Here is a 72,089-nt window from a genome sequence, read left to right as displayed (position 1 = left end):
TGCAGCTCGAGAGAAATTGATAGACGCAACTTGCACGGACAAGAACAGAGAAACTTGATTTGAGAGAAGCAAGTGAGCAGTGGAGCGGAACAGCTCGGCGTAACCTTTTAAAGGCAGGCGACATGAAGGCGCGACAGCGACGCGTCGTAAGGTTAGCGGCTAACTAGCTTGCTTAAAGGTAATAAAACGTTGCTGCGAACGACGGGATGCTTTGGATGAACAGTGTTTCCACGCTGCTACAGCTACCGTGTTTTTACTAGGCTTATTACAGCAGATGGTGACTGCCTGACAGTAGTCGTCGTCGGATAGTGAGAGAAGCTAGCTAAGCTGAACAACTAACTGCTTGCATCGATAGTCCCCAGCTCCCACACCACTTGCTTATGTGTGTGGCGTGCTGCTCATGCATCACATTCTTTTCCTAATAACACGTCATAGACTTGACCTTGGGGACAGCTAATTAATCCATGGGAGACTTTGGTGCTTGAGCTAGTATACTATAGCAGGAAGACATGACTTAGTTTGCAGGTGTATACTAAAGATAGTCAAGAGCTGCCAGAGGTCATGGTTCTCTGCAGGAAGCAGTGTTTTTCTTCGTGCTACAGTTTTTTCCTGTGCCCTACAGTGATTTCCACCGATCTACAGTGATTTTCACGACGCTACAGTGTTTCCTGCGGTGCTGCTATGCCCGACCCGCAAGGCGTGCCAGCTACAGTGAAGCATGTTTGATTTCAGGCGAGTATGGTGCACGCCGAAAAAATAAATGAAGCTGTTGCGCTCTCTTTCTCGTCAGTTCGTGCTTAACAAAATAAACCCGTGAGTTTATATATATGTATCGTTCTATTTATTAATGGATTTTATTTTATTTATAAAAGTTGATTTTCATGCTTAATCTAACCGAACAAAACGTTCTCTAGAATCGTCGTCGGACATTCTTGAATATTTCTACGCACTGCGTAATTTATCTTGAGCGTTGATTTGAGTCCACGAAACTAAGTCACACGGGATTCACTTGTCGCAGCAAGTACGTTTTAAATTAAAAACCCGAAAAACTCGTTTCAGAAATTTTTCTTAGGCCTAAATCGCGGTGCTAAATAAACTCGTAACACCAGGGGTGTTACACAGAGTACCCCAACAAGGCGGCGCGGGTGAAGGCAGAGTTTTGGATAAGTCTCCCTCGCACAACATTGCTCAATACGTCGCATTCATTGGGCTTTTCTTGAAATAATGAATGGATACATCGCTTTTGTATGCAGACTTATTACAGATGCGAGGAGGGATTTGAGGCCAGGACGGAGCAGGTGACTACCAAAGCCTGTAAAAAATTCGTCACCAACATGCATCACGAGGTGCGCATCTAGGCCATCGTAACCTACTACGGGTCGAAGCTTGGAGAGAGGAAAACCAAGAAAGACGCAAGAGAGATGCAGCTGACCCGGGAGCAGTACATTGAGGTAAATGAAGAACATCAATATTGATTCGTTTTGATATTAAGTTGGTTTAATTTGATCTTCTTATATGTCCAATACTTGATGACGTGTAGATGATTCCCTAGTGGTGCCAAGCGTATCTCGAGTGCTGGACGATGATAGTGGAGAGGTGGTTCACGGAGGAGTACCTCAAGATGCACAGGGATGCCTGAGACCGTTGTTTGTAGATTCAAGGTCCAGCACACCATCAAGACAGCCACAGCCTCACTGGATACAAATAAGCATGGGTACGCAAATTCATTTATCTATTGTGACGCTCAGTTCTGCCTGATTTCTAATCATCGTGCTGTCTTTCTCGCAGTTGGCGTCACATAGTGGCCAGGCTTGCTCGGACTTCCAGGCATGGTGTATGGCCCATAAGGGCAAGACGACGTCCGACGTCTCCTTCAACCTGGAGGACCCGCCCGAGGCATACACGAACCCGAGTGTCCACTCCCGCATCAGTGAGTACACTGAGGTGGCGAGGTCGCTCCATGGGTCAGACCACGATCCGAACATCCAGGACTTTGATGGAGAGGCCATCATGAGGACGGGGCAAGGCAAGAAGCATGGGCGGTTCTGGCTTGGCGACGGCGTCATCGACACGGCCTCTACTCCCTCTCTCTCCCAGATCCGAGCACAGAGCACGAGCGAGAGCCCGGCCATTCACACACGGCCGACCGCTGCACAGCATCAGGTCGACGCACTCGAGGTTATTCCTATTTTACTTGTCATACATTGATCTTTACACACCTTAATTAGCTTTGCATTACTGAAACATTGGAGTAAAATATTGTAGGTTCGGCTGGAACAAGAAATGAGGCAACGTCAGGAGCTGGAGGCCGGGCACCAGAGGATGGTGGCCCAGCTGGAGGTCGAGCGGGCCGAGCGGCAGGCCCAGACGCAGAGGCTGACGGACATTACGGAGTTCCTATAAGGGCTTGGGCAACATGTGGGCTTCTCTCTGTCAGCTGGGCTATTGGTTCCACCTCCGCCTCTGCGTCCTACAGCTCCAGCTACTCCTGTGAGTATGAAAGTTTTTTACTTTCGCTTGTGTTTTGCTTGTATGACCTGTACCTTCCTAGAGTAGCTATCCAAATAATCTTATCTTACATGCAATCTTTTCTCCTTTGTGCAGTCTTTATCTGACGGTGGTTCGAATAATCCACCTCATGCACTTCCGAATGATGGACCTTCATCACAGTCGCAGTGCCCGAGATGAGTGCACGTTGTATTTTTTTTATTTGTTGTTCACTTGGTGATGCACTTGTGATATACTTGTGATGCACTTGTGGACTTTGATGGACTTGTGGATTTATTTAGATGGACTTGAACACTTATTATTATATATGTGATATATATTATGATGGATGTGATATGTGCGGATGGATGAGATATATATGTGATGGATGAGATATATATGTGATGAATGAGATATATATGTGATATATGTTTGTATGAATTTATTTGTCATGATGGAATGTAAAAAAAATTAAAAATTACCGTTTTGGGTCACTTTGCCGAGTGTTGCACTCGGCAAAGGACCCCGTTGTCGAGTGCCATGGTCACAGCACTCGGCAAAGCTGGAAAAATAGGCGCCCAGAAAACCATTTTTTCAGCTTTGACGAGTGCCATGACCATGGCACTCGGCAAATATTTTTTTTAAAAAAAAATCAAACTTTGCCGAGTGCCGGCCAGAGAGCACTCGGCAAAGAATTTTTTTAAAAAAAAATTCAAACTTTGCCGAGTGCCGGCCAGAGGGCACTCGGCAAAGATTTTTTTTAAAAAAAATCAAACTTTGCCGAGTGCCGGCCAGAGGGCACTCGGCAAAGAATTTTTTTTAAAAAAATCAAACTTTGCCGAGTGCCGGCAAGAGGGCACTTGGCAAAGATTTTTTTAAAAAAATTAAAACTTTACCGAGCGCCGGCCAGGGGCACTCGACAAAGAAATTTTTTTATAAAAAATAAAAAAATCAAAGAAATTTAAAAAAAAAATAAAAAAATCTTTGCCGAGTGCCTGCAGGGTTGGCACTCGGCAAAGCCACCGTGAACGGGGCCGACGCCGTGACGGTCGTTTTTCTTTGCCGAGTGCCCCCGGGGCTCTCGGCAAAGTCTTTGCCGAGTGCCCGATAAAAGACACTCGGCAAAGAGGTCTTTGCCGATCAATTTTTTGCCGTGTGTTCTTTGTCGAGTGCAATTGGCATTTGCCGAGTGCCTCAGGCACTCGGCAAAGAACCTGAATCTAGTTGTGTATACTTATTTGATATCATAAATATTATTATTTTATTATATAAATTTGGTCAAACTTGAGATGTTTTGACTCTCAAAAAAATTAGAATGACTTATAATTTGGGACAGAGAAGTAACTCCTTAGTCATGATGCTCATTTCAACCATATTGGCATTAGGAATATTTCTGAAATTCACAGAGGAGATTCTACACCATGCTACTCTAAGCTGAAACAGGGGAACGGATTGCTTGTACCATACGGTCAGGGAACTTGACTGTTACAGAGAGAGATCCACAGGAGTATTTACCGTGTCAAGATCCTCCCTTCTGTAGTAACCACAGAGTCAGTGGGGAAAAGCTTATCAGCAAGTAACCACAGCTAATCACCAGGTTAGATTTCGTCGAAGTACCTGATTATTGATCATGTATGAGATGGGATATACATCTTCATCTTTGGAAGAGGGCTAGCGTTGCGTGCAATCCATCAACTTCATTCTTTTTATGTTGACAAGTACTAACAGCACCTAATGTGCTCCATTTTTTCTTCCTGTTTGACTTTCCTTGCAACAGGATAAACTTAGGACACTCATGGTATGCCACATCACCGTGCATGTGATTTCATAATTATTCCATCCTCCATCTCACTTTATAGTCTGAATTCGCAGCACTACGTACAATCATATATACATGAGATATCTACTGAGATCGCCATGGAAGGCAGAGGTCAAGCCTTAATAGTGACTCCTGCGTCGGCTTGTGCCGGAATAATAATACATGAGCGATTCAGTACCTCTCCGTTTCAACTGATGACCTATCCACTTATCTATGCCCTTGTTTAGTTCCAGAAATTTGGATTTTGGGGTTATTGTAGCACGTTTGTTTTTATTTGATAAATAGTGTTTAAACATGGACTAATTAGGCTCAAAACGTTCGTCTCGCAATTTCCCACCAAACTGTGTAATTAGTTTTTCTTTTCGTCTACATTTAATGTTCCATGCACGGGCCGCAAACATTCGATGTGACAGGTACTGTAGCAACTTTTTAGAAGTTGGGGTGAAACTAAACGAGGGCTATATCTTCTATAAAAGACTATAAATTTGAGGGGTGTCGCATCGCGAATCACTGTTCATCCAGTGCACACAGACCCTTTTTTTTAGCGTTCAATGTTGCCTGCGCGGAGCGCGGGGTTACCTGCCAGTAAAAACTTTAAATTTGTCTGTTTTTACTGTTTATCCGGCGCTCCCCAAGACTCAGATAACTGTAGATGATGCCGGTGACTAACAAGGAGAATGCAACTACATAACCAATCTACTGCTCTGATAGCTGTCTAGCTCGTCAAATATCTACTTCATAATATAAAATGATCACGTTTTTTTTTGAGGAAATCACGTATTTTGTTTCTACGACAATCCGGAGGGAAGATTGCTGGTATATGCCTGGAGCCCCTTTCTGCGCGTGTTTAGTTTCAGGAAGTTGGAATTTGGGGCTACTGTATCACTTTCGTTTTTATTTGATAATTAGTGTTCAATCATGGACCAATTAGGCTCAAAACGTTCGTCTCGCAATTTTCCACCAAACTGTGCAATTAGTTTTTTTTTCATCTACATTTAATGCTCCATGCACGGACCGCAAACATTTGATGTGATAGGGTACTGTAGCACTTTTTAGGAATTTGGGGTGGAACTAAACAAGGTGTCTATGTAAAAGAAGCGTAATTACTAGATCTAGGGACATTTTTATAAACCTCCAAGAGTGTATTTGTAAAGTCTTTACTCTCGATAATCTTCTCTTCTCTCCTTATTGGGCAAATCCCAATAGTTGCGCCCTCCATGCTCAGTAGTTAGCACAAAACAGATTTTCGGAGAGATAGAAGGATGATACTGAAGACTAGCTATCCAAAAGCAGTAATGCTCCACCACGGGCGTCCGTCCCGCATCCGTCCATCCGGACGTTCCTAGCTGGGCCTGTGGACCGGCCCAAACGCCTGCTCTCCTAACCACGGTATACATGGTTTATAAAAAAAAGAGCGATATTTACCAAATCCGCATCGGCCGCATCCGCCCTGGCGTTTCCCACCACCGCACCACGGTCCACGTCTCCCCCCAGCTCCGGCTCCTGCTTCACCGTGCTGCCCTGCCACTCCTAACACTACTCCTGCTCTACGCGCTCGCCCTGCTGCTCCTGCCGCTCCTCCTGCTCCTATTCCGCGTGCCCGCCCCGTTGTTCCTGCCCCGGCCGACGACGCCGACAGGTGCCGCCAGCGCAAGGAGAAGCGTGGAGCCCTGACGCGAAAGCCCTCCGGCCTCACCTACTGCTACGGCTGCGGTGCGCTGATGCCCCGATGCAGATGGCAGCGGAGGCCGCACCGGGATACGATGCATGTTGCAAGTGTACAATTTAAATGTTTAAGATGTTTTAGAGGTATATTGCAAGTATTTCATAAGGATGTTGCAAAAGTAGATCGGGATGTTACATATGTTGCAATGGCTATACACATATGTTTTTGACCGAATCAGCAGGGGAGTCCCCTACCTATTTTTTTTGTTTTTTAATTAAATAAAAGAATGAGCAGTACAGATACAATAAAATTACAAGGCATCAAGGCCCAAAAGGGAAAAGAATAGAAACAAGTACATTATGTAAAGCTGTCTCTCCACAAATTGAGTAAAGTTTGTATCGCTGGTTTGGCTTTTGTGCATACAAAGCCAAGTTCTTCTATGAACCTCCTCTCCCATGTATTGAGATTAGCTTGCTCATTGTCAAAAATCACACCATTTTTGACCAACCAAGTTGCCCAACAAGTGGTGATGATGATTTCCCTGAAGATGATGCTTCCAAATGCTTCCCTAGCTTCTATAACCATGTCCAGTGGCTGCAGGTTCATGTTCCAGCTGATGGGAATAGTGTTCCATCAAGATATACTGAAGGGGCATTCAAAGAATAGGTGAAAGAGTGTTTCTTCATGCCCTATGCTACATAGCACACGACTATAATGTCGGGTTCATAAACCCGGGGTCCCCAATAGATCCACTTCCCTGCAATACTTGGCCCAGCAGACGGCGCAGCGACAGCGCGCGTCTGAGTTAGCCCAAATACACAATGACAGGCCGAGACCACGATCCGATCCCCGACCGACACCTCCAGTCGGGAGACCTGGTCGGAGCCCCGACCGGAAGGCCTGGCAGAGGTAGGACCGCAGTCCGACTCCAACCCTGTTCCTCCGATCGAGGATATGCCAGACCTTTGCTCGTCTCTCTTTCTCGACCGACACGATCGGAGCCGACTGAGAACGACCGACCAGGATGCCTGCTCGGTGTGGGCCCGGGGAGTAGGCAGAACAGATAAGGTAAGACGCTCAAGTCAATCGTAATACCGAGGACCGTACCCTGCCAAGCCCTACGCACCTGCAGGACAGTGTCGTCCGGCCATGTCATACAGACACTATACAGCCTACCAGACGCGGCAGAGCACAAACAATATTGTGGACGCCGTCGTTTGCCATCCCAAGCGAACACTGTGCAGCCTGCCAGGTCATAAACAGTAAGGTGGGCGAACGCTGTGCAGCCTGTCAGGTCATGAACAGTAAGGTGGACGATGACGTGTCGTACCCGACGGCGTAGGCAACAAGACTATGTAGCACCCGTACACACTCTCTCCCTTTTCGTCTTTGACTTGTAAGGCCATCCGCTTCATCTATAAAAGGAGATGCGCTCTCTCCTAACAGCGAGAGAGCTCAACAGCTACACAATTTACACGCTCTCAACAGCTGATAAGCTCGGACACACAAAGCATACGCTCCAATACTTAGCGTATATTTGAGCATCCGTCACTCTCTTCTACTCGGTTCAGAGTTCGACTGGGTCTCTAACACCCCCTTCTCATTACTTACTCGTTTGTAATTCCACAGCAAACTTCGAGCACCTAGGCCCAGGAATAAAGTCACCGACCGACTAAAACTGGATATAGGGCATGTTGCATATGTTGCACACATATGTTGCAAGTGTTTTATCTGGATGTTATGTATATTCGCAATGGATTTGCAGGTGTGTGTTTTTTCAAGCGCTTCAGACGCATGTTTCAAGTGTTTCATCTGCCATCTTTTGTATGTTGCAAGTGTTGCATCCGGATGTTTCAAAAGTAGATCGGGATGTTGGATATATTGCAATGGTGTTTCAAGTGTATGCCCCAAATATTTTATCTATTTTAGACTTATGTTCCGCAAATATTTTTATCTAGATGTTGTAAAAGTAGATCTGGTATTGCACATGTTGTAGTGGGATCCATCTACCGCAGCCAACTGCTTGCAACTGTTGGGCCCGTGCATGCGTGTGGGAGTGGAGTGGGCGCGTGCGACAAGCACGGAAAATGAAGCATGCACAGATTGAGACGTGGCCCTGTAGGCGCACGTATGCACGGAAAATAGAGCGGCGTGGGCCTCCACGTGAAGCAGGTGCAGACATGCGGACAGACGCAGCAGCATAGACATGTGGGGACGCAGCAGGCGCGAGCTTCCGGACGCTCCCGGATCGGAACGTCCGAATGCACATACGGGCGCTGGCAACTCTGATCCAAAAGCCCATACTGTAGTAGTAGTCGAGGAGCCAACTGGTGGACTCAATTCAATAAATAATTAACAAAAGCCCAGATTGTAGTAGTAGTCGAGGAGCCAACTGGTGGACTCAATTCAATAAATAATTAACAAAAAAAATAATCAAGTTGATCTTTTCACCCAAGTGAACCTTCGGATAATCTCGTTACCCAATCCGCCTTCGGATAAGTATTCTTCGCAAGCCAAAGGTTGGTCCTCGGGCTCTCTATTTCCAGGCATGCGGGATTTGCATCGCCAACCAGCGTCGAGCTCAAAGCCTCAAACCAGTAAAACGATGACTATTGGACTTCCGGTTTTTGCTCTACGCCAATCCAATAAACAACTCTGTAGTTGCGACACCAAACAAACGGCTAAGCTTTAATACAGTTATCTTATCTGCTATCAAAAAAAGTTATCTTATCTGAATTTGTTCATTATCCACAAACGTGGTGAGATGTTTCTTGTGATTCTGTTCATGCATTGCGCAATTTTCTCATGGCGAGCGGTCCCCAAGAAGCGATGGCCTGCTTTGATCAGCGATGGTTTTCATCACGAGCGGAATTTCAATCCGTGCTAAAACAGCAGGTTTACATCCAGACATAACCTTGGGTTTTATAATAATCCCCAAAGGCTTCGAGAATTCGATGTTGCACCGGCCTGCCAACAAAAGGACCAGCTAGTAAAACTTTGGGCCCGTGTGTTCAAGGTCTGGCCCAACTAAAGGTCCTGGCCGGAAGACGACAGCCCATGCCTCCTCACCAAGCTTTTCTCTCTCTGCAGTATATGAACAAAGACAATCACAAATTTGGCCCATCTTTCGAATCTCTACATTCTAGTCCAATCTTTCGAAGATAAAACCCTCAGAAGGTATAAACTTTACCCAAATTCCAAAAAGCTTGACCAAATATTTCATCGAGCAGAAACCCTAGATCAAATATTTGAATTGTTTTGGTTCAATTCTCCAAAAAGTCTAAAACTATAATTAGTGCTAGACTGACCCTCTCTCTTTGTCTTCTTTCTTTTCCTCTTGAACTCTGAGTTCAATCTTTCCCTAATATTAAAATAGAAGTAGTTTCTTTGCCATGGTCTTTTGTTCGATTTTTTTTTTGTTGCGTCCATTTTTTTTTGCCCATCAACCATTAGGCACCTTTAGTTTTTTTTTCTCCGTTCCATGCTTGGTTCATTTTTTTTCTGATTCGGCTCCCTCATTTGGTACTGTGTCCCACTTCGTTGATTGTATGGTTTTTTCAGCCACCTCGTTACCATCTGGCTCCCTAATTTCTATTTTTCCCGATTACCTCTTATATGATATATTTTTCTGTTTTTTCATTAACATAAAAAATAAATAATAAAATGCAACATTATGGATCTTTGAACCTTAACCCTTCCCTAATAAATAAACCAAAATTGTTGATGTAATTTTGATTACGAAAAAAACTTATTTTTATTAGTACCAGAATGAGCTGACGATCAAGTAATCAAATCGAAAATCTTGAGCAGTTTGTTATCTTCCAATCCGGTCTAAATAAATGCCTCTAAGTTGTACGTATGTACCAGTGCAATTCTCGATGTAAAATCGAGAGAGGTCTCTCGTTGTAATCATCAGCGAACAAACGAGTCCTTAACAAGTTAGTAACTAACTATTTGTTGACTTACAGATTTTTATAGGTTCTTAAAGAAAGTCATGAAACTCAATGTTTAATTGTACCAATACATTAATAGTATGAAAAATAACTTATGATATATTTATGAGCAAAGATTTCTCTATTTTTAACGGAAGAAAAAATCTATCAACATTATATTTTAAATTCGATACAGGACTAATACCATTAGTCGTAGTTTGCCAACATTAACTTATATTATCGATGTCATGGCCATCATAGAATAAATCATACATTTTAAATTTTATAAAAAGGGTAAAATATAAATAGATATGTACCATTGGTATCCTCATATACTATAAATGTTTAATAGTTTTTTTCCTCGTGTTGTAACACACAGACAAGTTTGCTAGTACAATGTAAAAGGAGCTTTACTCCATCCTAGTCTGCCTCTAGCCTAGGGCCCACATGGATTTTTTTTATATCTATAACATCTAGGGCCCACATGTAAATGCAGCGGTGGGGGCGCCGGGCGCGGATCTGGCGGTATGGTGGACGCGGGCACGTGGCACGCCTGGGTGGGGCTGCCGTTGTCGATTTGGGATTGGCGGGTGACGACCCCGCGCCTGATTTGTGGCCGGTGGATGGTGGGGCTAGTCTCGGCTGTGGGAGCGAGCGTTGAGCCCCGTGCGGTGACATGGTCGCGAGCAGCCATCTGTTTTCGCGGGCTTTTACGACCGGCGCGCGACGAGTTCACGCGCTTTTGCAAGCCAGCTGCTCTACCCTCCGCCGTCGTCGAGGTTGGCCGAGCAGACCTTGTGAGTCCCGCCATGGTCTCTAGAGCGCGGCGGCGGCGGATCCGGCTCCAGGTATGCCTCTCCTCCTCTTCTACGATCTGTGATTTGTCTTTCCATATAAAAAAATGTTTCTCATGATCTGTGATCTGTGGATCTGTGATCTTGTGATTTGTGATTGTCTGAAGGTAGAAAAAGGCCGAAGGCTGGAGGTAGAAGAAGGGTGGAAGCTGTTGGATCTTAATCCTATGGTGCAAAAAAATTCATGTATTGAAACTACATAAAACACATGATTGTGTAGTAGACAGACTATTTCCATAATTTTATTAGAAAAGAAAAAATAGAGAATTTGGTCTAGTTTTAAAGGAAAACTGTGCAAAAAAAACTTACAACTATAAGACGAAAACTACTCAACGAACAATTAAAAATAACCTAGCAAACTTGCCGCACTAAAGACAGCTAAACACACTATGCCAATCAACTAGACAACTCACTTAAGAGTTAAGATATCACAATCTAAACAAGACTAGTCAAGCACAACTACTGCAGCTAGAGGATTTGACTGACAAACAACGAGGAAAACACACAACTATAAAAACCACTAGAGCGAACTGAGCCTAGCTCGATCAGTTGGTTAAGTTTATTGTGGTAGAACCTGTCTACCTAAGTTTCAGTCCTCGACTTGGACACACGTGCTCGTATTTTCTAGGATTTATTTCAGGATTTAGCGACGTGTCCATCAACAGCAAAGTGTTTGTGGTGACTTTGTCAATCTCGAGATTTCCCGGACTAACTTAGTTCTTCGGGGGTGTTCATAGGTGTAGAATATGCATGCATATGTTTGTAAGGGTGAGTGTAGGCTGGTGTACACGAGCGTATGCATTTATACTAAGATTCGCAAAAAAAAAGTAAAGACGGCTAGCAATTACCATGAAAAGACATCAATAAAACCTTGATGAAACACTAACACCACCGGCAAAACGTATGTCAAGCAAACAACATAAATGACAGCTACAAGGAACTACTCCCTCTGTCCCAAAAGACTGCAGTTCTACGGTTTGAAATTTGTCCAACAAAAAATGCTCATGTAGCTAACAGGGTAAAGGTAGCAGGGGTACCGAACCCGACACGTATCCACATCTCACGTAAAAGAAAGACACCATGGCCATAAAAAATCCAAAAGACATACTGGCAGACACGTGGACACTCACCCTTCCATACGTTTTAACCCTAGCTATGAATACGTACCTGCTAAACAGAGCTGCAAAGGGAGGCCGTCGGCCTTTCCCAGGAGCATTTTCGTCATTTGCCAACTACATTGGTTCCCGAGCCTAGTTCTAAAATTGCAATATTTTTGGAAGGGAGGGACTAAGAAAAATACTACCGCCTCTGACAAAAAGCGGCACTAGAAAAACTGAAGGCAGAACTAAAAAGAAGGCTGATAGCTGACATGCCATCAGAAGATTATTAACAGGTCAAAAGGCAAGATGGACAAGGGTTGCCTCAGGTCAAAGCGGCCATGATCTCAAGCTTCTCTCTCCGCGTTCTCTCTCTCTTCTGTGGCTTCTCTCACCTGACAAAAAAATAATCTATCCAAAAATAGGAAAAACACCATCGCTACTAGCTCCTATATACGACATCCAAGCCTGTTTCTGGAACTCATCAGCATCCACCGTTTGGGTTCCAGGTTTGGCAGGAGTGGCTTGGTCCTCTTAGCCGCTGCCGGAGAAACCTGCTGACAACGGACTCGCCGGCGGTGGCTTCAGCGGACGGTTCATCTCCCGCCAAAGGCCGCGCTGCGCTGACGGTTGCCGCCGCCACCGCCGAAAACACCAAGAACACCATGATCACCGGCACGACGAACCTCCTCACCGCGGCCATGATCTCAAGCTTCTCTCTCTCTTCTGTGGCTTCTCTCACCTCGGCTCGGAGCTAGAGCTAGCTTTACAATGCGCAAGCTGTGTGCTTTGACACGCTAATCGCTGGTCCAACAAACACATTATATATAGGGATCAGTAGCGCCGTGGATACAATTAGTCACAGCATTGTACGCGGCAGTTGCTTGCGCGTTACGTGATCGACGAGACTTGCATTGGCGCGTATATTTGAATTCCGTTCGACAAATAAAAAGAACGCCAAGTTCTTCGAACTTTACACCGAAATACAGCACATAAGCCTGCGACTTCACAATACAAAATTTTGGTTTTTGTGAGAAGCGAGAAATACTATACGTAGCTTTCGACAGTGAACTAGCCCTGGCCGAAGCAATCTGTGTACCAACCGCCGGCATTTGAAAACAAACTTACACATATTTCAACTGCACAAAGTTTGTAGTGTGTAGGAATTGAAGTGTTGTTGCGTTGCTGTCATGAAGGCCACCTTAATTATGTAGACTTCGAATTACGATCCATGGGACGTACGTTGCTGGTCAACGATAATGATGTGCAACATGTCGTTTATTCAACACAACTCGTTTTCATGGTCAAAACCTTGGATTTCTTATGGAATACGACACTGTGCCCTTCCACTGCTGTTGCTTGGTCAAAGTTTTGTGTTTTCTGTCCAAGTAAGAGTCCCATGTATAAATTTCCAAGAAAATACGTTAAGTTGTACTTGCCATAATATCAAAGCTAAGAATTTTATCTTATAATATTACTATAATTGGAGACTTCTTTTGGAGACTACGGCAATAGAGATTTTCGCCAAAAATGGATGGTTGTCTTTTCATAGGCTTAGGACTAAATTTCAGTCACCTTTTAATCACCCCGTTTGGCATTTTAGGGACTAAAAGTGACTAATATTTTTTTTAAATAAAAGTGACTAAAGTTTAGTCACCCCAAACCAAACAGGCCCTTAGTGATTAGTTGGCTCTTTTAGAGAATCTCTAAGAGTCTTTCCAAAATTTACTCTCTAAATTATCATCTAGAAAATTATTTGAGTAATTTGTTTTAAAAAAATTATTTGAGTAAAATCGTTTTCTATATCTTTGTATCCTCCAACAACTTTTTTTATATCCTATATATGCGCACTCTAAAGAGCCATCCTCACTCTCTATCTTTGGCTAGCGAGAAATACGAAACATAGGTTGTCTATATATTTTGAGATCCAGTTAAAGAGGCCGTTAGAGCGTATTTTTTCACTAAAATCTCTATTTCTAAAAAATAGAAAGAATATAAAGAGTCTCTTGGAACTGCTCTTAGATACTTTATTTGCTTCTGCTGCTTTTTGAGAGCTTTTTTCCGCTAGAGCTTTGAACTTTGTAATAATGAATGAATGATTGTGTGCAAAACTGTTGATGAGGCCAAAATAAAATTTATTTTTCTAAAAAAAATCAACACAGTGCTTAAAAGATGAGAGGGAGATCATTTTATTTTAACTAAACACATTAATTGAATCGGGATGAAAAAGTATATAATAGAGTAATTTAATTTGTAGCCGAAGTATATTGCAACCAGATAAGGATAGGAATACCTGCCTAAATATTGTTTTAGAAAATAAGAAAGAGCAAAAATAGAAATTTTGGCTACTTGTGCACCCCCAAATTACTACCATTACTAGCCCGTGCAACAATAATTGATGAACTAGCTAGTAAAGCTGAACAATCATCATTTCATACTCCTACCTTCATATGTCAAGTAGTGTCTAGTATTCCACATTCCTCTGGTAGTATACCAAAGTTCCAAAAATTCAAGTGACATAAAAGGATCATCACTTTCTTCAGATAAAAGCTGTAAAAAAGTCTAAGAAGTGCCAGGGCAGGACATTTCGCAAGTTAATTATGTCTACCTTCTTTCTACACAGAAATAGTTCTTCAATTCCATAGCACATGCAGTATGAGTAATCCTCTCGTTCTCTGGTTCCCTGTCCATAATTACACGGTCATGATGTCTGTTTCTAACGTCAATTTGGGTTACAATTTCTGAAATTTCAGAGCATGAGATTTGACCTATAGGAACGCAGCTCCAAGCTGCAGAAGTGAGCACAAGTGACTGATATTTCCATGACAGGTCGACGTCAAGACTCAAGAGCCAAATACATTTCTGTATTGCAAGTACCACACGGTAAGGGAATCGAACTTGACTGGGAGACTCGGTGACTTGGTGACAGGTTTAGGTGTTCACTGAGTCAAGATCCTACCCTTTTGTAAGCAATAAAGGGAGCTCAGTTGGAAAAACAATTATAATTGACGTGTACCGGATTGTTAATTAGTCATCGCCAAGTCCTACTTTCACCGATGCACAGTATATGCATGTATGAGAAAGAAGTTATTTAATGATAGATGCAATTAAGGATGCTAAGGTTAACACTAAAAAAATAATTCAAAGTTGTCTACAAATTGTAGAACAACGAGTATTTCAAAGATTATAAAAAAGGTTAAACACAAGAGGTATTTTGTGTTCAATGGAGTATATTATTTCAAATTCCTCGGATGATTTGCTCATGGCAACAAAAATTCTGGTGAAAAAAAAGTAAGATTGAAAGAGTACAGTTGGTTCTCCAAACACACTGCAAGTTTGGCCACAGTACGTTGAATTCAGTTGCTGGTAACGATAATTATTAATCTAATGCATGGACGACGCCCATTGGCAAAGACCAACTAGGCAACTAGTGCGCACAGCTCCGGGAGACTATTGAGCTATATTTTGTTGAGATTATTGATAAAGTCATCCAGACCTAGTTAAACCTTAGTGTCGAGATCAAATATGATATTAAGCAATATCTCATTATTTTAAACATATAGATAATGTCCAACATGATATCCAATGATGTCAATACAAAAAGAACTAAGTATTGTATTATTGATTAGTATTAGAATATAGAGGATGTTTGAAGCTCAAAATTGTTTTTTTATCAGTACTGTATACTTGACATAATGATTGAATGGCAAGTCATTCCGGTAATTTTCTATCAAGCGTCCTGTCGGTAATTTTCTGTCTGGTTCACCATTCATCGTCAGAAAAATATTTTTTTGTAGATACAGTAATTTTCCTGTCGGTTTTTGCGCCGACAGAGGAATTCACGATTCCAGTAGTGCATGGCTAATTCATAATGCTCTCACAGGTCACAGTATTAGTAAAGCTGGAGTTTGGCATATATATAGTCACATTTGTCAAGCATTGAGCCATAATAGCTCAAGCACAAGTTGTCTCGTCAAGGAAACAAGGCAATGCTTGGGGCCGAACCGAACCGAGTCAAAATTATGCTCCAGCCGAGACAGCTGACGAGCCTTCTTGACCTTTTGTGCTCGTCCTACTACATGGTGCACTTGTGCTGGTGCTGCAAGCTGCCACCTACTCTACAGTACATTTCTGATGAATCTAGACATGAGAAAAAACAAGTAAAATTATCTCCGTATATGCTCATATAGAATATAATCATGGTTCCACAAGTGTCATGGATGAACCTAAAATTCTGTACGAGGGAGTTATTTTAACATGGGAAGTATATATAGCCCCTGACCTCCAAAAACAAACAAATAAAAGAACACCCTACATAAGTACGTACATTAACAAGTTACTAGTACAAATTGATGTACTGATGGCTGGGTTGCGTGCCATGCGTCAGCTTCTGCAAGACTGCAACTCATGGTGGTGGTGGGCATCCGTTGTTTGGGCTCCAAGTTGTACACGAGGGACCTGGCCCGTTGAGCCGCTGCCAATATAGCTGCCGGATGAACCTGACGATGGAGTCGCCGACGGCGGCCTCTCCGGGCAGTTCTTCTTCTGGCAGAGGCCGCGCCGCGGCCGAGCCGAGCGCCATCGAGAACACCATGGCCAGCATGATCACCGCCGGCAGCACGAGGTTCTTGTTCTTCAGCACGGCCATGGTCGATGATCTCAAGATTGTATCTCTGCACGATTGAGGTTCTTTGCAATGTGCAAGATGTAGGATTTGATACGCTAAGCTGTTGCTGAAGGAACTATTATATAGAGAGAAGGAAGGCGTTGTCCGCGGAAGTTGCCTGCTCGTTACGTGGGACGACTTGGCGCGGGCATTTGAATTCAAATCGACGAGTAGAACGCCAAGTCGCCGATAGTGGGAGCTTTACAACGAAATGCTACAAAGCTAGCTAAGCCTGAGAATTGTCGGCGTAACCATCTTTAGTAGTTCTTGTGTGATGTCAGTAAGCACGTTGCTTTCAACGGTAGGCTGGCTGGCCGTGGCCTAAGCAATGTGAAATGCGTATTCGTGCCGGGGAATTGAGGAAAACCTTGTCAGCCGTTGATCAGTCACGAAAACCGTCTGATTGGACGCAACTTGCAGTCCTACTACCACTACCAAATTGTCCTGTATGGTTGCGCTGCTGTAAGCATAGAAGACCTTGTTGTGTCTTTGTTTGACTTCGAATTCCATCTCCATGAGACGTGCCTTGCTGGTCTATTGTAATTTATATGAGGACTCGTTTTGTGTATAGTCAAATTATGGATTCCTTAGGGAATACGACAGCGTGCTCTCCCACTATTGTTCATTCGTTGGTCAGAGTTTCAGGTATTTTCTTTGCGAAACTCGTAATTCTTTTATTCAAGTCAAAGTCCCTGCAAATCTCCATGAAAAAAAACAGGAGATATTTTCCTCTGAGCTCTGAGCAAAGAATAATCAACCTTTCATTTTCCTAGCTCTGAATGACTAATACACATATGAAAGTCCATTTCTTTCCTACGATATTGAAGGCTCACCAGTGATCACTTTGTCGTATACAACTATAGTAGATTATTTCGATTCTACATACACTATGAGATTAGAGTTGCCTTATACTCCCTTCGTTCCAAATTACAAGTCATTCCAACTTTTTTAAGAGTCAAAGCATCTCAAGTTTGACCAAAATTATAGAGAAATTTATAAAGATTCATCACATCAAATAGACATATTATGAAAATATAATTAATTAAGAATCTAATGATATACTTATTTGGTATCATAAATATTATGAAAAATATAATTAATTAAGAATCTAATGATATACTTATTTGGTATCATAAATGTTATTATTTTATTATATAAATTTGATCAAACTTGAGATGTTTTGCCTCTCAAAAAAAATAGAATGGCTTATAATTTGGACGGAGAAGTAGCTCCTTAGTCATGATGCTCATTTCAACCATATTGGCATTAGGAATATTTCTGAAATTCACAGAGGAGATTCTACACCATGCTACTCTAAACTGAAGCAGGGGAACGGATTGCTTGTACCATACGGTCAGGGAACTTGACTCTGTTACAGAGAGAGATCCACAGGAGTATGTACCGTGTCAAGATCCTCTCTTCTGTAGTAACCACAGAGTCAGTGGGGAAAAGCTTATCAGCAAGTAACCACAGCTAATCACCAGGTTAGATTTGGTCGAAGTACCTGATTTTTTTTTTAAACGAACCGGCAGGAGAGCTGCCCGCTATATTAAAAAGAAGGAACGTCCAGACGGACACTGTACAAACTCAGTCAACTTGACTCTGTACACAACTAGAAAATCAAAAAACACAATAAACACAATTTGAAAACTAGGAGAGAAGTTGAAGGAAAGTAGAAAGGTGCTTTGCTCCCGCCAAGATCCACAGTCTCGCCTCGTCTTTGATTCTCTGAAGAACCATAAAATTGGTGGACTCTGTGTGCTCAAAAACTCTCGAATTCCTCTCCTTCCAAACTTCCCAGCAAACTAGTATAATGAGCGAACGTAGGCCTTTCCTCCTCGTACTCGGCGCATTTGACATCGCCGTCCACCAGTTCTCAAGTGTCTCGCTATGTGGCCATGCACTCGGGTGTAGGTTGGAGTTTTGTGCCCAGGTGGCAATTTCCTTCCAGAGGCGCTTCGTGAATCTGCAGTCCCTGAAAAGATGCAGGCCTGTCTCCGCATGAAGCCAGCATAGTGTGCAGGTTCCTTGGTTTGGCCACCTCCGAGCTTCCAATCTATCAGTGGTCCAAACTCGGTTTTGAATCACAAGCCAACTGAAGAATTTGCATTTAGGCGGTGCCCAAGGTTTCCAAATGAGTGCCTCAAAGTTATTTTTGGTTGCACCAATAAACTGGGCATGGTAAGCAGAGGATGTTGTGTATTCACCATTTTCCTCAAATTTCTAGGAAAGGTTATCTGGCGTGCCCGTTCTTAGAATTATGCGCCTAGTTGCTTGCCATATATGTGTGTATTCAGCTAAGTGCTGGGCAGAGAAATTATGATGCTGAAGGTTGATGTCGTGAATCCAATTATTATCAAGGAGTGCCTGTTGCAGAGTTCTATTTTTCCTTCTGGAGATGGCAAAGAGGTGCGGCGCTACGTCGCATGGCCGCTGACCATCTAGCCATGCACTCGACCAGAACAATGCTCTTTTTCCGTCTCCTATTGTTAAAGTTGTGGATGCCACAAAAAGGAGCTGATCGGTCGTGTTACATGGGGTTTCATCCCCAAGACTACCATCAGAACTTGCTGACCATTGTCGCCATAGCCATCTCAACCTTAATGCCCTTGCAAACTTCCCTAGATGGAGGATGCTCAAGCCTCCAGAATATTTGGGTCTAGCTGACCTCGGCCAATTGACCTTCCATTTTCCTCCTGTTAGCGTCTCGGCGCCTGCCCACAGGAACCTCTTCCTCTGCCGATCGATGTCCTTGATTGTCTCTTTTGGTGCACGGAGGGATGTGAGGAAGTAGACTGCTTGCGAAGTAAGGACCGCTTTAACCAGAGTCGAGCGACCTGCTGGGTTAATTTGGCGCCCATTCCAAGCAGTGAGCTTGCTGACCGTTTTGTCTACCAGAGGCTGGAAGTCCACATGCCTTAGGCGCTGATGTGTTAACGGTAGGCCTAGGTATTTGGTTGGGAAGCATGAAATTTCCGTTGGAGAGCCAGCAAGGATTTCATTTAGATTTAACCCTTCACACCGTATAGGGATGATTGTGGATTTCTGAAAGTTGGTTTTCAGTCCTGAAGCCTCGCCAAACAAGGTTAGGAGCTCGGCCATAGCTAAGATGTCTTCCCTTGTTGGCTTGACAAAAATGGCGGTGTCGTCAGCATACATTGAAGCTCTAATTTGAGTTGTTCTTCCCCTCAGCCTGGACAAATGTCCTTTTTCGGTTGCTAGATCAAGCAATTTTTGCAGTGGATCCATTGCTATGACAAACAATAGAGGTGACAGCGGATCGCCTTGACGAAGCCCTCTACCATGTTTGATAGGCGCGTTTGGGATGCCATTCAATAGAAACCTCGTCGAAGAGGTGAAGAGAAGTGCAGCGATCCAGTCTTGCCATCGACTAGGAAATCCAAGCTTATTCAACAGAGTGAGGAGATATTCCCATCTAACTGAATCAAATGCTTTGGCGATGTCGAGCTTGAGGAATATTGTTGGCAGCTTAGAATTGTGGTAGCGTCTTATTGCATTGCGGACGACCATGTAGTTGTCATGGATGCTTCGTCTTTTGATGAAAGCACTTTGCGTTGGGGAGACAATGGAACTCATATGGGGCGCTAGCCGTAATGCAAGTACCTTGGCGATTATTTTGGCAAAGGAATGAATCAGGCTGATAGGTCGAAAGTCTGTAATAGCTTCAGCACCATCCTTTTTGGGAATCAAAACCACGTTGGCTGAGTTGAGGAGTGCAAGACTGTTTGTCCGTAGTGAATGGAAGGCATTCGCCGCATTGACGATATCAACCTTGACGATGTCCCAGCATGATCTGAAGAAGGCGCCAGTGTATCCATCTGGCCCCGGTGCTTTGTCAAACGGCATTTGGTGGATAGCATGTTTTATCTCCTCTTCAGTAAATGTTGCGTCCAGTCCACTAAGATCATGGGATGGCAGGTTCAGCTCATCCCAGTTGATGTCATGCTGCCGTGCTGGAGGGTGTCCCATGAATTTTGAGTAATGGTCCTGTATTACAGAAGCTTTGTCATCATGGTTTATTGCCCAGCCATGGCCGTGTCGCAATCTTTGGATGTGGTTTTTCCTTCTCCTCGCATTTACTTTACGGTAAAAATATTTTGTGTTAGCATCGCCCAGCTTGATGGACGACAGTCTCGATGCTTGTTTACATCTAGCTCTTTCGATCACTGCTAGCCCCAAAATTCTTTTCTTGAGCTTAGCCCGTAGAAGCAGCTCAGCAGCCGTGAGACTTCTATTTTCTTGGGCGATATCGAGCCTTAGGATGATCTCTTGCGCCATGAAGAAAAGTTTTTTGGCGTCAGAGTTGATTTCCTTGCTCCATGCTTTCAGTTTTTGCGAAGTAGAATGCAGTTTGTGGCACAGGACATGAAACGGCTCATGGTGGTCCGTTGGAGTATCCCATGCAGTCCTGACTACATCTTTGAATCCTGGGAGTTTGACCCAATAATTTTCAAACTTGAATGAACTTGGTCTTCTAGGTCCCGATTGGTTGGATAGCAGCAGAGGGCAATGGTCAGAGAGTGATGTTGACAACACATTTAGGATGTGGTTGCTGAAGGTAGCGTCCCATTCTGGTTACAGAAAAAGCGGTCGAGTCTTGACATTGTGGGTCGTTGCCTCTCATTGCTCCAAGTGAATTTCCTGTTCTGAAGGCTAATTTCAGACAGATCACACTCATCTAGCATCTCACGGAAGTGGCGCATTAGGCGTGGGCTTAGGTTCCTGTTGTTTTTGTCTGCAGCTCTATAGATGAGGTTGAAATCGCCCGTGATGAGCCACTGCATGCTTGGCGCTGGCTTTAGCGCTTTTAATTCATCAAGAAAGCGTAGCTTGTCTGCACTACGACGCGATGGTCCGTACACTACTGTAAGCAGGAAGCTGGCGTCCGAGTTTTTTAGCTGAACGTTCGCCAAGACGTGGAATTCTCCGATGGTGATGTCAGTGCAGCTTACACGACATTCGTTCCATAGTATGATGATGCCCCCACGCGTTTGAGAAGACCCTGATGCCGGCTTGTAAGCAAACTGACTCAGGCGATGGCCACCAAGGTACGAAGCATCATATTGACAGATTTGGGATAGCTTGGTTTCTTGAGATGAGATATACATCTTCATCTTTGGAAGGGGGCTAGCGTTGCGTGCAATCCATCAACTTCATTCTTTTTATGTTGAGAAGTACTAACAGCACCTAATGTGCTCCATTTTTTCTTCCTGTTTGACTTTCCTTGCAACAGGATAAACTTAGGACACTTATGGTATGCCACACCACCGTGCATGTGATTTCATAATTATTCCATCCTCCATCTCACTTTATAGTCTGAATTCGCAGCACTACGTACAATCATATATACATGAGATATCTGCTGAGATCGCCATGGAAGGCAGAGGTCAAGCCTTAATAGTGACTCCTGCGTCGGCTTGTGCCGGAATAATAATACATGAGCGATTCAGTACCTCTCCGCTTCAACTGATGACCTATCCACTCATTTATTTTATAGCGCTGTTCCTCCCAAATGTCATAAAGGACTACTAATTGCTGAGGAGATCACACATGAAAGGAGCTTAGTTGACTACGTATGCAGCAGATTGCAATGATGCCGGTGACTATCAAGGAGAATGCAACTACATAACCAATCTACTGCTCTAATAGCTGTCTAGCTCGTCAAATATCTACTTCATAATATAAAATGATCACGCTTTTTTTTTTTGAGGAAATCACGTATTTTGTTTCTACGACAATCCGGAGGGAAGATTGCTGGTATATGCCTGGAGCCCCTTTCTATGTAAAAGAAGCGTAATTACTAGATCTAGTGACATTTTTATAAACCTCCAAGAGTGTATTTGTAAAGTCTTCACTCTCGATAATCTTCTCTTCTCTCCTTATTGGCCAAATCCCAATAGTTGCGCCCTCCATGCTCAGCAGTTAGCACAAAACAGATTTTCGGAGAGATACAAGGATGATACTGAAGACTAGCTATCCAAAAGCAGTAAGGCTCCACCACGGGCGTCCGTCCCACATCCGTCCGTCCGGACGTTCCTAGCTGGGCCTGTGGACCGGCCCACACGTCTGCTCCCCTAACCACGGCATACATGGTTTATAAAAAAAAAAGAGCGATATTTACCAAATCCGCATCGGCCGCATCCGCCCCGGTGTTTCCCACCACCGCACCACGGTCCACATTCTCCCCCAACTCCAGCTCCTGCTTCGCCGCGCTGCCCTACCACTCCTGACGCTACTCTGGCTCTATGCGCTCGCCCTGCTGCTCCTGCCGCTCCTCCTGCTCCTATTCCGCGTGCCTGCCCCGCTGCTCCTGCCCCGGCCGACGACGCCGACAGGCGCCGCCAGCGCAAGGAGAAGCGTCGAGCCCTGACGCGGAAGCCCTCCGGCTTCACCTACTGCTACGGCTGCGGCGCGTTGGCGCCCCGATGTAGACGGCGGCGGAGGCCGCACCGGGATATGATGCATGTTGCAAGTGTATAATTTAAATGTTTAAGATGTTTTAGAGGTATGTTGCAAGTGTTTCATAAGGATGTTACAAAAGTAGATCGGGATGTTACATATGTTGCAATGGCTGTACACATATGTTTTTAACCGAATCAGCAAGGGAGTCCCCTACCTATTTTCTTGTTTTTCAATTAAATAAAAGAATGAGCAGTACAGATACAATAAAATTACAAGGCATCAAAGCCCAAAAGGGAAAAGAATAGAGACAAGTACATTATGTAAAGCTGTCTCTCCACAAATTGAGTAAAGTTTGTCTGGCTGGTTTGGCTTTTGTGCATACAAAGCCAAGTTCTTCTATGACCATTGTCAAAAATCACACCATTTTTTACCAACCAGATTGCCCAACAAGTGGTGATGATGATTTCCCTGAAGATGATGCTTCCAAATGCTTCCCTAGCTTCTATAACCATGTCGAGTGGCTGCAGGTTCATGTTCCAGCTGATGGGAATAGTGTTCCAACAAGATATACTGAAGGGGCATTCAAACAACAGGTGAAAGAGTGTTTCTTCATGCCCTGTGCTACATAGAACACAACTATAATATCGGGTTCATAAATCCGGGGTCCCCAATGGATCCGTTTCCCTACAATACTTGGCCCAGCAGACGGCGCAGCGACAACGCGTGTCTATGTCGGCCTAGATACACAATGACAAGCCGAGACCACGATTTGGTCCCTGACCGGCACCTCCTGCAAGGAGACCTGGTCGGAGCCCCGATCGGAAGGCCTGGCCGAGGTGGGACCGCGGTCCGACTCTGACCTCATTCCTCCGACCGAGGATATACTGGACCTTTGCTCGCCTCTCTTTCCCGACCGACACGATCGAAGCTGACTGGGAACGACCGACCAGGATGCCTGCTCGGTGTGGGCCCGGGGAGCAGGCGGAGCAGATAAGGTAAGACGCTCAAGTCAACCGCAATACCGAGAACCGTATCCTGCCATGTCCTACGCACTTGCAGGACGGTGCCGTCAGGCCATGTCATACGGACACTATACAGCCTGCCAGACACGGCAGAGCACAAACAGTATTGTGGGCGCCGTCGTTTGCTGTCCTAGGCGAACATTGTGCAGCCTGCCAGGTCATGAACAGTAAGGTGGGCGAACACTGTGCAGCATGTCAGGTCATGAACTGTAAGGTGGGCGAACACTGTGTAGCCTGCCAGGTACAGCAGGACATGACTGTAGGTGTGGGCGATGGCATGCCGTACCTGACGACATGGGCAACAAGACTATGTAGCACCCGTACACACTCTCCCTTTCCGTCTTTGACTTATTAGGTCATCCCTTTCATCTATAAAAGGGGATGCGCTCTCTCCTAACAGCGAGAGAGCTCGACAGCTACTCAGTCTATATGCTCTCAACAACTTATTAGCTCAGACACATAGAGCATACGCTCTAATACTTAGCTCATATTTGAGCATCCGTCACTCTCTTCTACTCGGTTCAGAGACCGACTGGGCCCCTAACACCTCCTTCTCATTTCTTACTCGTTTATAACCCCACAGCAAACTTCGAGCACCTAGACTCAGGAATAAAGTCACCGACCGACTGAAACTGGATGTAGGGCACATTGCCTGAACCAGTATAAATTCTGTGTTATCGTGTGCTAGGCCACATCCGATCACAACGCATGGCAAAACTATAAATATTTATTTGTTGGTCACATTTTGCACCGATATATAATCTTCAAGATACATATTCTTTCGCCTCAGAAGATTTCTTGTATTGAGCCTGTCTCTAAGAAGAAGCCAGAAGAAAAACTTGCGCTTGCCCAAGTTGCTTGAACCCCAAAGCCATGAGAAAACAGGGGATGTTGTACACGTATGTTGCAATTGCAAGCGTCTGTCCCCAACGTTTAATCTGTTTTTTCAGACTTAAGTTGCAAGTATGTTTATCTAGATGTTGCATATGTTGCACACATATGTTGTAAGTGTTTTATCTGGATGTTATATATGTTTGTAATGGCTTTTCAAGTGTTTGTTTTCAAGTGCTTCAGACGCATGTTTCAAGTGTTTCATCTGTCATCTTTTGTATGTTGCAAGTGTTGTATCTGGATGTTTCAAAAGTAGATCGGGATGTTAGACATACTGCAATGATGTTTTAAGTGTATGCCCTAAATATTTCATCTATTTTAGACTTATATTGCAAATATTTTATCTAGATGTTGCAAAAATAGATCTGGTGTTGTACATATTGTAGTGGGACCCATCTGCTTATAGCTGTCGGACCCGTGCATGCGTGTGGGAGTAGAGGCGGCGCGAGCGATAGGCACGGGAAATAGAGCAGGCACATATTGAGATGTGGCCCTGTGTAGGCGCACGCATGCACGGGAAATAGAGCGGCGCGGGCCTCCATGTGCAGACATACGGACAGACGCAGCAGCATGCGCATGTGGGGACGCAGCAGGCGCGAGCTTCCGGACGCTCCCGGATTGGACGTCCGAACGCACTTAGGGGTGCTGGCAACTCTGATCCAAAAGCCCATATTGTAGTAGTAGTCGAGGAGCCAACTGGTGGACTCAATTCAATAAATAATTCACAAAAAAAATAAACAAGTTGATCTTTTCACAAGGCCCAAGTGTCAAATACTAATTCCTAATCCTAATCTAAACAAGGCCCAAGTGAACCTTCGGATAATCTCGTTACCCAATCCGCCTTCGGATAAGTATTCTTCGCAAGCCAAAGGTTGGACCTCGGGCTCTCTATTTCCAGGCATGCGGGATTTGCATCGCCAACCAGCGTCGAGCTCAAAGCCTCAAACCTATTGGACTTCCGGTTTTTGCTCTACGCCAATCCAATAAACAACTCTGTAGTTGCCACACCAAACAAACGGCTAAGCTTTAATACAGTTATCTTATCTGAATTTGTTCATTATCCACAAACGTGGTGAGATGTTTCTTGTGATTCTGTTCATGCATCGCGCAATTTTCTCATGGCTTTCATCACGAGCGGTCCCCAAGAAGCGATGGCCTGCTTTGATCAGCGATGGTTTTCATCACGAGCGGAATTTCAATCCGTGCTAAAACAGCAGGTTTACATCCAGACATAACCTTGGGTTTTATAATAATCCCCAAAGGCTTCGAGAATTCGATGTTGCACCGGCCTGCCAACAAAAGGACCAGCTAGTAAAACTTTGGGCCCGTGTGTTCAAGGTCTGGCCCAACTAAAGGTCCTGGCCGGAAGACGACAGCCCATGCCTCCTGACCAATCTTTTCTCTCTCTGCAGTACTAGAAAACCAGGCGCGGCAAAGCCGCGTCCTTATTGGAGCAACCAGCCTGTGACAACGACGAAATGGTTGAAATTCACCTCAAGTTTTTAAGTGACTTGGAGATCGGGATACGAGGACATGAGCTATAAAGTTTTTGACATATAGGAGCAACAAAGTAAATATCGTGCATGCTGATGTAGCAATGTGATATATTTTTAGCAATTGCAAGAATGACTACTAACAAGCTGAGAGAAGGCATAAACGATCAAATTTAATTGGAGGTTGCACTGACATTGTTTGATATGTGAACGTTGTTTCAGAAATAATCTTGGTGAAAGGGTGTTCACTTAGATCACTTATTATACCGTTAAATTTGTCTGTCTTCAAGATAGTATAAAGCAAATGATGATAAAACAGGCTTCATGTAATTATAGCTAAAAACTGAATATTTTATGTAGCTAAATTTATAGTTATGGATAAAGCCAGCTGCGAGCGTATGAAGATAGCGCCAACGATCCCTATCAGAGTGTGACATTTTTTATCACTATCTTTAGTTATCAAACATAGAAGTAGCAAAATTTCTATGGGAAGAACATAAAAGATTGAGCAACTAAAAAAACCTATATTCTAATGTCTTTTTATTACCTTCGTCGGAGTTTTGAAACTTAATGGTATTCAGGTGGTTGCTATATAAGCTTCACTGATGCTTAAGGGCAGATTTCAAGAGTGCAGCCCCTAACTTTATTTAATAATTTCAGAAAAACAACACTTACATATATCTTTAGTGCAAGGAAAATAAAGTGTTTAGGTGTAAATGTTACCATGCCTTGAGAAGAAGAGAGTACAATAATTTTCTGAAAGAGCAACACTTATTCTGTTCTTTTCTTATTCTCTTCCCTTGCTGTATTTTTTGCTATGTTAATTATCTTATTATTTTGGAATCTGGTTGGATATTTCTCTATTTCAAGAGCAAAAGATACATTATGTATATAGAGTATAACCACATTTAACTGTTCCTTTTAATTTTAAGACACATTAGGTATACAGAGTATTACCAAGTTCAACTCGTCCTTTGAATTTCATAAGAGTTTGTGTGTGTGTGCGTGTGTTGAAATTTTTCGCAGAACACATGAGGGGAGTAATAACCCCCTACTAAAACAGAAAGCTGCATCGGTACCAATGTCCAATGAAAAATACAAAAAAATGACCATGAAAAATGATAACTGCTCCAGAACCATAGAGTTCTTGTTTTGCAAATTCATCAATAGTCAAAATAATTTATTAGCACTCAAGATTCCATACATTTAAAAAACCATTTGATCTCTGCAACCTAGAACTCTAGAGCCTTTTATAATTAATTGAACCTGCTTAACAAAATAACATGTTTCATATTTTAAAAAGTTATCAACGGACGTTTCATTAATTATGGAAACTTCCAACTAATTCGTCCCACTGTATACAAAAGGTGAAATGAGATTTGCTCTATTGAGTAAGGTAGCATTCAGAGAGAAGAATAGGAGACATATACCTTTATGCTAGCAGCATGTCCTTGCTGGGTACAGATCAAAGGAGAATGGCCAAACATGAGTTGAAATTATTTTTGTATAACAAGCAATCAGGGATTTGGCATGGCAAGCAGCGCGGTGTCTTTCTGAATCAAGCAGCAGAGGGGTCCACCCTGGTCATTATTAATCAGTAATTTCTCGTCTGAAGCAGAAACCGGTGGACCTTATATGTCACCAAAATGGTGCTGAGCAATCTCCTCAAGTGTTTTCTTGGTCAGCACCTAATTGTTGGCTAATGCTGGATTGTCTGAGGTGATCTTCTATGAGACGAAGATATCCAGGTGGTTCACCAGATCTTTAGCCGACATCGGCAGTCTAAGCCCATGCACCTTTAATTAACTCCACCAGTGAGAGATATTGAATCCTGTTGTGGTACGATTCACATTCCAGCTCCTATAAAAATGAATGGGATTAGAAAGATTAATCAAAATATATTAAGATGTATATTGTGATTATGTGAGTGGCACTGAATGTTTGATTCATCAACTGGAGAGGATTAGAGAATGTACAGGCTAGCAAATTACATTTATAACATTTAAGATATATTTAATCCGTCCTTGAGAGACGCTGGCTGTGGTACCCTGCTGTTCTGGGGCTCGGAGCGTCACGATCCAAGCGAGGGAGGGAGGAGGGAGCAGCTGCGATGGTGACCACCGTGGTTTCGACCGGCACGCCGGAAGATAGAGAAATCAAGGGAGAAGCAGCAAGCAAGCATGTTCGAGGCGAAGCGGCATTTCATCGAGCAGATAGCGCACATCCAGGAGCAGTGGCGAGGGACCCCACGGAGAGGGCTACGGCCTACGGGGGGTGAAAGGGCGGGTCAGCAGGTGTGATGCTTACCAGCGGAAGGAGGTGGTTGCGCATCCATTGGTTCCTACCCCGATCGTCCAGTGAGCCTATACGCGACGGCGGAGATCGCGTGTTCGTGCTGCTGCTGTTGTGCTTGATGGAGTGCTGCTACTACTAGTGCTGCCCAGGGGAAGGGAGGAATGGAGCTCCCTGGCTGCCTCGTCGCTTGGCCGTAGTGGCATTCGCCATGGGGAACGCCTGCGCCGGTGGCCTGCCAGCTGCCGCCACCGCAGCACCCGCGCTGCCGCCCTCTACCCGAGCGAACAGGTCGACGCGCAATGACTCCGTGAGGCTCGAGAGATTTTACGTCGGAGTCTTGGCTTGATGGACGAGGGACTGATCGACCCGCAATTGAACTGGCGACAGCGTCCGTGTGGCTGGACGCGTTCGCGTCTCCTCGCCGATCGCCGCGCCGCCCTTGCTACACGCCGCTCATCCGTCCGAGGAGCAGGACGGGCCAATGGGCCGTGAAGATTCGCGAGCCGTTGGATGGGCAGAGAAGCGGGTAAAGACCCAAACCGCTCCACCATCGGACGGACCACGTTGCTCGTCTGCCTGATTGGACGTCTAATGAGCTAACGGGCGACGTGGCCCGATCCGCTACCCGTCTTTTGGAAGCAGGATTCCTTTATAGAGATACGAACAAAGACAATCACAAATTTTGCCCATCTTTCGAATCTCTACATTCTAGTCCAATCTTTCAAAGATCAAACCCTCAGAAGGTATAAACTTTACCCAAATTCCAAAAAGCTTGACCAAATATTTCATCGAGCTGAAACCCTAGATCAAATATTTGAATTATTTTGGTTCAATTCTCCAAAAATTCTAAAACTATAATTAGTGCTAGACTGACCAACTCTCTCTTTGTCTTCTTTCTTTTCCTCTTGAACCCTGAGTTCAATCTTTCCCTAATATTAAAATAGAAGTAGTTTCTTTGCCATGGTCTTTTGTTCGATTTTTTTTTGTTGCGTCCATTTTTTTTTTTTTTTGCCCATCAACCATTAGGCACCTTTAGTTTTTTTTCTCCCTTCCATGCTTGGTTCATTTCTTTTCTGATTCGGCTCCCTCATTTGGTACCGTGTTCCACTTCGTTCATTGTATGGTTTTTTCAGCCACCTCGTTACCATCTGGCTCCCTAATTTCTATTTTTCCCGATTACCTCTTATATGATATATTTTTCTGTTTTTCATTAACATAAAAAATAAATAATAAAATGCAACATTATGGATCTTTGAACCTTAACCCTTCCCTAATAAATAAACCAAAATTGTTGATGTAATTTTGATTATGAACAAAACTTATTTTTATTAGTACCAGAATGAGCTGACGATCAAGTAATCAAATCGGAAATCTTGAGCAGTTTGTTATCTTCCAATCCAGTCTAAATAAATGCCTCTAAGTTGTATGTATGTACCAGTGCAATTCTCGATGTAAAATCAGAGAGGTCTCTCGTCGTAATCATCAGTGAACAAACAAGTCCTTAACAAGTTAGTAACTGAAAGGACCTAGGATGCCGTCTAGAGGAGGGTGAATAGGCGTTTCTAAAAATTAACACCTTTAAATGCGGAAACGATTAGTAAAGAGAGTTTTTAAAATGAAAACTTCAAATTAAGTGTAGTACCACCCCTCACAAGTTAGCCACAGAGTAAACAAGGTATAAAGAATATATATAGAAGTTACAACCCAGCAATACAAAGTTAGAACAGAGAATGAATATATTAAGCACAGGCAGAAAATACCGGACGTGTCCGGTAGGTATACCGGACGTGTTCTACAGAATAGCCTGTCACAGTGATCAATACCAGACGTGTCTATACCGGACATGTCCGTTATACACGGTTTTAGTGGAACAGCCCTAAACTTGCTTCTTTCGATTTCTAACTTCAAATCAAATTGCAGGTACCTACTAGATATGACAATATACACAGATAACCTGCACAAGAGCAAGAGCAGCACAAATATCGAATGAAATGTGAATTGAGACACAATATTTGTTTTACCGAAGTTCGGACTCGTTCGAGTCCTACTCTTCGTTGAGGGGGGCTGCGGGAGACCCAGCGAAGATCAGCCCTAGAGGATACCACGAAGGTTATTCTAGCCGGAGTCTTTTCCAACTCCTTTTCCTCCTTCCACTAGTTGATTCCAAGGCGGCGGAATCGACCGTTACAAACTTTTCGAGGCACACCACAATCTCTCGGGTGCTCTCCGGAGACGCCTAACCGTCTAGGATTGAAGAGTCCAAGAGTAACAAATGCGAATCACCGAATAGACAATATGTTCAAGTGCTCAAGTGGTGGCTTGCTCTCTTTTTCAAATTCTCTCTTAACCCACCAATGGATTTTGCTATTTGGATCACACACTCACTAAGAGAGGGTTTGGAAGAGTTGGCGAGGCTCAAAACGTGTATAGAAACCAGCAGAATCAGCAGCCTCCAAAGGTGGAGGCTTGGGGATATTTATAGCCCCCTTGGAAAAACTAGCCGTTGCCATACCAGACACGTCTGGTATGACTTACACTGCGCCAACGGTAACTAAGTTATAGTGTCAATGTGAGGCATCGGAACTCCCGATGAATGCTAGAACTCCTGACTCACGTCGGAACTCCCGACCCTCAGCATATTTGAAAACTAAGTAACTGAGTTGAAGTTTATGAGTTGTCGGAACTCCCGACTCATGCTGGAAATTCCGACCGTCGGAACTCCCGACTTACGTCAAAACTCCCGACTCCCAAGGCATTTGAAAACTAGCCATTGGCCTCGGTCGTCCGTACCGGACATGTCCGGTATGAATACCACAGTGAACTCTCCAAGTTAGTTAAAGCGCGAGACGTCGAAACTCCCAACCATTGCCGAAACTCCCAACCGTTAGAACTTTCGACTAACCAACCCAAGAACAATAATTTTACCATTGCTGGGCAAATACCGGACACGTACGGTATTGCCAGACCAGCAAGAAATCAGTTAGCTCTTTTGTCTCTCAAATACTCAAAACTCACATGGGTTGACTTGAGCACTTATGAAACATTATCTATCAACATGATGCATCTCTCTTAATAGTACGGCACACCTATTAAATTCAAGATTAAAGGAAAAACGAATTTATACCGCTTGAGTTGACCTCTTTTGAATTAATGCCGTCTCTTTCAATCTTCATCAAGTAAGGGTGCCAACATGTTGATATTGATCTTGTCACTTGAGCATAGCCATCTTGAGCACATGACTTGATTCCATTCATCAAATATGAATAACTCCAAATACAGCAAGTCACTTCAAACACTTTGTCCAATATAGATTTGATCCTCCACATCAATATGACCATCGTAGCTTGATTAGTACCTCAACTAAATGCAAGTACTTCCTTCTTCACCCTAGCTAGGTTCTCCGGCCGCCATGCCGTCGCTTGCCCTTCACCCTTGCTTAGTACCTCGAAGCCTTTCCTTGCTATCTTCACCATCTCAAGCCATCAAGTCACATCTTGTGTTGAATCAACCATTCATTTGTATTGCCATCTTTTTCATTTCAATTTAGCAACCTTCAAATATGAGACCATTACATATGCAATCCCTCATGTCTCATTAATTAATTCTTACGAGCTTGCTTTCACATAGAACATGGAAATCCCATAATAAATAAGCATTTGCATGAATTCCATTTACATTGTTGTCTTGTGCTTGAACTAGATTGTTTATACAATAACACATCATTTTGGCTTTCATTAAGTACCTATGAGATAACCTATTACCTGTCCACACTTAGCAAAAGGGTTAGACCTTTAATCACGTTGTCATTCAATCATCCAAAACCCACTCAAAGGCTAGATGCACTTTCAATCTCTCCCTTTTTGGTGATTGATGACAACTTGATTAAAACTTACAAAAGAATATAAACATTTAAGCTTTTGGGTTCAATGATTTATGAGAGGCTCCCCCTTAATATGTGCTTATGATTAGAATTCATAAAATGACCTTAAATGTCAATTGCACATACTAAAACATATAGGAGACTCCCCCTAAATTATTGCATCCGTGGGGTGCATGTGTGTGTGATAAGTAAAACCATGATGCATATGACAAGATATATCATACAAGAATAAATATAAAGATATCACATCAAATATTTTCATTCTAGCATGCATAGTCTTTATGAAAATAAATATAACACATGTATGTTACACATAGCACTCATTACACATTTTCTCAAGTCCACAAGCCACTGATATATAAATAAAGATCATGTCTCAAGAGATACAAAGATAAAACATAAGTAAGTCTTATCTCTCACATGATACAATCTATTTCAAACTCAAGATATACATCAATGAAGCTCACAAACTACAGCCTGTAATACATATCTTCAGGTGCAAAGAAAAGAAAAAAAGACAAATATCCTGAAGCTTTAATCAGTCTCTCTCCCCCTTTGTCGTCTATCACCACAAAGGTCCAGCAATGACATACTAAGGATAAAGGGGCTACAAGTTGTCCCTGACAGCTGTCATCACTCATCATCATCTTCATCTCTACCAACATCCTCATCATCTGAGCGTGTAGCACCGACTAGACGAGAACCACCCGCACCAGACGGGTCATAGAAACTACTCGTAAGGTCACTCCACCAGTCTAAAGCATACTCATCTGCTGCACTGGGATGTGGCTGAGAGTGAGTAGGCACACAAGCCTATAGTGGTAAAGTGTCAGGGTGCTCTGGTGCCTGCTGTCGCTGAAGGAACTCAGCAAACTCTGCGTCGTACCTGCCCTGCTGCTGCTCCTCAGTCTCAAGCTCACTAGCTACCTTATCTGATAGTGGAGACCTAGGAGGATCAAGCTCAAGTCTAGAAGCAATCTGCTTCAAAGTCCGAGTATCCTTCCTCCTAGCCTCCCTCTCCTTCGGCTGACAACTCCATATGTCCTTGCACATCCCAAAGATAGCACTGAACATCTTACGAATAGGAGAAGGAGGACTGCGGCGACGTGGAGAAGAACATGAACGAGCATGTGGTAGATGAGAAGCTCGTCCTGCTGCACCACCACCTATAGGTGCGTCTGCTTCTGGTGCTGCTGCTGCTCCTCTTGGTCCAGCGGGAGGTACCCCAACCTCAGTCAAATCTGCAACAATATTCAGGGCCTTATGTACCTTGTCATACTCAAAGGTATGCCCTGTGACCTGCTCAATCATGTGCATGATGTAGGGAGCAAAACCACAGCCCTTGAGGGGCCTCTCGCCGACACTCCTAATCTCGTACCATATGAAATCAAAGACGCTAAAAGGTCGTGCATCAAGTGCCATCCTGTGGAGTAGGTTCCTGGAGTAATCTATAATGTTTCCCTTATCTCCACCCTTACAATCAATGGTATTCCTGAACATCCTGTCCAGGTATCTATAAGTAGGGTGAAGACCTAGAACCTTCCCCACTGCTCCTCCCTCACCCCCTGGTGGGTACATGTAGGCAAGCTGCTCTAGAGACAATACTTGCTCTGTGTGGATCCTATCTTTCTGAAGATCATCATCTGAGAAGCCAAGTAGAGCTGCAAAAACATCATAATCAACATTGTACCACTGGCCCTCAAGCATCCAGTGCATACGCCTCTCATTCTCCTCAACATACAGGGTGGCATAGAACTAAGCTACCACCTTTGTGTTCTAGTCATGCTGGAACTCCATAATCTCATAAACCCCTATATGCTCACAAATGACAATAGCATGATCAATGGAGGCCTTCTGCAAATCTCTAACATACTGCCAGTCAATCCACTGAGACCTGACAATCACTGGGTTCCTGGCGAGGATCACACTGGTGTAGAAGTCCATATGAAAGGCTATCTGAAATCGATGATCAAACTGAATCCTAGACAAGCCCCTTGAATCAATCCTTCTTTCATCTTTGGCCCTTCTGGTCATGCCTTTCCCTTGATAGTCAACTCTAGCGACATAAGAGGGTACACTAGGTGGATGTGGCTCAAGTAAACCATAGTGCATACCCTGACCTAGCTGGTGCTGAGCTGGAGGTATAGCCTGCTCCTCCTCAATCTCTTGCTCATCATTTGAGCTGCCACCATCTGAATCTCTATCAGTGCTCTTCCTCTTTCTGGTACTAGGCTCCACTCTATACTCCTCAGTATCTGTGTCAGAGGAAGAACTATTGTCTCCCTCTTTGTATTGTGGAGCACCTCTAGTAGCCCTGGAGAGTCCTCTGCTGCTGCCCTGCTCCTGCTGACTATATCTGGGATGCATTTCTTGTCTTGCCTTCTTATGTTTTTCTAGTGCTGGATCATGCCTATGCTTGGACCTAGGCTCCTATCTTCCACTCATAGCTATTGTCCTGTATCTAAAGATTTACAAAGAATTTTAGATACATGCCCAAACAATAGCTTATTTTAGTTGAAATATAGAAATAAGAATAATTATCCTATGCTTTGTAATCACCTTAACCAACCTAGGTCAAAAGGTTCACAAAACACAATAGATAATTAGACTTAGTCCTAAGAATCAACCACTGAGATGATTGAAACAAGAGAGCAAAATCTGCTCTGCTGTCCCTGCATCTGGTATGAGCAGACAGCAACCCTAGCCAGAGTCCTTGGCTCAATCTTCAACCAATCCAATCCAAACTCTAGGCATTGCTTCTAGACAGGTAATGTAGCATCTCTACCGAAGGGATTTCAAAATCATGCCCTAACCGCTTAGATCGGATAAGGTCTAGGATTAGGGTACATTATGAGAGTGAATGAAGATACGATTGGAAATCCAAGTCTCGGAGTCTTCGATCTTGATGCAAATCTCCTCCGATCTAATCTCCCTCTCTTCCTTTTCATGGTGGAAACTTGAAATCACCAATGAAGGTTGAGGAGAGGCGGCTGGGTTGGCTAGAAGGAGGAGAAACTATCTTGGCCGAAGGGGTACCGGTCGTTTTATAACCCCGCTCATACCGGACACGTTCGGTAGGCATACTGGACACGTCCGATATTTGCGGGCTGGCTAATCTTTTTCCAAATTTCATTCACTTAATTCCAATCCCCTTCTCTATCATTTATTGATCCAAAAACATGTATGTCCTTGATCCAAATAAGGTGTAATTACTTTTCTTATCCAAATGCCATGAGTATCACTTTTCTTTTCCAAATATTTGGCATATATAGATTTTGATTACTCGAGAGAGATATTGTGAAACATAGTAGATTGTGGACTTAAGAAAGCCATGTCATGTGTAATTAGCCAATCAAACAATCAAAGAGAGCTATAATTATCATATGACAAGGCTAGGTCACAAAGACCAAGATTCAAATAGTTTTTCAAATTCACACCACCTACACATGCTAGTAATGAGTTTTTAAAAACATCTCTTCTACAAATGCACATTCTAACATATAAAGGGCCTTAGATGCACTTACAATGCGTGTATGTAAAGACATACCTTTGCCTTGAGCTCACAAGAATACCACTAAGAAGATACACAGCATGATAATCTTTATGTTGACCTTAATTGTCAAATAATCATGCTACATACATTTTCATTCAAAGGACTACAAATAATGCTAGATAAATGTGTTAGTCCACAAGGGTGCAAAATAGAAACTGAGCTCCCCCTAAATAAGTGCTTTAAGTAATTTGAATGACCTTCAACTAGCACTTTATTCTATTAAGAATATGGGAGATAATTTTCTATTTTGAACCATAAACAAATAATTTGCCATATTTAAATTTGAGTTCAAGAGATGCTCACAATCCACTTAGATTTGGTAAACCACAAGCTTCTGAGTAAATTGACAATATATGAAAATATATGGATCAAAGACTCAATTGTAATCCTATTAGTGTTCTAGTTCCTGCAATACTAGACACATCCGGAATATGCAGAATAGAAACACTTTCTTTCAGTCCCTAGCCATACCGGACATGTCCGATAGGTGCAGGACAGAAATAATTAATTCACTACTTGTGATTCTTCATTTAGCTCTATTATTTATTGTATACTTGCAACTCAACAAATGAATTGCTCTACTAGAGAGCTATTAAAAACATCATATGGCAAACATGATAATTATCAAGTAAAACTAATTAGTCACTTTCAATTTTTCATAAAAATGCCTATTTGTGAGTCACTGAGCACAAAACAAGCAAAGTGGCTATCCTATAAGGGTTTAGGTACTTGTTACCAATGGTGAAGATGAAGTAAATGATATATTCATTAAATTATCTTCGGGTCAACCATATAAGATGATAAGAATTTGGTTGATAGATTGAGTGAGTATTATCAATTTGCTTGCTCAACCACCCCGAAGCCTTCATCTCATCACCAAGTACCTACATCATTAAACTAAGCACACTTTGGTACCCAACTCTTGTTGGATCCTTTTTGGTTAGTCAACAAGTGCTTAGGCACCCAAATGGCTTTAGCACTAGTTTGTGGTGAACACATCACCTTGCTAGTGCTAACTCCATTTGTGGTCTTCCTAAGCTTATCATCATAAACAAATGTGTTCGGCTTAGGAGCGTTACCATTTGGGCATTCATAGCTTAGATGCCCCTTTCTTCTACAAGCATAGCATATGCGACCTTTGTTTGCTCTATGCTTGTTTTGCTTGTATGGACATCTATCAACCTTGTGGCTCATCTCATTGCATCCATAACATCTTCTTGTTCCAACTTGGGCTTCCTTTCTTGCCTCTTTGTACATTGGGCATTTCTTGGTAGGATGCCCCAATTTCTTGCTCATGAGACAAGTGCTTTGTCCATCACTTTTCTTTTGGTTGGCCAACTTGTTTGAGGCCTTTTGTTTGGCCACTTCATACTTGTCGGACCAACTCTTATGTGGACACATTGCCCACTCATGTCCATATAATCCACAGCCATAGCATAACCTTTTCCCATGTTTCTTGCTCTTGGTTGTGTTGGCCTTACTTGAAATGTGATTCTTTTATTGGGCTTTGGAGGAAGCAAGGTTTAAACCCTTCTTAAGCTTCTTCACCATGTTATCACGGTTATCTTGAGAAGGTTGTGCTTTCTCCCTACCCTTCAACCGAATCACATCTTTCTTTAACCTTTTCACCTCTTCTTTGAGCTCTATGTTTTCTATAAGATTTAGCTCAATCGAAGATTGGCTTGCTTGAGGAGCACACTCATTAATACAAGAAATATTTAATTGAGATGGTGTACTAGTGAGTGAATGTGTGAGAGATTGAGAAAATTTTACCAATGTGATCACAACCTCATGAGCTACCTCAAGCAAGATGCTTGATTCTATTACTTCATCATGAGAGCACTTTAGATGAACATAGTTTGCTTGTAGCATATTATACTTGCTTGATAGTTCATCGAGCCTTGCCTTGAGCTCAAAGTTTTCCTTCTCTAGTTGTGAAACACTAGAACAGGAGTTAGTAACTAAAGCATGCTTAATTGACAATTTTTCATACCTTTCACTTAGAGCCTTTAGTTCTTCTATCTTGGAGATGAGAAACAATTCTTGCTTTTGAAGTGATTGCTCTTGCTTCTCAATCTCTTCTTCAAGCTCATCATTCTTTTCAACTATCTTCATGATGATGAACTTGTCTTTGTGGTTGAGATGATCAAGGTTGTAGTTGTCTTCAACTTCAACATCACTCTCATCTTGATCATCTACTTGTGATTTCTCCTTTTCTTAATCTTTCTTGTTACTCTTTTTCTTGCTTTTCTTGGCCATGAGACATAAGTGATGAGTATCATGAGATACTGAGGTTGACTCATCACTTGGTCGCCACCGGGCTTAAGCATCGTTGCAAACAGTTGTTTGTTGTTCTGCTGCCTCGGCCATACCGTACACGTCCGGTAGGCATACTGAACATGTCTGGTATGTTCAGGTAAACAGCAAGTCATGCGCTGCTTGCACTTCTTGCTCCGACTCAGCGCTCTTGAGGTCTTGTGAGGCTTCTTCGCTGCATGAAGACACAATGGACATACTTTCCATTGACTCGATCTCAAATGCATCATCACATTTGGATTTTCTATATAAATCAAAAAGTCTAGTCTAAATGAGATGAGCACTCTCCAGAGGTAGTTGTCCATTGAAGATTGCCTCATCTTGAACCTCTACACTTAATGTACTCAAAATGACATTAATAGCTTGAGCATTGAGTTGCACACATATCTCTTCCTCCTTTTACAAATTTTTGTAGTTGCTCCAATCAACTATAGGAAGAGTTATGCTTGCATCCATAATATGCTCAACAAGAGGACTAATATCCCTAAAAGCATTGAGTATATGAATTGACCAAGGTAGAAAGTTTGAACCATTATTTTGGAGAAGCACTAGCTCCAACTCGATAGGCGTCGACATCCTTTTCTCACGGCGGTGAAACTTTAAGTGAGAACCTTGCTCTGATACAAATTGAAAGGACCTAGGATGCCATCTAGAGGGGGGTGAATAGGTGTTTCTGAAAATTAACACCTTTAAATGCGGAAATGATTAGTAAAGAGAGTTTCCAAAATAGAAACTCTAAATTAAGTGTAGTACCACCCCTCACAAGTTAGCCACAGAGTAAATAAGGTATAAAGAATATATATAGAAGTTACAACCCTGCAATACAAAGTTAGAACAGAGAATGAATATATTCAGCACAGGCAGAAAATACCGGACATGTTCGGTATGTATACCGGACGTGTTCTACAGAATAGCCTGTCACAGTGATCAATACCGGACGTGTCCGGTAGCTATACCGGACATGTCCAGTATACACGGTTTCAGTGGAACAGCCCTAAACTTGTTTCTTTCGATTTCTAACTTCAAATTAAATTGCAGGTACCTACTAGATATGACAATATACATAGATAACCTGTACAAGAGCAAGAGCAACACAAATATCGAATGAAATACAAATTGAGACACGATATTTGTTTTACCAAAGTTTGGACTCGTTTGAGTCCTACTCTCCGTTGAGAGGGCTGCGGACGACCCAGCGAAGGTCAGCCCTAGAGGATACCACGAAGGTCACTCTAGCCGGAGTCTTTTCCAACTTCTTTTTCTCCTTCGACTAGTTGATTCCGAGGCGGTGGAATCGACCGTTACAAACTTTTCGAGGCACGCCATAATCTCTCGGGTGCTCTCTGGCGACGCCTAACCATCTAGGACCGAAGAGTCCAAGAGTAACAAATGTGAATCACGAAATAGACAATATGCACAAGTGCTCAAGTGGTGGCTTGCTCTCTTTTTCAAATTCTCTCTTAACCCACAAATGGATTTTGCTATTTGGATCACACACTCACTAAGAGAGGGTTTGGAAGAGTTGGCAAGGCTCAAAACGTGTATAGAAACCAGCAGAATCAGCAGCCTCCAAAGGTGGAGGCTTGGGAGTATTTATAGCCCCCTTGGAAAAACTAGCCGTTGCCATACCAGACACGTTCGGTATGACTTACACTACGCCAACGGTAACTAAGTTACAGTGTCAATGTGAGGCGTTGGAACTCCCGATGAATGCCGGAACTCTCGACTCACGTTGGAACTCCCGACCCTCAGCATATTTGAAAACTAAGTAACTGAGTTGAAGTTTGTGAGTTGTCGGAACTCCCGACTCATGCCGGAACTTCCGACCGTCGGAACTCCCGACTCTCAGGGCATTTGAAAACTAGCCGTTGGCCTCTGATCGTCCATACCGGACACGTCCGGTATGAATACCACAGTGAACTCTCCAAGTCAGTTAAAGCGCGAGACGTCAGAACTCCCAACCATTGCCGAAACTCCCGACCGTCGGAACTCTCGACTTATGTCGGAACTCCCGACGAACCAACCCGAGAACAAAAATTTTACCATTGCTGGGCAAATACCGGACACGTCCGGTATTTCCAGACCAGCAAGAAATCAGTTAGCTCTTTTGTCTCTCAAATACTCAAAACTCATATGGGTTGACTTGAGCACTTATGAAACATTATCTATCAACATGATGCATCCATCTTAATAGTACGACACACCTATTAAATTCAAGATTAAAGGAAAAACGAATTTATACCGCTTGAGTTGACCTCTTTTGAATTAATGCCGTCTCTTTCAATCTTCATCAAGTAAGGGTGCCAACATGTTGATATTGATCTTGTCACTTGAGCATAGCCATCTTTAGCACATGATTTGATTCCATTCATCAAATATGAATAACTCCAAATGCATCAAGTCACTTCAAACACTTTGTCCAATATAGATTTGATCCTCCACATCAATATGACCATCGTAGCTTGATTAGTACCTCAACTAAATGCAAGTACTTCCTTCTTCATCCTAGCTAGGTTCTTCGGCCGCTAAGCCGTCGCTTGCCCTTCACCCTTGCTTAGTACCTCGAAGCCTTTCCTTGCTATCTTCACCATCTCAAGCCATCAAGTCACATCTTGTGTTGAATCAACCATTCATTTGCATTGTTATCTTTTTCATTTCAATTTAGCAAGCTTCAAATATGAGACCATTCCATATGCAATCCCTCATGTCTCATTAATTAATTCTTACGAGCTTGCTTTCACATAGAACATGAAAATCCCACAATAAATAAGCATTTGCATGAATTTCATTTGCATTGTTGTCTTGTGCTTGAACTAGATTGTTTATACAACAACACATCATTTTGGCTTTCATTAAGTACCTGTGAGATAACCTATTACCTGTCCACACTTAGCAAAAGGGTTAGACCTTTAATCACGTTGTCATTTAATTATCCAAAACCCACTCAAGGGCTAGATGCACTTTCAGTAACTAACTATTTGTTGACTTACATTTTATAGGTTCTTAAAGAAACTCACGAAACTCAATGTTTAATTGTACCAATACATTAATAGTATGAAAAATAACTTATGATATATTTATGAGCAAAGATTTCTCTATTTTTAACGGGAGAAAAATCTATCAACATTATATTTTTAATTTCTCTATTTTATGAGCAAAGATTTCTCTATTTGCCAACATTAACTTATATTATCGATGTCATGGACATCATAGAATAAATCATACATTTTAAATTTTATAAAAAGGGTAAAATATAAATAGATATGTACCATTCGTATCCTCATATACCAATAATTTTTTTCCTCATGTTGTAACACACAAAGTTTGCTAGTACAATGTAAAAGGAGCTTTACTCCATCCTAGTCTGCCTCTAGCCTTTTCTCACCATGGTCCCACCATGCCTCTCCTCCTCGATACCAAGCCCCCTCCTCATGTTGCGGTCGATCTCCTCCTCCGCACGATGCTTGTCTTCCACGAAACCGCCGCCCTCCTCCTCCCACACTCTACCACTCCATTGTCAGGCTCGCTCCTTCCTGTTACTACAGAGTTCGGTCCTCCTCCGTGTCGTTGGGGGCCTCCTGTCCGCGCTTTACCTATACACCGCCACCAGACATCTCTCTCCCTATGCTAGTGGCATTGGAGCACGCTACAGTGGGGTATGGGAGCGCACAACTATGGTAGGACATGCCGTAGGAGGAGTCGAGGAGGAGGTGGCCTTAAGAGCAAGGCTAATAATACAGTCAGCAGCCTGGCTGTAAGGGTCTTTCTAGCCTTCTCTCAGCCCACCTGTATAGCAGTTAGTTCTTCATTATTAATACATGGTCCACTTGTCTCTCTCATAAAGTTTTTCGGTTCTTGTGTCTAAGTCGGCTGTAAGCTTACAGCCCGCTTCTCTTCTCTCTCCTCTCCTCTCTCCTCCACCTCAGCACTCAACCGCCCTACATCATGCTATTATACTTGCTCTAAGCTCTAGCAGCGCGCTGTCCGCGACATTGAAGATGAAGACGCACCTGTGGGAGTCCCCAAACGATAAGATTCTTTGCCCTAAGATTCTTATTGAATTTGATGGTGGGAGAAAGACAACTTTAATTCAAAGGCCCCTTTGCTGAAAAAACAAGCCGAAACATTGTTCCGGCTAATTTGTTGCGAGAAGAGAAACACTGTTCCAGCTAAAAAAACAAGCTGAAAAAGATGGATTATAAGAGAAGCGAACATGGACTGTGGTTGAAATAAGTTGTCCTAAACAGGACCGTATCAAAATACTTGATGTTGATTGTAAGAATCTCCCCCGAGAATCCTATTGTTTTTATGTTACTCCCTCCGTACCTAGGTACTTGATGTTTTAGGACTTTTGAGACAGATTAGTGGTATATGAAAATTGATTAGCTATGTATCCCTATTTGTTGAAGGTGATCCACGCTAATTACTAATAATAATAATAAAAATAAGTCACTAATTTAAAGTAATGCATGGACACGTACATAACGCAATAGCAGGCGAGGTGAGGATGCTGAATTGCTGATACGTGCCCAATCATGCCTTCACTCATGATGAACTAAGCATTAAGCTAAACTTTACGAGACATTTTTTTAATCTAAAACATCAAACTTTTATCACACAAAAAGAGTATCATTCTTCTATCTCACTCTAATAGTTTATTTTTAGGAGATCCAAACATACATTTGCTCGTGATGAACCAGCCCCTGGACTGGATTAATGCTAAGTTGATGCAGCTGTGCAGCAAATCATTACATTATAAGAAGCATATTAGTGGTTCGATCCGGAGTATCAGCACGCCGGCATAAAAAACTTTACCTGAGGAAATCACGCGCTGTTCCATGGAAATTCATCCTCTCCGGCTGCTGACTGCACGCTGCGCAGGGCAACTCGGTTCTATTCAGAAGCAACAGCGGTTCGGCGGCGACCGACGCGAGGCGAGCGCCGAGCCTGCCCCTGCTCTCCACGCTACCCGGCGAGGCCGCGGCCTCCGCGTTGATCCACTCAAACCTCTGCGGTGGTTATTCCGCTTCCGCCCCAGTGTAACCTTTTCCAATTCCAAACGCGGTCTCGTTTAACGACTCGCCCCACCGGTGAATCCAACGAATCCCCCTCGTCCGCCACGGGCCAGGATGCCTCTGCCCCCAGTCTGGTCGTTTTTGCCTGGCTCGTTTTTTTTTTCGGCCAGAGCAGTGTTTTTCTCTCGTAAAATTCCAGTAAAATCCGGTGTGAACAGTGCCCATTTCAGTCCAGCCGAACAACGTGCAGCAACACAACCCGGTCCGCCGATCCGGAGGCGCCCGCGAGGCCGCGACCAAGCTGTCCGCGGCTAGAAAAGTACGGCGTGGACCGGGTCGCCCTTCAGCGCGGTTTAAATACAGCTCAGACGCTCTGAGTGCCCGCCCACCGAGCTCGCAGATCGCAAACCAGCTCACAGCTCAGCGAGCAACGACCCCAAGATCACACACGCAGACACAACACACTAGCGCACGCGCATACACGCAGGCAGGCAGCCAAGCACGCTCGGAGGCAGAGGAAGCTGCCGAGAATGCCGGGCTGCCTCGGCGGGAAGCAGATGGACGGCGCCGCAGCGCCCGGCGTGCACCCGCGGTACGTGCCGGAGCGGGGGCAGGTGCTCAGGGGCGTCCTGGGCGCACTCTTCGGCTGCTTCCGCCCCGCCAAGACCCGGCCTCTGCCGCGGTGAGCGGCGAGCGCCGCTGGAGTTTTCGACCGGAGAAGGGCGCGGCATGCAATGGACAGCTCGTCCCGGAGGACCGCGAATGGAGGGCCTGGAACTGAAGCCATGAGGCTGACATCTTTCCTTTCTCCATCCATTAGTAACTAGTCTAGTCACTGCTAATGTACTTAGTTTGACGAGGAGCTTTCTCGTCGAAGTTTTCCTTGTTGCTGCGTGCCTGCGTGAGCTCAGTTGTTCGACTGTCCATTAACCAGGGTTATTATTTGCCCCATGAATTGTGCCGTGAGCTCTGTTTCTGGCGCTTAATTCGACTGAACGCAGAGGCATAAGAGAGGGATAATAAACGAAAGGGTTGCGTGTCTGCGACACCAGACAACAAAAACAAACTTCTATACGTACTCCTATACTTATACTTAAAAAGAACAGGAACAAGAAGACGAGAAACCGTCAGCGAGGGTTATAAACTGAGACTTGCTTTCGAAGAAAGGACTGCATCTGCATAAGACAGGACAAAATAAAAATGATGAGAAAAGTCCGAAAGTCAAAGTCAGCCTTTAGACTTGGCTTTTTGGACTTGTCTTTAGTCCTTTCTCTCTCTAGTCTCTGTCGCTATGGTGGGGGTTGGTGCTGGGATCCATCTGCAGTTTGTCATGGCTGCAGTTGTAGTGAGATTAAAAATTTGACCACTATATAGTCCCTTACATATACTTCCTTCATTTGAAAAAAAAATTTTTTTTAACATAGTATCAAGTTAAATTATTTTAAATTAGCTAAGTTTATATAAAAAGAAATCTCGATACCAAATAAGTGTTATCAAATTCGTCATAAGATATACTTTTATTGTTATTTTTTATTATAAGTATCAATACTTTTTTCAATAAATTTGATTTGACTATAGAAATAGGGTTAGAAATATGTCCTTTTTCGGAAAAGAGGTGGTATTTGCTAGCGTTGCTCGTTGCATGTGAACCAGACAGTTCTTCAGAAAGTTGACCCAGAAGTCGACGCCTAGCGAGCTTTTGTCACCTTGGCACCTCCTAGGCCAGCTGGCACTCTGTCGTCACTCGTCAGTCGTCACACGGGACCAGGGGTGGATCCAGGGCCCGGGCTGCCTGGGCTGCAGCCCAAGACGAGTCTATGTAGCCCCTTTAACATATGTGGTGTTTAGCCTAAAAAACTATGATCTTAAATAGACAAAAGGAGATCTAGAAAGCAAGATCAGACTGTTTTGAACGTGAATCAGCAACTCAATCCGGGGCGTAGCCCCATTCTGAATCCGCCCCTGCACGGGACTCCAGTGCTGCTGTATGCAGAGAAAAGGTTTCTGATGGCTGAAACAACTTGCGACCAACAAATACTAGTATTCCGTTTTCACACCGATTGGCGTATAGTATATATATACACGTCCTTTGCTCCTCCTGTTGGCCCCATTCGGCTTACCCCATATTCGGCTTGTTCGGTTTGTTTTTTCGATTAAAACAGTATTTTTTTCTCATAATAATTCAGTCAGAATAGTATTTTTCAGCCAGTTTGAGCCAAAATTCAGCTAACCGAATGGGCCGTTGTCTTCACGATTGCTCTACTTCTACTCCCGTCGCCGCTTACAGTCCTTGTCTCCCAGACCTGGTGACAGCCGATCGATTCTCCACTCTGAACGGACACGCCTAGACACTGCCAGTGTGAAATCTGAAAAAGTGGACGATGACTAGACCGTCCATGATCCGCCACGACCCCGTCCGCCGTCGCGACTCGCGAGCCGGTCTGCTTCCAAGGACGGCATGCGATGCATGCATTGCATATCTGCATGGTCGATGGTTCGGGGTCGAGGTTCAGTGCACGACGAACCTGTCGTAATCCTTTCACAGCAAATCAACAACTTATCATCTCAGAAATCAACCAGCGAACATGCTCACGTACATACATATATTCTAGTCTCGTAGCAAAGTTGCAAAGATGACGCGGACCGCCAGAATTCCTTGCACTTGAGCTCACCACGGCAACCGCATGCGATGCGACGGGTCCGGTGCCACGCACGGCCGGCCGGCCGGCCGGGGGTATGCTTTTGGTCTGCATGGGTCCGCACCGTGGATTTCGGTGGCCTGCAGGCTTGCAAAACCAACGGTGTTTTGTGTTCAGTGCTCCAAACACAACACAATCATAGGAGTAACAACCTGCGCACTCCCTCGGTCCCTCTACCAAAGCTGCGGTGGTGACTGCTGACAGAAATCCATGGCGCTTTTGCTCGCATAGTCGCATCAGGTCAGGTAATCAGGCTGAAAAGAGCAGCGAAAGCGCTCGGGTGGATGACAGAAGGGTGCGCGGCAGGCACGCACCTGCACCTTTCGCCGCCGCAATCCGGAGGGGAGGGGGCCCCACGCGGCGAGCTTTTCCCACGGCCCCGGCCGGGGACAGGTGGCGCGCCCGGCCCCCAGCTATAGTTGGTCAAACGGGCAATAGCATGGGTACGGCCAGGCACGTTACTACATGGCACGGTAGACTAGTCGTGCCGTGCCGGTTAGTGCCATCGTGTCGAGGTACCAGCCTAGACACGGTACTATTGAGTCTTAGCCGTGCCGTGCCGTGCCACTGGGCACGACGGCCCAGCAGTGCCCGTGCTGGCACTGGTACTATAAGTGGTCAACACATCAAACTGATCAGAATATCAGGGACAATAACTTCATCATCTCAATCTTAAGTACATATTCTTAAAGTATCATAATATCAGAACAGCTCCGCGGCGTCCTCGCGCAGGTCGTCCTCATCATCATCTCCGGCCAACCCGCACAACCGCCTCTCTTGGTTGGAACCGACCTCAAGCGTCTCGTCGTCGGATCCAGCCATCGCCACTCGTCGACGCCCCGGTCCCTAAATGGCTTCAAACAAAACAGAGCAAGGGTTAGTAGAGATTGAGGGTTAGGGTTAGGGATTGAGCAAGGGTTAGGTCGACGGCGACTTACCTTCAAAGCCGGAGCACCAGAGTCGCAGACGAGGTCGACGAGGCACGGATCCGGCGAGGTCGACGACGAGGGATGGATCCGGCGAGGAAACCGACGGATTCGGCAAGGTCGACGACGGATCCGTCGAGGACGAATCGAGAACAAGGGTTAGGGTTAGGGATTGTGCCAGTGCCGGCCAACGGTGGCTCCAGAGGCCACCAGAGAACGAGAAGAAGAGAGGAAGTCGAAGGCGAGAGAGGAGAGCGAGTCGCCGAGAGATGAGAGCAAATGAATTAGGGCGACGGAGCAAGATGCAGCCGGCCGACCGGGACGGGTTTTATACCCCCTATTCCAACGACCGGATCCAACGGTTCGATGGGAGCGAGGCTGGAGATTCGACGGATCCGGCGAGGATGAAGCGAGATCAAGGATTAGGGTTAGGGATTGAGCTAGGATTAGGATTAGGGATTGTGCCAGTACCGGCTAGCGGTGGCTCCATAGGCCACCGGAGAGCGAGAAGAAGAGAGGACGTCGGAGGCGAGAGAGTAGAGCGAGTCGCCGACGCGGCGACGCGTCTACACTGACTCGCCGAGAGAGGAGAGTGAGGCGAGAGAGGAGCGGGCGAGACGGCGCTGCGGGGGAGAGCCAAGAGAGGAGAGCCGAGAGAGTGAGAGCAAATGAATTAGGGCGACGGAGCGAGACACGGTCGGCCGACCGGGACAGACGGTTTTATACCCCAAATTCCAACGGCCGGATCCAACGGTGATGAGCCGTGCCGCTGCCGGGCCTACCCATATAGCGTGCCGTGCCCGGACCTGTACTATAGACTAGAATGGTGGCCTAGGCATGGCACTAAGGCCAGGCCGTGCCGAGCATTGGCACGAAGACCGTTGGGCTGGACCATTTCTGAGCCGTGCTATTTAGTGCCGTGTTTAGGCCGACCCGTAGTGTCCGGGTCAAATGGCCTATACCCCCAGCCCACCGCTCCTTCTCTGCAACTTTCCCTCGGGCCTTGTTTAGATTGCAAGTTTTTTTACTCTCTCCATCACATCAAATCTTTGGACATATGCATGGAGTATTAAATGTAGATAAAAAAATAACTAATTACACAGTTTGATTGTAAATTACGAGACGAATCTTTTAAGCCTAGTTAGACCATGATTAAACAATAATTATCAAATACAAACAAAAAATGCTACAGTACACAATAGTGATTCTAACCCCGATCTAAATGAGCCCTCGCTCCGCCCCAAATCCCAAGAACTGACGGGGGGCATCGGCGCACCCACGCAAAACTGTAAAAGAAGCTTCCACTCGCTCGCTCGCTCCCAGTAGGCCAGCCAGCAAGTAGCTCAGTTCACCACCACCACTTCACCGCCCCAGGCCAGCCAGACTTCCCCCATCAGGCGAATCCGTCCGTCCACCCGTCGCCGTCGCCGTCGCCGTCGCCATCGCGCGCCACTTCCCCTGCAGTTCTCGCCTTTTTCTCCCTCCTTTCACTCGCTGCCGGCTCGGCATCGACGTGCATCCTCGGCGCGCACGCCACTACGCCACACCGGCCGCAGGAGCGAGCAGGCAGCGGCAGCGCAGTGCTATAAAATGGGGACGCACGACACAAGCCGCGGCCTCACTCTCCCGGCGTCCTCGCGCTCCCCACCTCAGCTTAGCTTCAGCCCGCCGCTCTCCAAGGTAACCAACGCCATGAGCCCCGGAGGTGCGCGCGTGGGGGACGGCGGCGGCGGCGGTGGCGATGGCAACAAGAAGCCGCTCCCGCCGACTCCGGGAACACATCCGCGCTACATCCCCAAGAGAGGGTCGGTACTGAAGGGGATCGTTCGCGGCGCGCCGGGCCTCATCTCCACGCTGATCGGCGCGCCGGCGAACTCCGGCGGCCACCGCGTGCGCCCGGCGCCGCCCGGGGAAGGAGGTGATGATGGCGCGGAGCAGGGGAAGTAGGTGGGTGCGAGTGGGATTTGTCTGCGCACTCTACGGTGACGATCGGCTCTCGACGGCCCAATCTTTTATCTGGGCCGTCCGTTCAAGTTACCCCCTGCCTGCTGCTTGTTTGTGTTGTCGTAGCATCTTTGCAGTACGATTTGTTCTACTCTTTTACGCATCGTGGGTCTTGATGTTTATACATCCTGTCTCGAGTTACTACCAGTGCTTCTAGTGCCTGTGCTGTGATTTTTGTTTCTGCAGATGATTTTTGACCAGCTGAGCAGGTATCTCAGGTGCCATGCCACCAATAGTCACTTCAGTTTCCTTCTGTTTAGTGTTTCCCGATTTCTGAGATGTTTCATTCCATAAGAAGCTTGCATGAGTACTTGGTCCATTGGCCATACTAAGCGCGTGTTTAGTTTCAGGAAGTTGGAATTTTGGGCTACTGTAGCACTTTCATTTTTATTTGGCAATTAGTGTTTAAACATGGACTAATTAGGCTCAAAACGTTTGTCTCGTAATTTCCCATCAAACTGTGCAATTAGTTTTTTTCGCGTGTTTAGTTTCAGGAAGTTGGAATTTTGGGCTACTGTAGCACTTTCATTTTTATTTGGCAATTAGTGTTCAAACATGGACTAATTAGGCTTAAAACGTTTGTCTCGTAATTTCCCATCAAACTGTGTAATTAGTTTTTTTCGTCTACATTTAATGCTCAATGCACGAGCCGTAAACATTCGATGTGATGGCTGCTATAGCATTTTTTGAGATTTTGGGTTGGAAAACATGGGTTAACATGAAAACGAATGAAAAAGCAAACTCTGCTGGTTCAAGCATCTGTGTGTGCAGCTAGTAAAAGCTTTGATGCGACTACCAACGCTGCACGGGATGATCTCCAGGAAGATGCCATGCGAAATTATCAGAATTTACATGCATTTCACGGACTGACAATTTTTTAGTTCCAGGTTCCAGCGGTCCAGGCGGTGGTTTTTTTTTTTAAATAAAAGATAGGAGCTCTGATATTCAATTAAGATGAAAAAGAGGCAGTGCCTAAACACCAAGGTCCGAAGACGGAAGAGGAGAAAACACGTCACGCACTGTTAATTTTACCCCTCATCAAAGTTGAGTGCCGCCTTTGCACTATGTCCTCTTTGGTAAAAAACGCCACCTGCTGTGCCGCCCTGTGCACATTTTCGAAGATTCTTCTATTCCTCTCCTTCCACAAATTCCACATAATGTATATCACCATGCCATTGAACCGCATGCGGTCTTGCTTTTGAATCTTGCTTGCCGCCTGCTCCCACCATTCGGCAATTGAGGCAGGGTCCTGTTGTGGCCATTGCACAACAAAGTTCTCCCAAGCTAGCACTTGATCCCAGACAGCTTTTGTGAAGGGGCAAAGCAAGGAGAGATGAAGCCCATTTTCCAGAGGACCATTACATAAGACACAATGTTCCTGGTGCGGCCAACTCCTCTTTTGTAGATTTTTTGGCGTTAGAATTTTATCATGCATGAGGATCCAGGCGTGTATCTTGCACTTATTCTCCGATCGTGCCTTCCAAATGAGCTCATGTTGGAACTTTCGATGTGAGCCTCGGAACTATATCATGTATGCCTAACTGATGGAGTAGGCACCGCCAGCCGTCCATTTCCAAATAATTGTGTCTTGCACATTGGGCTGCTGCTGAACATTTTGTAATCTAATCCATAGGCCAACAAATTCTTGGAATTGTGTTGTTGTGGTGATATGTGCTCGTAGTGCTCTAATCCAGTTGCCATTGTGTAATTTCTGACGAACCGTCATGTTCTTCCTGTGCACCAGCTTGAATAGTTACGGCGCTAGATACCTAGGTGCCTCGCCCTCTAGCCAGTTGTGGTGCTAGAAACGTGCTTTGTCACCATTGCCAATTGTGACTGTGGTAGAGGAGTTGAATAGGAGACGATCTGTGTCATTGCAGGGGACTTCCGTTCGCACCCAAGGCTTCCAGGTGGTGGATTTACCTTTTCTTTTCTTTTTTGAAAGACTGGGTTTACTTGACCTATCCTTCTTTTGTCAGAATCTCTTCTAGAGCTCGTAATTCTCAAGTTGAACACGAGATGTCACAGCTTGTTCATGGAGTTTAGTTTGTCCAATGCCAATTGCATTGGCGGAAAAATTACTCCAACTTGTTCCACCACGAATCGCTTGTAAAGGTCGAGCCGTTGAACCAATCGAATCTTGCTGGAATGCAATTTTACATGCAGACCAAAGTTCATGCAACTATGCCACCATGATTCTGTCATCCAATGTCAAAACCCATATGCGAACTGCGGATAATATGTTTAGGGTTACAATTTTATCCCATTGGTACACAAACTATGTAAAAGCATACTCTACACCTCTAACGCTGTTTTTGCCCCTGAATCGGATACTGCAGATGCTAAAGAAAAAAAATAGAAAGAAATGATAATCAATCTGCGCACAACCATTTCCGTTTGTTTCTGTCGTATCCTACCCCTGGCCCTCACTCGAAGCCAATCACCTCCATGGACCATGGCTATGGCTGCATATATCAGGATATTTCTCAGGTTCTAGGTTTTGAGCAAATGGTTGGATCAGAAATCATTTCTGACATAGGTGGCATCGTCCGAGTGGGATTCCAAACGGGCCGTCGCGGTCGCCGCGCCCTCATCGCGTATGGCGTCACCTCGCGGCTGAAGGCGTCGCCTAGGCGTCGATTTTGCTGAGGCGGACGCCGCTGGACGGAAAAGCACGCGGGAAAGAGCAGCGCCGCGCGCGCGCGGGAAAAGAGCGAAGCGATGCGCGCGCGTGGGAGAAGAAGCTGCGCACCTACACCTCCCGCCAACCCAATCCCCATCGCGTCAGTTGAGAGAGGGAGAGGGAGAGGGAAAGGAAGGAGAGAGGAAGAGAGAGGAGGGCGGCGGCACACCTGGAATCCGGCGCGGCGCAGGCGACTGCCCCCGCGCCAGTCCGGCCCATCCGCGACCCGCCTGTGCGAGCGCAACTCCGTCCCGTCCGCGACTCCAGCCCTGTCTGCGACCGACTCCCGCTCCGTCCGCCGTGACCCGCGACCGACTCCGGCCCCGTCCCCAACCGCGACTTTGCTCTGCGACTGCGTGATTGGCAGTTACGTCCTCCCCTCCTCTTTCCTCTGCCGCTCTACGGCTCTCCTCTTGCTCCTCCTTCTTCCTCTGCTCTTCCTCCGCCTCGTTCCTGTAAGGAAAATGGACCCTTGGCCCATTTACTCCCTCCCCCCATGAATAGAAGGCGCAACTCCCTCCAACGCAAAGACCAAGATGCGAATTAAATGTCGGGCCTCCAAATTACTATGACGCTGCATGCGTGCATGCAAAAAAACCGGCTGCCCAATTAGCTTCCACATGAAATCAATTAGCGTGTTGTCTTGTGGCCCCAATCGCTTCATTTTCTCGGCCTCATAGGCCATGCGACCGTGCATGCATAGGAACCGAGGAGTCAATTAGGCAACATAATAAATACTGCATGCGTGTAAAGACTTGGCCGCTAATTATGTATTATATAGGTTTTTATATACTTCGTTGAATAGGTTTTTATATGCTTTCTCCATGCATTATATAGGTTAAACTCTCTTGTGCAATAAATTGCTAATTATGCATATGCTTTGCTTTCCACCATATGTATGCATACTTTTAGGGGGAGCTTAGTCTATATAATGTGAGAGTCAAATTTTGTGATCCATTTCACTCTTTATACAAAGGATCACGAAATTTGACCCTCCCTTGTGCTACTAATGTCTTCCTTTTCGGTGTTTGATGCCAAAGGGGGAGAATTTGAAGGACCAAAGGCAAGCATCAAGTTGATGTCTACAAGTGGTAATGGTCCGAGAAAGGGAGGAAAGTGAATTATGGATTAGTCTAAGTAATGGGAGAATTTTTTTAGATAGGCTTTAATCCATAATATCACATGGGGACATTTGCAAGGGCAAGACATGCTTTTAAGTAAAGTTTTAATTGGTATCTGTCAATTAGTATCATATAACCTTGCCCTTTGCATTGCAACCTAGCAAGTAGGTAGTTTTTAACTTCCAAATTCTATTTATTTGCTTGCTTTGGTTGTGTTGGCATCAATCACCAAAAAGGGAGAGATTGTAAGGAAAATGGACCCTTGGCCCATTTACTTTGGATTTTGGTGTTTGATGACCAACACAACCAAATTGGACTAATGAATTTGCAAGTGTTTATTTTGTAGTTTAATAGGGTGCAAGACATGACTTGGACGAAGGCGACGTGATGATCCGATGATCAACACCTTAAGAAAGACCTTAGGAGCACAGGAAAAGACCCAAGATATCAAGCAAAGTCCAAGCATGAAGATAGGAACCAAGCCGTACGCAAGATCGCGAAGAAACGAGCTCGCAGAGGCGACCGGACGCTGGACCGGACGCTGGAAGCGCGACCGGACGCTGGACCGGTGGCTCGGCAGACAGGCGACCGGACGCGAGGACCGGACGCTGGCGGCAACCGACCGGACGTAGAAACGCAGCGTCCGATCGAGTACAGAGAGGTTCCAGACACGCGAAACTGCGACCGGACGCGTCCGGTGGCAGGCGACCGGACGCTGGCAGCGTCCGATCGGTAGTTCGCGGCTGCAACGGTCGGGACGACCGGACGCGTCCGGTCAGGACGATCTCAGCGTCCGGTCAATAGCAGAATTGTGGGAGTTCAACCCCAACGGCTACTTTCTCAGTGGGGCTTATAAATACAATCCCCAACCAGCCATTTGAGTGTGTGGAGCTGAAGAAACATACCAAGGGTGTTTATACACCATTTTAGTGATCTCCACTCGCTAAGTGCTTAGTGTTTCATTAGGTGATTAGCGTAGGTGCTTTGCGAAGTGCTTAGGTTGATTAGACCACCGCTTATGCGCTTGCTCTAGGTGTATGCCTAGTGTTTAGTGAGGTTTGCATACCTCTTGCCACCCCGTGCTTGCGAGCACAAGAGTTGTACATCAAAGGGGCTTGAAGTCTTGCGAGATCGCACCAACCGCGTTTGTGGTGCGGCCGCCACAGTGTACCGAAGGGAACAAGGCCTGCGGCGTTTCGGCCGGAAGCTTGATAGTGAAGACGGTGGGGAGCATCCGGGAGAGGCTTACCGGAAGGCACATCGGAGACCCACTTGCGCGTGGAGAAGGTCCGAGGCTATCCACGGAGGTACTCGACCGGGAGCTTGGCCCTTGCGAGGGGCTCTAACGAGGACTAGGGGGAAGCTTGCGCGCTTCTCGATACCTCGGTAAAAATACCGGAGTCGTCAATGGGAGTTTGCATATCTCTACCTTGCTCTTTAAGCTTCCGCGTTTACATTGATCATTTTATTATCATTTTCGGTAGAGATAGCAACACACTAGCAAAACCGTAGTTGCACATCTAGGTAGATTATCTTTTGCATAGATTTTGCTAGAGGTAGAAAAAGAGGTCATAGTTTAGAGTTAGAATCTTAAGTTGCCTAATTCACCCCCCCCTCTTAGGCGTCCACGTGTCCTACAAGTGGTATCAGAGCCGGTTGGCTCATATTTGAACCTTTGGCTTAACCGCCGTTAAGCTGACGCTATTATAGAGTGGTTGGGATGGATACCGCTAGGCCTCCACAATTTGACGGTACTAACTTCCCATACTATAAAGCTAGAATGGCTTGCCACCTTGAGGCGGTTGATTTGGGTGTATGGAGAGTCACTCGTGACGGGATGAAACCCATCAAGAATCCCGAAAAACCCACAAAGAGTGATGAAAAAGAAATGCATTTTAATGCTAGAGCTAAGAATTGCTTGTTTGAATCATTTAGCATAGATGTGTTTAACCAAGTATTCACCTTAAATACGGCACATGAAATTTGGTTAAAACTTCAAGAGCTCCATGACGGTACAAGTAATGTCCGTGAGCAAAAACATTGTCTAGCTAAACAAAATTATGATTCCTTTGCTATGAATGATGATGAGCTTGTTCGTGATATGTATTCTCGATTGAATCTAATTATCAATTAGCTCCATTCAATAGGATTATTAAAGCTAGATGATGCGGACATCGTGAGGAAGACCATCTCCGTTCTACCACAAAAGAAATATGCAAGCATCATCACCATCCTTCACAACATGGAGAACTTGAGCACCATGACCCCGGGCATTGTCATTGGCAAGCTAGTGGCATTTGAAATGTCACGTAAGATGGGTCAAGGAGAAGCATCTTCATCAAGCAAAGGCAAAGCTCTCGCTTGTAGCGAAAAGAAAAAGATGAAGGGCAAGAAAGTTGAGTCAAGCTCAAGCTCAAGCTCCTCAAGTGAAGAAGAAGAAGATGAGGATGATGATGATGATGAACAAGAATTAAGTGATGATGATCAATCTTCCTCCTCCACCTCTGACCTTGATGAAGAATCAATCAAATTAATCAACAAGGTGGAGAAGATGATCCAAAGGCTCAATGTCAAGGGTGTGCCCATTCAAATTCAAGATCTCATTTTCACCAATCAAAGAAATGAGCAAAGAAAGAGAGGATGCTACGGATGCGACGAGATGGGGCACTTTGTGGAAGTTTGTCCAAATAAGCCTACACCTAAGACAAAGAAGAAGGCGTGCAAGAACAAAGCCCTCACAACAATAAGGTCATGAGATGATTCTTCAAGTGAAGAAGAAAACCATCACAAGAGGTGAGGTCACAAGCACTCATCATCAAGCTCTTCTCGTGTGTGCCTTATGGCACAAGGTAACAAAAGCTCATCCTCTAGTGAGAGTGATAGTGATGATGATTTGCCTTCTTACAATACAATTGTGCAACAAAATCTTAAATATGCTAAAGTTTGCACTAGTCAATAAAAGAAGCTCAAAACTTTAAAAGAAGAGCTAGGTAGTTCACAAGAAGCATACAAGAATTTGCTTGAACAATATGAAAACTTTGCAAATCTCAATGTTGAACTATCTACTAAAATTGAGCAACTTGAGGCTAGTGCAACAACAAGTGCATGCACAATTAATGATAAGCAACTTGAAAAGAAAAATGAAAAATTAAAAAGAAAAGTTAGCTAGCTCATAAAATGATTATCAAAATTTGCTTGCTAAAATGGAAATCATGTGCAAACATTGTGATGAGCTAACAAATAAAGTTGCTAATCTTGAGGCCGTCAAAAATACCCCCACCAAGGCATCTAAAAGAAATGACATAATTAAAAAGGATGCATCTACCTCTTGCAATGATTTATGTTTAAACTCACCTTTGTGCAACCAAGCTTGTGTTGAGAAAGTGATTGTAGATACATGCACACAAGAGGTTGCAAAAGAAAATGAGCAACTCAAGCAAGAAGTAGCTCGCCTCACCAAGGACTTGACTCAAGTGAAAGGCAAAGCAAAGCAAACCCAACTTCATCAAGATAACACCGTCAAGGGAGTGAAGAAGCTTGATGAAGGACAAATCGTGGTTTGCTACGTGTGCCACAAAGAAGGCCACAAGTCCTATGAATGCAAGGTGAAGAATGGGGGAGGAGCAAAGAAGAAGGAGAAAAAGCAAACAAGCAAGCTCTCCAACACCTACACCAATAAGGTAGACAAGAAGGCCTCCACACCTTATCTCTTGAAGAAAAAGAAAAATGACAAGGTGGTGGCCATCAAGGTGAACAAGCAAGCCAACAATGGGATCAAACGCTTTTGGGTGCCAAAGGAAATCATTTCCAACATGAAGAGCACCAAGAAGGTTTGGATCCCGAAAGGGAAGTAAGAAGTCCGTCAGACCACGGGGAATTTGGAGACTTGGCAAAGTATGGGTGCATTTCATGGGGTGCATCATGATGGACAAAAACATTGCCAAGTGGGTTAGTGAATACTATGGACCAAAATTCCCCTTTCCATGTTAGGTAACTAGATGTTATTGCTTTTAAATTGGTACATCTTGCAATTAGTTTTTCCTACAATTGGTATCTTTAAGCATCTAGTTACTTTTTATGCCTAGGTTTGCTTTTGCATGCTTATATCTTTTATCATGCATACACTAGGTATATCTTATGGTAGGATTGCTCGGTCTCATTTTTCAACCCTTGAAGCAAACCTACATGGTTTAAAATTGCTTACAAGCACGGCACATAGCTTGTCTTACTTTTGTTCATCTAATATGTGCCAAAGTCCAAATTATAGATAATCTCTCCCGGATATCTTTTTAAAAATGATTCTCACATTCATGAGATGTCATCTTTCAAGTGGTATTTTTTATTCTAAAATCAATGTGCATGATTTCTACAATGTATTATATATTTGTGTGCACATATTTAGGGGGAGTATTTCTACAACTTGGATGCTTTGAGACTAACACTTTTTAAATAGTATCAACTTTTCAAACCTATCACATGTGTAGTAGTCTCATTGTAAGGAAATTAGAGTCCTCGGAGTTAAGCGTCATTCTTCAATTGGCATCATCATGTTGATTACATTTCTTTTTTATATGCTTTCTCCATGCATTATATAGGTTAAACTCTCTTGTGCAATAAATTGCTAATTATGCATATGCTTTGCTTTCCACCATATGTATGCATACTTTTAGGGGGAGCTTAGTCTATATAATGTGAGAGTCAAATTTTGTGATCCATTTCACTCTTTATACAAAGGATCACGAAATTTGACCCTCCCTTGTGCTACTAATGTCTTCCTTTTCGGTGTTTGATGCCAAAGGGGGAGAATTTGAAGGACCAAAGGCAAGCATCAAGTTGATGTCTACAAGTGGTAATGGTCCGAGAAAGGGAGGAAAGTGAATTATGGATTAGTCTAAGTAATGGGAGAATTTTTTTAGATAGGCTTTAATCCATAATATCACATGGGGACATTTGCAAGGGCAAGACATGCTTTTAAGTAAAGTTTTAATTGGTATCTGTCAATTAGTATCATATAACCTTGCCCTTTGCATTGCAACCTAGCAAGTAGGTAGTTTTTAACTTCCAAATTCTATTTATTTGCTTGCTTTGGTTGTGTTGGCATCAATCACCAAAAAGGGAGAGATTGTAAGGAAAATGGACCCTTGGCCCATTTACTTTGGATTTTGGTGTTTGATGACCAACACAACCAAATTGGACTAATGAATTTGCAAGTGTTTATTTTGTAGTTTAATAGGGTGCAAGACATGACTTGGACGAAGGCGACGTGATGATCCGATGATCAACACCTTAAGAAAGACCTTAGGAGCACAGGAAAAGACCCAAGATATCAAGCAAAGTCCAAGCATGAAGATAGGAACCAAGCCGTACGCAAGATCGCGAAGAAACGAGCTCGCAGAGGCGACCGGACGCTGGACCGAACGCTGGAAGCGCGACCGGACGCTGGACCGGTGGCTCGGCAGACAGGCGACCGGACGCGAGGACCGGACGCTGGCGGCAACCGACCGGACGTAGAAACGCAGCGTCCGATCGAGTACAGAGAGGTTCCAGGCGCGCGAAACTGCGACCGGACACGTCCGGTGGCAGGCGACCGGACGCTGGCAGCGTCCGATCGGTAGTTCGCGGCTGCAACGGTCGGGACGACCGGACGCGTCCGGTCAGGACGATCTCAGCGTCCGGTCAGTAGCAGAATTGCGGGAGTTCGACCCCAACGGCTACTTTCTCAGTGGGGCTTATAAATACAACCCCCAACCGGCAATTTGAGTGTGTGGAGCTGAAGAAACATACCAATGGTGTTGATACACCATTTTAGTGATCTCCACTTGCTAAGTGCTTAGTGTTTCATCAGGTGATTAGCGTAGGTGCTTTGCGAAGTGCTTAGGTTGATTAGACCACCGCTTATGCGCTTGCTCTAGGTGTATGCCTAGTGTTTAGTAAGGTTTGCATACCTCTTGCCACCCTGTGCTTGCGAGCACAAGAGTTGTACATCGGAGGGGCTTGAAGTCTTGCGTGATCGCACCAACCGCGTTTGTGGTGCGGCCGCCACCATGTACCGAAGGGAACAAGGCCCGCGTCGTTTCGACCGGAAGCTTGATAGTGAAGACGGTGGGGAGCATCCGGGAGAGGTTTGCCGGAAGGCACATCGGAGACCCACTTGCGCGTGAGGAAGGCCCGAGGCTATCCACGGAGTTACCCGACCGGGAGCTTGGCCCTTGCGAGGGATTCCTTGCGAGGGGCTCCAACGAGGACTAGGGGGAAGCTTGCGCGCTTCTCGATACCTCGGTAAAAATATCGGAGTCGTCGACAGGAGTTTGCATATCTCTACCTTGCTCTTTAAGCTTCCGCATTTACATTGATCATTTTATTATCATTTGCGGTAGAGATAGCAACACACTAGCAAAACCGTAGTTGCACATCTAGATAAATTATCTTTTGCATATGTTTTGCTAGAGGTAGAAAAAGAGGTCATAGTTTAGAGTTAGAATTTTAAGTTGCCTAATTCAACCCCCCCTCTTAGGCGTCCACGTGTCCTACAGTTCCCATGCTCTGCTCCTTCCTGTGCTCTACTTTGCTTTCTCTGCTCTATTCGTTTCTCCTATTTATGAGTTACAGTTTGATAGTTGGAATGGATAGCTCACAGGTGTGATCTTCTGATGTGATTGCCTAATTGCTGTGAATAATTAATATATGCTTGACTGTTTGTCTCTCTGACGTCTGAACTTTGCTGCATAAGAGAGGTTAATTTATTGATCTGTGTCATTGTTATATGTGCCTCCGAGGCTTAAATTGTGAACAATAGTATGTGTATGGCGTCGCCTCGCCACGTGCCTAATTCGCCTAGGCGTCTGGAAGGGGGTGGAGCGCCGCACCTCGCCTTACCGCCTTAAAAACTATGGGTGGCAGGGTGAAAATTGCTTGCAGTGGCACAAATGAGTAGGTTTCAGCTGGGCTGGCCCTAGGTGTCGGCTACAGTAACTTGTGAGGGGGAGCAGCCAGTCCAGCCGGCCGCAGCTGCCCAGCCGAACGGAGCCTATGCAACGAAACAAATCCAGATCAAGGCAAAATGTCTGGACAAAACTGCTGGATTATGCATGTCATTGGCTCAACTGCATTATCCAACTATGTTGTACACTTGCAGAATGTTACGATGCTGCTGATCTATTCCTGAATGAGCGATCACGTGAAAGATGTACAACCACACACACACACACCAAAAAAAAAAAAACCCCTCTGTCAGTGAAACCAACTGCCCACCAAAATCTCTGACTAACCTTTAACTTTCTTGGATCTCTTTGGGAAAAGCTTGTGCCCCTCAAGGTGAACCTGTTGGTGCATCTGCTCCCATATTAAGTCAAACTGGCTATGGAATTTATCCTGGTACCACACCTTGACCTCAGGATAGAGAGAACCTGCATCAACATTCCATACATCCCTCAGTGTTGCCCGGCTGTCAACTAATTTTGGACCGATCTTCATCCTGTTAAGAAGATCTCCTACTCTTCGTTGCCTGGCAGGCCCCAACACAACAGATGGTGACAGTGCGAGGAAATCCTTAACATCCCGTAAACATGGCAGAACATCCCCTTTAAGCAACGCACATGCAAATACTTGCAGCCGGCTTGTTTCATCTTTGATAGGTAAACTATGCAATGGAAGCTGCCAATTATGTCGAGAAAAGATCGGACTAACATAACAGTAGACTTGGTCATTCAGTGGGTCATAATACGGTTTCGGATCTTCCAATGGCGCAGAGAAGGTGCAGAGAGAACTAGCATACTTTAAAAGCCACCCTGGCTTTACCGTTGTTACACCATGCATGTATAACCTCTTTGTATTAAGTAGCTCCGAGTAAACTACAAGCTCTGGGGCAACTTGGGCAACAGACGATGATCGGTGCAGATATATTGTATCATCAAGTGCACAAGACTGATAACGAACAGCTCGGACCTTTCGATCTTCTGATGATTTGGAATAGGTGTGAATCCTCCTTGCAACTCTATCAGCCCATCCAGCACAAATTCCTTGCCCAAGAAGTTCCTCTTCAATCAATTGCAATACTTTTTTACTGGGCTCATTCCTCCAGGCCTGTTCAACATCATCAAAATCACCCGAATTCCAAGCAAATTCCTCGCAAAACTTGCTATGGTGAAATATTAACCGCAGAAGCTGCTTTCTCAATTTCGACATCTCTTCCATGGTTTTAAGATGAAGCGAATTAGCTCTACAGAATTCCATTGGGTTTTCTGACAACTCAAAGATCTGTAGGGCACGGGCAATGGATAAAGCATCACTGCTAGGGTTAGAAAATTTTTCCTGTGCCTCTCTAACCACAGCCTTGAGCTTCTTCTGTCTCTTCCTTTCCCATGGACCATTAGCTTCCGGATTAATGTTTTCTTCTGATTCACCATTAGTATCACATTCATCCAATTACTTGAGAAAAGGATTAGTAAAACTCAAAGCTGATGCAGCAGCAGCAGCATATCCCAATATGAAGTTAGATCTAGCAAAGCCTTGCAGCTGGCTCTTCAAATTCTTAATCACTGTCAGAAGAAGACGAGAATGTCTTGGGCTCATGGGGTATTGCGCCATAGCCTTCCCCATAGGTGTAAGTTTTCCATCACTATAAAGTGCTTCCAATGTCTTTAAGCAACGCACAGCTTCAACCAAACTTTCCTTGTTTGGAGGTGTAGGGAAAGGAAAGTTCTCAACCTGAAATTCATCATATGTTTTGTATGAGCTCAAAAAAGCCTAAGAAAATATTATTATCTGATAGAAGAAATTAGCAACTTTAACCTTGGTACCTTATCAATAGACATGAACTTGAGCATCAGGACAACACCTTCAACTGGAATTTTCTTAATTTCAGGTTCAGCGAATTCAGGGAATAAATCGTCTTTACCATATGCTGCAGCTGAGTAGAGACGGTAACAGTGCCCAGGCCCTGTTCTTCCTGCTCTTCCAGCACACTGGGATGCTGATGCCTTGCTTATCCATTGGACTTCATAACTTGATATCCCAGTAGCATGGTCATAATTCTTAACCTTTTCTTTTCCAGTATCAACTACATATTTTATGCCCGGAATTGTTAGAGGTTTCTGCAACATTAGTTGCCACCACAACTAATCTTTCCCCCTCTGGGATACCTTGAAACACTTGAAGCTGTTGTGAAGCTGGTAACATTGCATAAAGTGGCAAGACACGAAGTCGACCATGCGGAATAGGCTTATGTTCTGTGCATTTACTAAAATAACTAACTGAAGGACTGGTCTTTTCTTCAGCTTTAGCATCACTTGATTCCTCAACACTTTCCAGCACACTTGGTATTCCCGACAGAGCTCCAAATGACGCCTTCAACGCAGATGAGCTCTCAGCATCTTTAAAAAATGCTCATACTGGAACATCCTCTTCTGTAGTTTCAATAGTAACAGACTCTTCGTCATCAGTTTCAGTATCCATATCATATGCTTCAAAAATTTCCTTTTCATCTACTTCTGGCCATGGACCATTATCTTCGCCATCAGTTTTCTCTGGATTCTTAGCACTTTGCACATTGGATGCTCTTCGCAATTTCTTACACAAGTAATCCACTTCTCATTGTCCAGTGACAAATACGAGGATTCCACCTGGTGGAAGCCTCTTGTGGATTGACATAACCTTTTTATAAGCTAGCCCTAAATAATCATCATGTGTCCTCTTTGAGAAGTGAACTGTTACTGGAAACTGCCGCACAGGTACCTTAACAGCTGGTGGGATCACATCAAACAACCTTCTATTTGAAATAAAGTCTTTCAACTGCAGAGTAGCACTCATGAGCACCACCTTTAACTGACTGATCTTATCCTCTGTTTTGATCTTAAATCCAGATCATATTTTTTTCCTGCTGCTTTGCATACAAATCCTGCCATGTGGCAAAGGTTAGCAACGAATATTTTTCATTTCACTTATATGAAATAAAGTTTTAGTTCAAACCTTGCGAATCTTTATAATTCTAGAAAGCATCCCAATAAGTATATCTGTGTTCAAGCTCCTTTCATGTGCCTCATCCAATATGATCACTTCAACAGAAAATCACCCTGCAGAAGGTTACTAAATCAGATGATGATGCACAGGATTGGATTTTATGTTACCTATTCAACGAAAAGAACAGAAAATTTTCACGTATACATTTCTGGATGTCCAATCACTTTATACATAAGTTATGGGAGAATCATTTCTGTGATCACACAATCATGGAGCATTCAATTGAATGACATAGTAAACTGCTGACAGCATGAATAAACATTGTTATAACAGTTTATGTGGACCTGTAGATATGATAAGTTTACAGTACACTACAGTTAAGATCTCGAAGGCTGCAAACATATCACTGCAATTCATTTCTTTGTTAGAGGCTTTCCTTTAAGCACAAGTGACCAGGATGAACAAAAACTTGGGTGAAGAAAAATATGTATTATAATAATTAATAAATAAATAGATTGGTAGAAGCAAATGAGATAAGTAGATAGATAAACAACCTGGATTTCTCGCAGCAAAATACCATCTGTCATGAACTTGATGGAGCATTCACTTCCTACCTTTCTATCATGCCTAACTTGAAAACCAACTTCTCTTCCCAGCTTAAGTCCTAACTCATAGGAAACCCTCCTAGCTGTGGCAAGAACAGCTACACGTCGTGGTTGGGTGATACCAATCATCCCTTTTCTATCAGCTCGATCACTAGTGCCAAAGCCAGCTTCATATAGGAACTGTACAACACAGAAAGCATAAGGAACAATGACAGATTTGGCTACAATTGGACAGTTAACATAAGCAGATAACACCAAAAGTCTTAGTTTGAATACACATTCAAGAAGCATCGTGCATGCACATATACTGACCTGGGGAACCTGAGTAGTTTTACCGCAGCCAGTCTCTCCGCACAGAATTACTACAGAATTTTCATAGATAGCTTCCATTATTTCCTGCTCCATCATTATTATTGGGAGATCCCTCCTTGCCTTCTCAACCTCATGTGGTCTTGACACAGGTACAACAATTGGAGGATTTATGCACTCTTGTACAGCATGTTCCCCATGTCCTAGTTCTTTACCCTACCAAAAAAAAGGAATAATTACAATCAATGAATTATATTAAAATAAGTACAGCAGGTTCTGATCTAGCACCAGGTAAGGACTAAGGATAGGTGAAACTAGCATTCGTTTGAATAATCTAAACATTGACGAGCATGCAGAAAATGAGCTAAATATATAGTTTGGATCAAACTAATGACCTGCAAATCTAATTCTGCTCCAGAACAACTTGGAGTTGACAACTGAATTTTCTGATTTGTCAACATATGAGCATCATCACTAGGTTCTTCAGTTTTTGGCTCTGGAATGCCAGCTCCAAAATCCATAACCAGTTGGCATTCAATAGCTTTTACTGGATCCTTCTTCATTTCATTATTACATTCTCTACCAGAATCCACAATTGGTGCTGGCTCAACAAACTTTGATGGGCAAACTTGCTCCACAACATCACTGTTTGCAGGAACTTTCATATCGCCATTTTTCTTGAATAGTGAGAGTTCTTCAGGAACATCCAGACCAGCCTTTGAGAACTGCACAGCACGCCTCCGTTTTTCTTTCAAAGTCTCAGCCTGCAGTATAATAGAGCTCTTTGAGCAAATGCACTATTATATTGAGAAAATAACTAAATTCTGAGTGTGGTAGGGTTGATCTGCCATACTTGACCAATAGTCCCTGAAGAATGAAGCAGTGAATATGCATTCTCTGAGATCTTGTGCTTCCTATCATATGGGATCAGTGTTGTATAGTGACATCAGAAAAGCTAGCATGGTAAACAAGTAAACATGCATCATTTGCAACAGAATAAGTTAAGGAGCATACTGCAAAACCTCGATGCTTTTAGCTTGTAGCAGCTTCTTTTTCTTTTCCTCCTGGACGCAACCAAACCAACATAGCTGTAAATGCCTAATAACAGAAAAAAAAGAGTACCAATTGGCAATGCTAAGTGGCGCACCTCCAATTTTTGGAGCTTTTTCAGCCTCGTCTTGCTCATCTTTGGGTCTTCCTTGTTGGCTTTCTTACCATCCTGGAAATTTAGTGGTTTCAGAGTTCACATATGCAATGCTAACATTGGGTGCAATGGAGTTATGAAGGAAAACCAATAAACCGGGCTCCAAGTCAAGCTGACATTACCTTGGCTTTCCCTTGCGCCTTGTTCTTCCTTTTGCAGGGCAAAATCAGGGCGTTGCTGTCTTCCATGCTTTAACTGCAAAGGCTCCAATCTCAAGCAAAGCTCACACACAAGGGACGACGGACGACACGAGCATAGGCGGTCTGAGACCAGGAGCGGACCAGCAAATGACACGGGTGTATATTGGAAAAAAAATCGAAGTTAGTAGGCATAATTCACGTATGCACTTGCAATTAGATCAGGTCCGATTACAAATAGCCAAATGGCTTACGTTCAGTCTTCGAGTGCTGCTCGGTGACGCAAAGCGGGAAGGGGAGAGAAGGTAGGTTAGGGTTTGAGTGCTGCGCGGTTTCGCACAGCAGGAAGGCAAGAGAAAGGCGGGCATACCTGTTGGATGCTCTCGTTGCCGGAGAAGGGCCCGACGAAGACCAGGGGGTAGGGCGGCGGCGGCGGCGGCGGTAGGCCGGTAGCCTAGTAGAGCACGCGGGGGGAACGAATAGACCAGGGGGCAGCGCAACCGCGGGGCCTCCTGCTGACATGGGCTTCATTGTTTCATTGGCCCACTAACTCATACTCATACGGCCCACCTGCTCTTCGCCTCACGTCGCAAGGCCCACGACTGTGACCCTCTTTTCTGGGGCGATTTGTAAAAATAGGACTCGAAACATCGGTCATTTACACTTATCATCCGCCGATTGTCATCCTAATCAAGAGTCAATCTTTCCACTGTCGTGACCTTCACGTTCCGATTCCGATCGGCGAAAACGAACAGCCCCTGCCTCCGGTCCTCCACCTCCACTCCCCAAGTCCCCCACTCATCTAGATCGCCGGCCCCTCGCTCGGCTCGGCCATGGCGGCCGGCTCCGCGGCGTCCCTCGTCGCGGCCGCCATCTGCCTCGCCCTCGCCGTCCCTGGTGAGTTGGTCCTCTAAAATCATCGCCTACTCTAGTTGTTTGAGCGGAAATTGCTCAGTCGAATCGAGACGATCGCTTGCTTCGCTTGCTTACTCTGTTATGCGATGCTGAAATTCTAGGGTAAATTATGGGCCTTAGGTTTTAAGTAGGTCACAGTACGACTTCCAGGTGAATTGGGTAGTAGGGTAGCAGACCCAGTTAGCTCTAAGTTTTGGCAAACTCCTTTGTTGTTGTGTTGGTATTTGAGATTGGAAGCTAGCAAAGCCTTGCTGGCTCTTCAACTGATTGTTGACACTGCTCGACTACAGCTTATAGGATTATAATTGGTGTGAGTTCTGTTGTTAAAATTGAGACCAAACCAGGGGTTAGTTATGATTTTGGTGCATTTTTACCTAATTCTCAGTATCTGGGAAATAAGAGGGACATGTTTGGGGCATATGGCTGTTCTATAGCTCTTCGTATTTCTCTACACGCCTATTCTACTGTAACTGGATGTTGCTATTGCCATTTCATTTTATAGGAGATGGTGCCACGTTGGAATCAGTTCCGGACCTCGTGAAGGCAATGTACCTAAACATTGAAAGCTTCCCTTGTGTGAGGCTGCTGAATCTTTCTGGTGAAATTGGCTGTTCTAGTGAGTCTCCACTCTACACTTATGTAGTCTGGCATCTTCTGCCATTACTAAACCTGATGTCCCCATGTCATTAAGAGCAACTGGTTATTGAAATGACTTTTGTGCTGTCAGATCCTGGAAGTGAAAAGGTCATTGCACCGATTGTAAGATTCAGAAAAGGCAGTGATCAATTTATTCAACCATCCACTATTCTCCTTCCCTTAGATCAGATGTCAGATTTCTTTCTGAGGTACATGTAAGCACAACTGCAATTATTCACATCTTTTTGAGTTCATATGTGCTTGTGAAACGTGAGGTGTTGAAGTTTGCCTCTTTGCCTTGGTACTGACCAAAGGAAGTTAAGCTTATTAATGTTTTTTTTGCCTTCTAAAGTCATATAGCCTTTAGGGTGTTAAGAGATGATAATAATAATATTTGGGTGCTATTATCCAGGGTATCCAATGATCCAGAACTTCACCAGAAGGTGGCTGGTGTATTGATTGAGTCAAATGGTGTCAACAATGACTTACAAGGTCAGTATTCTGAACCGGCATCTCTCCGTTTTCTTGTGTGTTATTTGCGTATTTTTGCCTGATGATCCCTAAGAATTTACTATTTATTTCTATATAGAGCTGTCGCCTGATAGAAAATTTCCACAAGATGATTTTGCACCCTACTCAAATCACAGCCATGATTGGAATCCTGCTGTAAGTAACAGGGTTGATTACACTGGTGCCACCCTATCAAGAGTCAAACTTGCTGCTTCCCTGCAATGTAAAAGTTAAATCTTGTATTGAATGTGCCTCAGTTACTCTATTATCTTGTAGGGATCAGGTATCATGTGGAACAGATATAATTTCCCTGTATTTCTACTTTCAGAAGAGAGTACAAAGACTGTTCAAAAGGTAGTTTTCCGTCTTCTCTGTTGCATACCTTTTTATTTCCAAAGTCCTGTTTGTCTAATCTGTTCTTCCACATTTATATATTGATGATGACTGTCAATAAAAGATTTCAGAAAAAAATGAGAAGACTGGCAATGGATATAGAGCAAATGTTGCAGAATTCGACCTTGTTATGCAGGTTTGGATTCTTTTTTAGTCCTTATTATGTTGTATTGACGACAGAAGCATGACCTTTCATCAAATGGGACTATTCTTCTTCTAATTGACATGAACTTCAGACAACCAAAGCTCAAACACATGATTCAGCATCCTGCCTCAAAGAACAATCATGCTTGCCCTTAGGAGGACACAGGTGTGTGTTTTTCCCCTTAGAGGTAGTTTCAAGTTGCATAATCATGTATACACTTTTTTTTTTTGCGAAAAAAAGTGTATACATGATTATGCATAATCATGTATACACTAATACAGTAAAGTTCAAAATTGTCTCTCAGAAACTACTATATGTACCTCAGTACCTGCAGAGCGTCATACCTTTATATTTAGTTTTTATATGTTATATCATTGTTTAAATCCTCATATTTGAAGGGCAGTGTATGGGCTTCATTACCGCCACTTAAAAATGGATCTACAGAGCATCAGAAACCTTTAATATTGGCTATTGCATCCCAAGACTCTGCATCCTTTTTTCGGGACCGTAGTCTTGGTTCAGATTCTCCCATATCTGTAAGTTGCTAGTTTGCTAACGGTTTGCGATTGTCCTATTCATATTATTTACTTATGCCAGATAAATAATTTCTTGAGTTGTTTCACAGGGATTGATTGCCTTGCTCACTGCTATTGATGCTCTTTCTCACATTCATGATTTAAGCAACCTTAAGAAACAGGTATGATATGACCACTGATTTTGTTTGCTAGTTGCTCCCATGTTATTATGCTGGATATTCTTCTCTCTTACTTAGAGCAGGTATCCAGCAAATCTTATCCACCAATTTATCTTTTCTTCTATTATACTTGTCGTGAGGTCCAAGCTACTGGTATCTTTGTTAATGTTCTTATACCTTAGCTTACACATGGAATGGTACATCTAATGTGGTTCTTCATATCACTCTTACTGAAATTATGTGTGATTGGTTCCTCAAGCAACATCTTCTTCCTGACATTTTCCCCATTTTTCATACAGCTTGTGTTCGCTGTTTTTAATGGTGAGGCCTGGGGTTATCTTGGTAGTCGGAAATTCTTACAGGAATTAGATGAAGGTGCTGCTTCTGTGAATGGAATTAGTAGCTTAATGATTGACCAGGTGAGTGCCAGACAAGTTAATACAGGCAGTGGCAACCTCAGATTATTGTTAATCATTTTTCATTTTTCAAACATATATAAAGGCTTTGTTTTCAGCACTTCTTTTTTGGTCTTGTGTCATGATATTTGTTTTCTGCACAGTTTATGTCTACCAATTGTAATGAATACTCTTTTCGGAATTTTACTGACAGCTTTGAATCACAAGCGATATACATATCTGTTTGAATACCATTCCCAACCTCACTTGTGTTTTCTAAGCTCTCTCTTTGAACATATTTAGGTAGTGGAGATTGGTTCTGTTGGCAAGGCTATACTTGAGGAATATCCATCGTTTTATGTGCATGCTGAAGGGGTAAGGATTTTCGGAAGTGCACTGTAACTGTAAGAGCTGAAATGGCTGATCGCCACATGGTGCAGTTAGAATATTGCATTCAAATATCTTTTTGTGATGTCTTAGTGCTAGTACATTGTTATATGTCAAAACAACCGTACCATTTTCTTTACAGTGATATTTGAGCTGGCCAATTTTGACCATGGAGATTGTATTTGTTCTAAATTATAAGTAGTTTTGGCTTTTTCTAGATACATATTGTTTACTATGTGTCTAACTGTCTAAGACAGCGTATATCTAGGTGCATAGCAAAACCTATGCACCTAGAAAAGCCAAAAACAACTTACAATTTGGAACAGAGGAAGTAGTTATTATTGACATTGCACAGCACTGACAGGTAGTTCACATTTTAAAGAATTTGCTAATCAATAACTGAATAAACATTTACTGAACTTTTGTGGTGTCAATGGGACATCTATACAATTAAGTTTGGCTGCACTCCCTTAGTCCCTTTGATTGATTGTGAAGAAAAGAACCTTTTTCCCCTCAAATTTCTATACAAACATGTTTCATTATATCATGTTATGAAGATACATACATGAAGAGACCTACCCAGAGTAATTGTGTTCCTTTCTTCAGTGAAGTGAAGGTATAAACCACACTGGGTGTCCAAATAACGGTCATGCATGTATCCGTGATTAAAATTGCAATAAAATGGTGCTTATAGTAGACTTCCTATTTATTATATTTATCCTATGCTTGTACAGAATTCATCAGCTTCAAAGAAAATATTAGATGCACTGCAAAGCGCCAGCAAATCGCTTGGTTCTGATAATGTTAAAGTAAAACAAGCAGCTTCATCAAATCCTGGTGTTCCACCATCTTCATTAATGTCATTCATAAGGAAGGTAAAACCACTTATGCTTACTAAATATATGTGATTCATAGTTGCTTCCTTCACTTGAGGAACTTTTTTTTTCTCTTGTACACCCATAACATTATTTTTTTCCCAATATGCTTTATTTGAAGACTTCTGCTCATGATCTGTTGTCAATTAATGAATGTAGAATACGTCAACTTCTGGAGTTGTGTTGGAGGATTTTGATTCCCACTTTTCCAACAGATTTTATCATAGCTATCTGGATAACCCTGGTAAGATAATGCATAAATCTGACAACATTGCTCTTGAAAATCCATCTGTCAGCATGTGACATATCCTTTTTTTTTCCTGCAGTAAACATCAATTCCTCGTCAATAGCTGCAGCTGCTGCTTTGGTTGCCAGGTCGCTGTATATTCTTGCTAGTGATGACTCAGTTGTCGATCTCATAACACTAAACACTATAAAAGTGAATGTTTCGTTGGTCGAAGAACTCATTGGATGTCTGCTTACTTGCAATCCTGGTCTTTCTTGTGGCCTTGTGAAAAGATTCATTTCTCCAAGCAATTCCTGCCCAAGTCATTATGTTGGTGTTTTTCTGGATGACCCTTCTGGCACACAGTTTCCTTCATACGCAGATGACACGTCTCGGTTTGTATGGAACTTCTTGGCAGACAGAACTTCTAATTTAGCGGGCAATAAAAGCTCATGTACTGGAAAGTGTGGTGATGAAGGTGAAGTATGTGTAGGGGCAGAGGTGGAGGGTGGAGGTAGATGTGTTGTATCTACAACCAGGTAACCTGTGTTTACTAGTTATGCTTATGCAGCTATTTTTTTTTTGTTGCTTTTATTATATTCAGCTGCCGCTGAAGAAATAATTATTGAATCCATAAGAAACTCTAGTTTTAATACCTTTTTATGTCAGTTATCCAACTTATAATTAATTAACTTATAATCCTGGTGTTCGGCGAAAGGTTGACATTATATCTTCACCTTTTCTTCCCCTGGAGACCTACTGATTATTGCAACACATCACTTCCCAGGTATGTCCCTGCATATTCAACTCGGGTGAAATTTGAGGACAATGCATGGCACGTTCTTCCAGCAAACTCGTCAGATCCAATGGGTGCTGCAGATCCTGTGTGGACTGAAAGCTACTGGAACACTATTGGCCTCAGGGTCTACGCAGTGCAAGATTCAGCTTACGATTGGCTTATTCTTCTTGCCGGGCTCATTATCACTGCTGCATCTTATTGCGCTGTACACTTTGGCAGAACATACATTTCAAAGGTGGTGAAGCGTGACTGAAGCGTCAGTGAGCTGCTCCACTGATTCTGGGTATTTAGAGCTGGAAATAGAACTAATTGAGCTGGCAATTTGTAGAACATTAACAGCACATGAGACAGGGTGATTGAACTGCAAGAAAGCCACAATGAATTATGAAGCCTTCCAGCTAAGGAGGAGCTCGTGGATGTATATCATCATAATTCGGACGTCCAGGTTAGAAGCCCTTATCTTGGGCCGATGCAATATGAAAGTGTGCCCCTGGCACGTTTGGCACTGAACTGGTCGGTGGATGAGACGCCTCTGGCTCTAAGGTGGAGGTTTCCAGGAACGTGTGTTTTTCTTTGTTTGTGGATGCTGCGTACTCAGTTTTGGTTGCGTATAAGCCTGTTCCTCACGACTCCTATGGAGTTGCGCACACCAATTATTATACTGGTACTCGCATGCTGATTGGATCTTGTATCGTGTTTGGTTTCACCGCTCCAGTTGTCAGCTTATCTGAAAGTTGCTCGTTCGTTCCCTATCTTATCCTCCACCGACGCTCGGATCTTCGGCATATCTGCCATGTGACCTATGTCCACCGTTTTGCATGCCTGGTTTGTGAATTTTAGTCGCTGTCCCATCGAATGCTTGACATATGTATGGAATATTAAATATAGATTAATTATAAAACTAATTGCATAGTTTGTGACTAATTTGCGAGAGGAATCTTTTAAGCCTAATTAGCCTATAATTTGACAACGTGGTGGTACAGTAAACATGTGCTAATGATAGACTAATTAGGTTTAAAAAATTCGTCTTGTGGAATACTGACGGATTATGTAATTTATT

The 72,089-nt window shown here is 44.0% G+C and overlaps 2 protein-coding genes, 1 long non-coding RNA gene and 1 pseudogene across 4 annotated transcripts; 2 read left to right on the top strand and 2 right to left on the bottom strand.

Annotated features, from left to right (window-relative positions):
- Positions 1–26,145: 26,145 nt before the first annotated feature.
- LOC136478043 (uncharacterized) lies at positions 26,146–29,102 on the bottom strand. The gene is made up of 3 exons (XR_010764164.1): positions 28,658–29,102; positions 27,781–28,210; positions 26,146–26,319 (listed from the first exon to the last, which is right to left on the bottom strand). It is a non-coding gene; the product is annotated as an uncharacterized lncRNA (long non-coding RNA).
- Positions 29,103–48,420: 19,318 nt separating this feature from the next.
- On the top strand, positions 48,421–49,297 carry LOC136474718 (uncharacterized). Its single transcript, XM_066472280.1, has one exon. The coding sequence runs from the start codon at positions 48,625–48,627 to the stop codon at positions 48,979–48,981; it is 357 nt and encodes a 118-aa protein (XP_066328377.1). The 5' UTR covers positions 48,421–48,624; the 3' UTR covers positions 48,982–49,297.
- Positions 49,298–59,954: 10,657 nt separating this feature from the next.
- On the bottom strand, positions 59,955–65,605 carry LOC136478041 (ATP-dependent RNA helicase DEAH13-like; annotated as a pseudogene).
- Positions 65,606–65,738: 133 nt separating this feature from the next.
- On the top strand, positions 65,739–71,716 carry LOC136478042 (nicastrin-like). Of its 2 annotated transcripts, none has more exons than XM_066476363.1 (16): positions 65,739–65,951; positions 66,472–66,585; positions 66,697–66,814; positions 67,018–67,097; positions 67,195–67,271; positions 67,392–67,469; positions 67,573–67,644; positions 67,745–67,818; positions 68,057–68,189; positions 68,279–68,350; positions 68,647–68,766; positions 69,046–69,117; positions 69,864–70,004; positions 70,164–70,248; positions 70,331–70,769; positions 71,018–71,716. In XM_066476363.1, exons 1-16 carry the CDS (start codon positions 65,888–65,890, stop codon positions 71,280–71,282), a joined length of 2,004 nt encoding a protein of 667 aa, XP_066332460.1. In that variant the 5' UTR covers positions 65,739–65,887; the 3' UTR covers positions 71,283–71,716. The 2 variants fall into 2 exon arrangements, with proteins under 2 accessions (XP_066332460.1, XP_066332459.1); XM_066476362.1 differs by having other exon boundaries at positions 66,697–66,820.
- Positions 71,717–72,089: the final 373 nt, after the last annotated feature.

This window comes from Miscanthus floridulus, chromosome 8, assembly GCF_019320115.1.
Source record: "Miscanthus floridulus cultivar M001 chromosome 8, ASM1932011v1, whole genome shotgun sequence".
Taxonomy (NCBI): domain Eukaryota; kingdom Viridiplantae; phylum Streptophyta; class Magnoliopsida; order Poales; family Poaceae; genus Miscanthus; species Miscanthus floridulus.
This window is presented reverse-complemented; position numbering and strand designations above follow the sequence as displayed.

What these genes read in the sequence shown, in the direction of transcription:
- LOC136474718 (XM_066472280.1), top strand. Translation starts at nt 48,625, where the DNA reads ATGGGGACGCACGACACAAGCCGCGGCCTCACTCTCCCGGCGTCCTCG.
- LOC136478042 (XM_066476362.1), top strand. Translation starts at nt 65,888, where the DNA reads ATGGCGGCCGGCTCCGCGGCGTCCCTCGTCGCGGCCGCCATCTGCCTC. An exon ending in CCTCGCCCTCGCCGTCCCTG is followed by an intron (nt 65,952 to 66,471) that starts GTGAGTTGGTCC and finishes TTCATTTTATAG; the next exon opens with GAGATGGTGCCACGTTGGAA. An exon ending in GTAGCTTAATGATTGACCAG is followed by an intron (nt 68,767 to 69,045) that starts GTGAGTGCCAGA and finishes GAACATATTTAG; the next exon opens with GTAGTGGAGATTGGTTCTGT.